Source organism: Salvia splendens, chromosome 9, assembly GCF_004379255.2.
Source record: "Salvia splendens isolate huo1 chromosome 9, SspV2, whole genome shotgun sequence".
In the NCBI taxonomy this organism is placed as follows: Eukaryota; Viridiplantae; Streptophyta; class Magnoliopsida; order Lamiales; family Lamiaceae; genus Salvia; species Salvia splendens.
Genome location: NC_056040.1, coordinates 11,878,392 through 11,946,800, shown reverse-complemented (window position 1 = coordinate 11,946,800; position 68,409 = coordinate 11,878,392). Strand labels below are relative to the sequence as shown.

At 39.3% G+C, this 68,409-nt stretch overlaps 10 protein-coding genes and 1 long non-coding RNA gene across 15 annotated transcripts; 6 read left to right on the top strand and 5 right to left on the bottom strand.

Annotated features, from left to right (window-relative positions):
* Positions 1-343: 343 nt before the first annotated feature.
* Positions 344-7,629, bottom strand: LOC121748003 (regulation of nuclear pre-mRNA domain-containing protein 1A-like). The gene is made up of 10 exons (XM_042142204.1): positions 7,521-7,629; positions 7,387-7,435; positions 6,131-6,195; positions 5,836-5,945; positions 4,442-4,689; positions 3,211-3,366; positions 2,956-3,112; positions 2,529-2,668; positions 2,052-2,087; positions 344-1,403 (listed from the first exon to the last, which is right to left on the bottom strand). Exons 4-10 carry the CDS (start codon positions 5,912-5,914, stop codon positions 681-683), a joined length of 1,539 nt encoding a protein of 512 aa, XP_041998138.1. The 5' UTR covers positions 5,915-5,945; positions 6,131-6,195; positions 7,387-7,435; positions 7,521-7,629; the 3' UTR covers positions 344-680.
* A 4,800-nt stretch (positions 7,630-12,429) lies between these two features.
* On the top strand, positions 12,430-17,566 carry LOC121747356 (protein ZINC INDUCED FACILITATOR-LIKE 1-like). 2 transcript variants are annotated; one of them, XM_042141393.1, is made up of 18 exons: positions 12,430-12,578; positions 12,642-12,791; positions 13,803-13,843; positions 13,956-14,016; positions 14,101-14,203; positions 14,323-14,425; positions 14,572-14,625; positions 14,739-14,801; positions 15,132-15,181; positions 15,270-15,345; positions 15,437-15,646; positions 15,999-16,086; positions 16,289-16,374; positions 16,457-16,564; positions 16,647-16,691; positions 16,784-16,872; positions 17,038-17,081; positions 17,254-17,566. In XM_042141393.1, the coding sequence occupies exons 2-18, from the start codon at positions 12,644-12,646 to the stop codon at positions 17,385-17,387; spliced, it is 1,503 nt and encodes a 500-aa protein (XP_041997327.1). In that variant the 5' UTR covers positions 12,430-12,578; positions 12,642-12,643; the 3' UTR covers positions 17,388-17,566. The 2 variants fall into 2 exon arrangements, with proteins under 2 accessions (XP_041997327.1, XP_041997326.1); XM_042141392.1 differs by having other exon boundaries at positions 17,038-17,127; positions 17,254-17,393.
* Positions 17,567-19,958: 2,392 nt separating this feature from the next.
* LOC121746647 lies at positions 19,959-21,787 on the top strand. The gene is made up of 3 exons (XM_042140556.1): positions 19,959-20,437; positions 20,906-21,030; positions 21,457-21,787. Exons 1-3 carry the CDS (start codon positions 20,041-20,043, stop codon positions 21,661-21,663), a joined length of 729 nt encoding a protein of 242 aa, XP_041996490.1. The 5' UTR covers positions 19,959-20,040; the 3' UTR covers positions 21,664-21,787.
* An 854-nt stretch (positions 21,788-22,641) lies between these two features.
* On the bottom strand, positions 22,642-26,157 carry LOC121749687 (ABSCISIC ACID-INSENSITIVE 5-like protein 2). 2 transcript variants are annotated; one of them, XM_042144276.1, is made up of 4 exons: positions 25,898-26,157; positions 24,818-25,762; positions 24,654-24,725; positions 22,642-22,940 (listed from the first exon to the last, which is right to left on the bottom strand). In XM_042144276.1, exons 2-4 carry the CDS (start codon positions 25,598-25,600, stop codon positions 22,860-22,862), a joined length of 936 nt encoding a protein of 311 aa, XP_042000210.1. In that variant the 5' UTR covers positions 25,601-25,762; positions 25,898-26,157; the 3' UTR covers positions 22,642-22,859. The 2 variants fall into 2 exon arrangements, with proteins under 2 accessions (XP_042000210.1, XP_042000209.1); XM_042144275.1 differs by having other exon boundaries at positions 24,818-26,157.
* A 2,714-nt stretch (positions 26,158-28,871) lies between these two features.
* LOC121747173 (putative nuclease HARBI1) lies at positions 28,872-31,431 on the top strand. 3 transcript variants are annotated; one of them, XM_042141169.1, is made up of 6 exons: positions 28,872-29,085; positions 29,709-30,019; positions 30,115-30,239; positions 30,358-30,583; positions 30,673-31,118; positions 31,222-31,431. In XM_042141169.1, the coding sequence occupies exons 3-6, from the start codon at positions 30,165-30,167 to the stop codon at positions 31,240-31,242; spliced, it is 768 nt and encodes a 255-aa protein (XP_041997103.1). In that variant the 5' UTR covers positions 28,872-29,085; positions 29,709-30,019; positions 30,115-30,164; the 3' UTR covers positions 31,243-31,431. The 3 variants fall into 3 exon arrangements, with proteins under 3 accessions (XP_041997103.1, XP_041997105.1, XP_041997102.1); XM_042141171.1 differs by lacking the exon at positions 29,709-30,019; XM_042141168.1 differs by having other exon boundaries at positions 29,709-30,239.
* Positions 31,432-31,571: 140 nt separating this feature from the next.
* Positions 31,572-33,375, bottom strand: LOC121747170. The gene is made up of 4 exons (XM_042141166.1): positions 33,217-33,375; positions 33,070-33,130; positions 32,499-32,866; positions 31,572-32,388 (listed from the first exon to the last, which is right to left on the bottom strand). Exons 1-4 carry the CDS (start codon positions 33,235-33,237, stop codon positions 31,756-31,758), a joined length of 1,083 nt encoding a protein of 360 aa, XP_041997100.1. The 5' UTR covers positions 33,238-33,375; the 3' UTR covers positions 31,572-31,755.
* Positions 33,376-34,274: 899 nt separating this feature from the next.
* Positions 34,275-36,488, bottom strand: LOC121747172 (40S ribosomal protein S2-4-like). Its single transcript, XM_042141167.1, has 2 exons — positions 35,754-36,488; positions 34,275-34,662 (listed from the first exon to the last, which is right to left on the bottom strand). The coding sequence occupies exons 1-2, from the start codon at positions 36,414-36,416 to the stop codon at positions 34,507-34,509; spliced, it is 819 nt and encodes a 272-aa protein (XP_041997101.1). The 5' UTR covers positions 36,417-36,488; the 3' UTR covers positions 34,275-34,506.
* Positions 36,489-37,940: 1,452 nt separating this feature from the next.
* On the top strand, positions 37,941-42,005 carry LOC121747122. Its single transcript, XR_006039136.1, has 2 exons — positions 37,941-39,273; positions 41,646-42,005. It is a non-coding gene; the product is annotated as an uncharacterized LOC121747122 (long non-coding RNA).
* Positions 42,006-47,085: 5,080 nt separating this feature from the next.
* Positions 47,086-48,378, top strand: LOC121746683 (protein PHYTOCHROME KINASE SUBSTRATE 4-like). Its single transcript, XM_042140598.1, has one exon. The coding sequence runs from the start codon at positions 47,216-47,218 to the stop codon at positions 48,260-48,262; it is 1,047 nt and encodes a 348-aa protein (XP_041996532.1). The 5' UTR covers positions 47,086-47,215; the 3' UTR covers positions 48,263-48,378.
* A 3,936-nt stretch (positions 48,379-52,314) lies between these two features.
* Positions 52,315-53,879, bottom strand: LOC121747506 (WUSCHEL-related homeobox 11-like). Its single transcript, XM_042141559.1, has 3 exons — positions 53,253-53,879; positions 52,958-53,133; positions 52,315-52,518 (listed from the first exon to the last, which is right to left on the bottom strand). The coding sequence occupies exons 1-3, from the start codon at positions 53,797-53,799 to the stop codon at positions 52,501-52,503; spliced, it is 741 nt and encodes a 246-aa protein (XP_041997493.1). The 5' UTR covers positions 53,800-53,879; the 3' UTR covers positions 52,315-52,500.
* A 7,475-nt stretch (positions 53,880-61,354) lies between these two features.
* Positions 61,355-62,046, top strand: LOC121749153. The gene is made up of 2 exons (XM_042143749.1): positions 61,355-61,474; positions 61,519-62,046. Exons 1-2 carry the CDS (start codon positions 61,355-61,357, stop codon positions 62,044-62,046), a joined length of 648 nt encoding a protein of 215 aa, XP_041999683.1.
* Positions 62,047-68,409: the final 6,363 nt, after the last annotated feature.

The window sequence follows — 68,409 nt, the reverse complement described above, 5'->3', positions numbered from 1 at the left end:
ACGCAAAGATAATTTCTTATTTTAAAATACACATTTATTTTCAGATTTTATTACAGCTGTGAAGTGAAATGGTACTTATATGGAGTAGTAATATATAACCAAAACAAAGGCCAAAATAACTAAGTCTCACCCTAAATTAATTTGCATGACGTTCAAGTTTTAGTTTATTGACTAGCAAGATGCAAAACATTACTACTCCTATGTTTATAAGATAAATCGGCAGTAAAGTATTCACTTTTAACACAATTATGCCCACAATCTAGTGGCAAAAAGTTAGAATTCAGACCACATAGAGAAGCAGCAATTTTTTCTCTAATTTAAAATTAAAAATATAAAGCTAGACTAGATCATAGATCCACCATCGCTGCACATACATAAAAAGATAAAATACATAGTAATATGAGCAAGGGAGTAGAAACAAAAGAGGGTGAAGATTCTTGGGACTTTTAGTCCATCTGTGACTAAATTACTCAGCAATTCTACATTAGCTTATATGAGCTACAAGTACCACAACCCATGCCGCGTAAAAAATCCGATGCAACCTGATAGCAACAACATGGTAGGGCACGGACCGAAGGATAGTACACTATGATATAGCTGTCGAGAAGGTCCTTAGTCATGGTTTACTGCCCTATTAATATACAAAAATAACACAAGGTCCGCCTTTTACCAGTAGAAGCTCATTGTCGATGTATGGGAGGAGTCGGCGGCTGGTGGCTTTGCCCATAGAATCCGATACCAGGGGGCCTGTAGTATCCACCACTTGCTGGCTGCTGTGATTGTGGCTGCTGCTGTGTTTGCTGAGGAGGGTTCGGCCTAGCAAACCCTGTTGGTGCATTTGAGAGCGGTGGAGGGAGTAGGTTGTTTGCACCGTAACCGTAGGGCAGCGGAGGCGGAGGCGGAGGCGGAGGCGGTGGAAGAAACGGAACCTGCAGTTGGTTCACCTGAGAACCACTCTGTGCAGTGCTGGACTGAACGGGTGGCATACTGGTCATTGCCTGCTGTGAAGAGGGAAAATAGGTTGAATTCGCTCCTTCGGGATTCTTCCCATCAGAAAATGACATCGGCGGCTCCAGCTTCTGCCGTTTCAAGCCACTGCTCATCGATGCAGCCTCTTCTGCTACGAGCGATGAAAGAATAGATGTGAGCATCTGGGCAGAAGATGTTGAGGCAGCTAGTTTCGCAGCAACTGCTGCAGCTGCAGCCTTCTTGCTCTCCTCCACGGTGGGGTTCACAAATGAAGTCAATGGATTGGTAGGAGGAGGCACCGTAACGTTGGTTGCTGAAATGGCAGTAGAAAAAGAGGGTTCGATCACCACTTGGTTTCCCGGATTTGGCATGGAGGAGTTTGATGCTAGCTGGAGTCTGATATTAGCTGTTTGCTCAATTTGGCTGCGAGCAACCTGCAGGTAAAGTAGACATGTGATGAGGAGTAGCGAAGATAACACTGGAGAGATTCTGCATTTCAAATTGAGAATAGCATTGAAATGGAAAACAAAGAGTACACGGATGAGACCAAGGGGAACTTTTTAAGGCCATAGAGATTGGAAAGTTTTAGCAAAGAGTTAAACTTCATGTCAAAGTTTTGTTTTGGTTAAGTGATTGAAATGAATCAATTCAACTGGCCCAAATTATTCCGTGACTAGTCCAAAATAACTGAAGGTTTTCAAATCCATAGTAATCAAGCATTGCAGACACAGGTTTCAAATCAAACCCTCAAACATAGAGTATTAAATCTTACTAGTATTTACTTATTTGGAACTATTTTCCCCAAATTTTACGTGGAAGTTCAAGATTATCCTTTACAAACAACTAAATAACCACCAACAAAACAAAGGTGACACCCTGGGCACCATCTCGAACCAAATGTTCTAGTGTAAGTGTCCAATAAGCGAAAGCTTGGATATAACCAAATATGGTGTCACATATTTTATTTTTCCAATTTTTAGAGGCATGTGAGAGACGATAAGCATATAAAACACATACACACATGCACGCACGCACGCACACACACACAAATGTATGTGGAGAAAGAGAGAGGGAGAGCCTACAGATATCTCACTTCGAACCCGCTCCAGCTTTGTTTCCTGGAAAACTTTGAAATGTCAGAATTTGTAAGCATTCAATCATAAATGCAGGCTGCCACTTAATGATTTTCCTAGTATTTTCAATAACAACAAACTTAGTATATCTAATACTCCCTCCGTTCTATAGATATTGGCTGAATTTCCTTTTTCGTCCGTCCAATAGAAATAGTCCATATCCATTTATGGAAACCTTTTTTCTTTCTCTTTTACTTTATCATTTATGGGTCCCACCATCCACTACATTATTTCAACTACTTATTCTCATTCTCTCTTATTTCTATGGGACGGAGGGGGTATATTATTTCATATGGCCATGAAATTATCACAAAATAAACACAGTTTTTAATTTAAACTTTTCGATTAAATTTGTCCATCAAACCATTATTAACTAGAAGTGACTTGTAAATTATAGGCAAAAAACTTGCACAAATGAAACCATACTTGATCCTGAAGTGCTTCTCTAAGCTGAGAAATAAGGTCAGCTCTAACTGCTTCAGACTTTTCAAGTTCATCAATGCATTGTTTAACAACATTCTCCTGTCTCTCTAAATTATCAACAACATCTGAACCATTGAGGTTTCCTGAAGGAAAAATGAAAAATGAAAAATGAAAATCAGAAGACATCAGATAGTGGAAGTAAAACAAAAGATGGATGAACTTTTCAATATTCAATCGATTTGTAAAAATAGAATAGGCATTATGGTCTTGCAAAGCACAAGTAAGTCCAAGAAGATGTTCTTCTGAAGCTCACAATCTTCTCATTGTGTACTTGCCTACTCATATTGGATTACTATCTATATGTAAAACTTTAACCAAGTTATAGTCACTTGAACAAGTAAAATCCCAATGAAAACAACTCATGTCAAACCTTGAGAAGAAGCATATAGAATATCTTTCTCGATTTCTTGTACAGAAGAAATCGCTTTTTGAAATTTGTCTAACGCTGCTTCTTCGTTGGCAGCTTCATCATGTACTAACTGCAACGCGGTTAAAATTTTTTCTGGCAAACCTCCCACAGCTATTTTCTGGATTTAAAAATATGAAAGTAAGTACAGTTCTACCAATAAATGAGAAACATTATTTGGAAACATCTGATACACAACAGGCATTGATTTGCGCTTACGATTCTGACAGATGTTGCATCTCTCTTCACCACCTTAATAGGATTAGGAACTACAATCTTCTCATTGTTGACAGGAGAAGGATTCTTCCCCAGCAATTCATTTTTCAAATTTTGTCCCCTAGATCCAAAAACCTTTCTTTCTTCCCAGATGTCAACCTGATATAAAGAGCCAACCCAAACCCCATCCCAAAATCCAAAAGAAAAAGAGAAGATAGGATCATAGGAGAGATTAGAGAAGTAGAAGTTAATAATCAAAAGATGAAATAAACAGAGAAAGTGACAATAGGGAAAGGAACAATATCAATAAAACTTTAGAGAAAAGTTTAGCCCCCGGGGCCAGAAGAACATCCTAGCTCACTGCTCAGTAGTCGAAACTCTGATAGGCCACCCTAATATGGAAAGCAACGAAACTATAAAGCTTTTTTAAGAATGGAGCACGGCAGTATTTAAAGTAATTTAGCTTGATGGATAACTATACTATACTGTTATCAGTGTATAATAAGAAAGGCTGCTATCATTTAGAAGAGATGAACACAAAAAAGAGTGAGACAACTTGATCAAGCTTAACTTGAAACTAAAAAAGGAGCAGATATGACAGCTTGAACTGAAAAAATGTTTCTGCAAACAGAACTATGGTTAATAAATCCTACAGATATTACCTATCATATGGGGTCAAAACTGGAGAACTAGTGCTACAATAGAAGCTGAAGCTATGTTAAGTGCTCAAGGATCAAAATCAACGCCATGCATATTTTACTCATATGTTTCCTTTATTCCTTTGCTTCATTGCCTGAAAGGTAAACCTAGACAGATTATTTTCTTTTTTTCACCTCAATATTTAGTTCTGATGAAAAAGACTTAGCAGAATTATGTTCTCAATGAGGATCTTCATCCGGTAGCACAAAGGCACTATCATAAGCATTAGACTATCAAAAAATAGTGGTAGGGATGACTAATCAAAAATATAAACCAAGAACCAATAAGAATCATGAGTCACAAGAGTTCTTGTGATTAAAAGTAACCTTACTAGACCAAGCTTGCAAATGGAGAGATATGCAAGTAAAATTTATACATTGTGATTAATGGTGGCTAGAGAAAATTGCAACTTCCATCCCAATGCAAGCCACATATACATTTACTATGAATATGTTGTAGTTGATAGAATGCAGAAAACCTACTAGCCACCCTTTCAAGCTTTAATAGGAATAATATGGCAAGATTGGAGAATTACCAGTCTGAAGGCAACTTTCCTGCAATTTTCATTGCTACTTTCATAAACAATCTTAACAGCTGTTGGAAGAACCTTCCAGAACTCATTGACAAATTCACTGCCCTTGCGCCTGCTATTTTGCAGGATGTCATTGGACAAGTATAAAAAGGAAACACGTTGTTCATTTGGCGCTGCTTTAAATAACTTCTCCCATGTTTCAACAACTTGCTTAGCCTTTTTACGATGAGAAATGCACCACCGGGACAAAGCTGATGAAATGTTAAAGCGAAACATCTTGATAATACAAATTCGAACAATCAAATGGGAATGCCAAAGTTCACCCAAAGTAAGGGATAAAAATAATTCAGTCTGATAGGTATTCTGACATGATAAAGTAAGGGAGATAAATAATAATTCAGTCTGAAAAGTTCTACGATATTAGAATTTTATGACAGTGAGAAATAAGGCTATACGAATCAAGCCCTCTGTCAGTTTCCTTCAGAACAAAACAAACATGCATCAACTAACAAAACAGAGAAAAATGGAGACCCACTCCCTTCTTCCCAAACTAAAATAAATTAAAAGATAAAGAAACAAAATGAACCACAGAGGGATTGACCTTGTCAGTGACGGGATATAAGGGTTTACTGAATCATGTTCTCATTTTTATTAGTTTAAGCTTTTGAGTTCATCAATTAAAAGCAGGTCCAAGTATCAAGTATCTGATGCTTCGTATCTTTGAGTTCCTTAGGAAAAGCAGACATTTTAATATTGTATTCAACTTCAAGTTAACAAAGTATGAATATTCATCATTTCTTACAAAATTTGATAGCTATGAGTGGATAAATTCTCAAAGTTGTTTGTGTTTGTTGAACAGGCCGGTGCCCGCTGCAAAGGAACTCATTAGGCACACTACATGTTAGTTGTCACAGTAAAAAATATATGCACATTAAAATTCAGTCAAGACAAAATAGATCAAATACAATAGTTCAATCTCTGAGTTCAAGATGTACCTGGTCAGTGAAATGCAATGAGCCTACATGAAGTTATTGCAAACAGTAACAAATATTGCATAAGGCAAAATAAGTTGAAAACACTAGTTCACATTCACTTCACAATTGCAAAAATAAACCACGCAAGTTTAAATACATGCAGGTATCGCAAACCAGTAATAATTTCAAGTAAGGCAAGAAATTGAAAACATTGATTAGCTTCCATGTTATGTTCCCGAGTAAAAGAAAAATGATACATATAACATATCATTAGAGGGTACTGCTACATGCCGTCAAAAAGATATACATATGAACGTCACGTTTTAAATCACTCAGAAAGGGAGTTTACAAACCAATATACATCCATGCAGTAAAATACCTTAACTAAAAAACCAACTACCGGATTTTGGTAAGAAAGGATACACTCAATGCTTTGCTGAGAACTGTTGAGTTTAGACAGTTTCTCAGTCAGGTTAGTCTCATTAAAATTTTCATCACCCATTATTTCCAGAACTATTTATGCTCTGAAGTGCCTGCAGGATGCAACAATATTTAAACACATTAAAACCCCAGAACTGTTAAGAAAACAAACAGCAGGTCTTAGGCAGTAATGAATTTGGGGAGGGAGGATCATTGATTTCTAATAGAATACATAGAAAGTGCAAAAGAAGGCCACTCGAGTGCATGTGATTGGAGAAAGAGTACTTTCAAAACTCACACTGGATTATTCCCATAAAACTGTAGTCCAAGTTGCCTTAATGCCTTGTATTTCCAAGAGAACCCCTGGGGGAGAAAAAGAAGATGAAGATGAATAAGAAAAGACCAATAATAAACTAGAACAGTATTTTATATACTCCAAAGTATGCACTTTTGATTAAGGGTCTACTAAGAAAAATTATGCTCATTGGAAAAGTGCACAAGTTGCAATTTTCATTTGCTTACTGCAAACCTCATAGTTAAGAATGTTAAAAGAGATACAACCATGTTAAAGCAATAATAATATGACTAATATAGACCTCAGTAATATTTCCTGTCTTTTGGTTATGGTGGCATGTGGCAAATACAAAATGCAGGTCCCTTCGCATATGTGACTAGCATTGGTACTAAAAGTACTCAAATAAAACAATGATTGGTTCTCAAACAGCAAAAACAGTATTTTATAGTGAACTGTTGTATAATTTAAATGGTTAGGACCAAGATAATGCAAAACCAATATATACTGTTTTAACGAGTAAGAAAGACATCATCCTCCTGGTGTGCCAATTTCTGCTCCTGTTTCCAGCAAGTACATAGATGCAAAAACTTAATTGAACTTAAGAAAAAGGCCAAACAGCTGACACTTTGAAAAAACGTAGTTCAACCATGTACATTGAAGCAGACACTTAGTTCAATTCAAGAAAAGGAACAGGGTTGAAACTATGAAAACGAGTGTTGGTGACTAGTTGGTATGGCTGAGGGATCCGGACAGGGGCAGCAACCAAGCTTTTTCTTTGGAATGCTGTAAGGCAAATGGGCAGGACCGAAGACCCGGATTTCTGTTTACGTATTGTAACATGATTGGGAAGGGATTATTTTCTCCATTTTACTATTTGAGGGATCACCTTTAAAATTCGGTTTTGTTTGCTACAACCTATTGCTACAATTTTTTCAATCGAAACAGCTCATTCAAACAAGCTAGAGGTAAAAAAAACTCTACAAATAGCCAGAATAAGCAGCATGATAACTGCGCAAAACAAACATCGACTAATTCCCCAAAAATCTCAATTTACATTCATAACAGACACATAAATGCATTCAGTTCCACGAATTCATTACCTAGCTGCTAAAAATCATGATTAATAGTAGCACGCAGGTACAACAATAATTTCAACACAAAACTCGCCGACCAAAAAAAATCCCCCAAAAAACTATATACATAAAGCGCGGTGAAGGGTTCTTGAATTTAGGTTTGAAATAACGAAAATTGAACCGTACGTTTGAAACTCTTCCAGCAAACAAGCTCAATCCAGAAAAAAAAAAACACCTGAAAAACAATAGAACACAAAATCAAAAATCAAAGAAGTAGCATAAATAATTATAGAAAAATCAGTAGGGAATAGGGATTGTACTTTGAGACGATGAAGAGAGAGAAAACCCTCAACAATGAGAGCCCGGGGGTCCGTTGTCTGATGAATAGGGCGACAGAGATAGAGTGTGAGAAAATAAGTGGGGCTTAACTGAAAATAACAGTCACAGAATCGGGCAATAATTTATATATTTAGGATTTCGCGGGTCGAAACTTTAATAAGTTAATAATACTATCCGATTTCAAATAGGAGAAGGATTCCCATTCAGCTCTAAAATTTATGAAACCTTCATTTAAAGCTGTTTTCTAAATTCTTTTCATTAAATTGAAGATTGTGTTGTATCTATAGTATTTCGGTAAGTGTATGGTAATTATAAATTTATTTATAAAACAAAATTAAGTACTAATACATTTTTTTTGGTTTAACTGTCTGTAAAATACATAGATTTTATAGTATTCTTTTCACAAATTTTCAATGTTTTTAATTTAGCCTAAAATCTATAAGGCAATTAGATTAAAACAACGATGTATTGAAGAGAGGATAAACCAATTTGAAAGAATTAAAATTCATTCTTCAAAACACAAACACAACGTTGTAAGTCACATGTGAAGAGCTATGTGGATAGTGAAAAAAAAAACATGTGAAGAAGAGCTATGTCAATAATTATGGCATTAATAACAATAATGCATGACCGAAACATATTGGCCAATATAAATTAAATGGGCTGGTTTATAATAGCAAGCCCATTATCTACTCGTGTATATTTACTCGGATGGGTTGTATTTAAAAATAACTCAAATTAGAATCACAACATTCTTCCAATCATTTGTTGCTATGTACACATATAAGCAACAAAACGACGTTATTAAGCAACAAATTTAGTGGATGACATAGATGAGCGAATTGCATAAAAGACTGTTTACGTTGCATTAAATGTAATTTATTTTGCATTATAGACTAAAATGCAAAATAAACTGCATTTAATGCTACATAAACTGTCTTTTATGCAATCCGAGGTAATTCTTATGTGTCATCCTCTGTTGCTTAATATAGTTATTATGTTGCTTATACCTGTCACGTGGCAGCATATGGTTGAAAGGATGTTGTGACTCTAATGGTGAAAGGACACTAGTGCTCCTCTACTTGCATGATAATAAAGAAATGTGAGTATTTATTAGCGTGATAATAAAAGGAATTAACAGGGTAGATGATTTTGATTATTTTTATGAATAATCATTATTATGAATAAGATAAGCCAATCCGTAAAATATAGACAAATAGTACAATAATTCTAACAAGTGCCACTATCCATCTAAAAGTTTATGTCAATTGATAACATATCACGATGTTCAAGTTAGAAGGGTGTTTTCTAATACGAATATTGTCACACGTCATTATGCAATATCGGCTTTTATGATGAGAGTGTAACTAATTATACATTTGTTCTAATCAATGCCAATATTGCTTCCTTTAAATAAACAAACACAAAACATTCAATAACTAGTTTCTCTATTAGTATATGTTATTTTATGCAAACATGAATAAACCGGATTTTTATCGCGACAATTATTTTAATTTTTAAATTATTATTGCAACGTGTATAAGATAATATATGGCGTTATGAGAACTTAAATTGAACATTCAATATTAACGAACTATTATTATTACTGGAAACACATATCTATTCATATGTAAGGTTGAAACCCCAACCCCAAGGGCCCTACACATCCCGATCCGATAGTATTGTGAGGAGTGTTAAATCAGGGTACATATATCTAATCATAGTGTTGTATCAACTGAAATATATCATGGACATAGTTTGTAAGTTTACCACAGAATTACCTACAAGGCTACTAGTAGTGGTTTATGTTGGGTACAGACTAGGGTTGGAACGGTACGGTATACCGCGCCGAAATGGCCATACCGCATGCCGTACCGTACCATGCGGTATGACAAAAAATCATACCTTTACCGCACCGCTTTTGTCGGTATACCAAAATTTAGATATCGTTACCGTACTGCTTTTGTCGGTATACCGTACTGTGATTTCGGTCTACCGCAATATGCGGTATACCGTGATTTCCGGTATATACCGCAATTGTGGTATATACCGTAGTTGCGGTATACCGTGTTATTTGCGGTATATACCGTAAATTTACGGTATATATCCCAAATTTGCGGTATATACCGCAATTGCGGTATGATGCGGTATACCGCGGTATATACAAAATGCATACCTTTACCGTACCTAAAACTGTCGGTACAGTATGATACCGTACCGAAAAGTACGGTATACTGAAAATTCGGTATTTTCGGTATTTTTTCGGTACGATAAGTGCGGTATTTCAGTATATTTTCCCAGCCCTAGTACAGACTCATCCCACATCGGATGAGTGGGGAAGTTGAAAGGTGTAGTACTCCATCTGTTCCACAATAATATAGACATTTCATTTTCTGCATTCATTTTTAAAAAATAATACTCCCTCTGTCCCATTAGAAATGAAACGTTTTCCTTTTTGGGGTGTCCCATTAAAAATAAAACGTTTCTAAAAATGGAAACAATATTCTCTCTACTTTTTTCTTCCCTCTTACTTTACTCTCTTCATTAACTAACAAAACAACACTACTTAAAATCCTGTGCCGAAAAGCAAATGTTGCATATTTAATGGGACGGGGGGAGTATTAAATAATTAAAGTCGAGAGAGTAAAGTTAGAGTGGAGAGAGAGTAAATTTTTTCTTTTACTTTACTTTCTCTCCACTTAAACTATTTAATATCATTTTTTCAAAATGAATGCGCAAAATGAAATGTATCTGTTACTGACAGTAATAGGAGGGAGTATATAATTTATGTCCAACCTCAGTTAGTTTAAGGCCGAACAATATCAAACTAAAGTCGGAGTTAAAGATACTACCAATTCAAAGTAGAACATTAAACGCGTGTTAGGCCATCCACAACGCTGTTCCTATACCGTTCCTTAAACCACTATTTGAGGGCCCCACTATACTTTTTTACTCCATTCCTTAACTAAGGAACGGAACCTGCAACCCTCCGTTCCTTAACCGTTCCTTAACCGTTCCTTAAATTACTATTCATTCAATTTCATTTTTTTATTTCCAACCCAATTCAATTTAAATAAACACACTTTAATAAAAAACAAACACACTTTATTAAAAAACACACAACATTAAAAAAAAAATCAACTTAAACTTAAAAAAAATAAAAAAAGCACACAATTAAAATCCTAAAAACATAAAAAACACAAAATAAAAAACACACAATTAAACGTGGGAAAATAAAAAAACTACTACTCCGCCGGCGAATCATCCTCCGGAGGCGGTCGAGGTTGAGGGGGAGTCGGAAGGCCAAGTTGTGCTGCCATATACACAATTCCGTTCCACCAGGCCGTGAATTGGGCGTACGAGAAGCGGGAAGTGTCCGCCATTGTGGCGGTCATGTACGCCACCGTAAGTGTGTCCGAGCCTCCCCGCGAGCCCGATCCTGAGGCCGACTGGCTTGATTCGCCTCGGCCCTTCCTCGCTCTAGCCGTCTTCGCCGCCTTCGTCCCTTGCGGCCGACGGCGCCCACGGCTGGATCCCCCGTATTCGTCGGGCGTTGGATCCCCCGTACCCCCAAACACCTGCGATGTACCCTCGCTGGCCTCACCGGTGTCACCAGACGAGTAGTGGCCGCTCGCCGTGTGCTTCGTGCGCTTTGAGGTTGAGCCCGAGCTCGAGCGGACACCGCCCGCCCACCTTTCCTCGTCCTTGACGAGCTGCCAAATATCAACATATTTGAACTGTAGACCGGTGTCCTGGTAGAAGACGCGCAAAGCCACCCTCAGAATGTCGGCGCCCGAAGCTCCGCTTTGGTAGTTCGCCGCTTCGGCCGAGTAGATGCCACAAAAATTTTTGACCTGTGCGTCGACTCGGCCAAAGTGAGCACGGACCATTGTATATTTGCGCTTCCGGGCCCCTTTCGGCTTAGTCTGGTGGTAGACATCACGGACCTTTTCCCAGAAGCACTTGGCGGCTTGTTGGTTCCCGACGATGGGATCGTACGAGACGGTTAGCCAGGCGGTGTACACCGCCTTAGTTTCTTCGTTGTTGTACGGATGCCGGCCCAGATCCTCCTCCTCCTCCTCCTCCTCGGGTGCCTCAGACGCAGCCCTAGAGCTTCCACCGCCTCGGCTTCCTCCCTGGGTGGGTTCTACGGGGATATCCTCCCGAATCTGGGACACACCCTGAGAAAGCCGCGAGCCGGGTGGTCGAGCGTAGGCATCCACATCGAAAGTGGGTGGTTGGTACCCACCCGGCGTCGCCGACCCCTGGGTGCCCGGCGTCGACGACCCGGAACAACCTAGTGTGTTGTACATGGTCTCCCAATCGCCGAACGCGTTGAGATCCCACCCACCGGAGCCGCCACCGCCGTAATTCCCGTCGCCGGACATTTTGTGAAGGAGATTGAAATAGAAAATTGGAAAGGAATTGATGTTGGTTTAGGAAGAGTAGATGTGTAGTTGTGTGTGAAATGTAATAAATTAGGTGTATTTATAGAATAAGAAAATAAAAATAAAAAAAATTAAAAAAAAGCTAAAAAAACGGTAATATGACCGTTTAAAAAAAATTATAAAAATATATTTTTAAAAAAAAATTAATTATTGCGTCATCGCTGACGTGTCCCACTCGCGGGCCGGCGAGTGGGAAGCACGCACGAAGCGGGGAGCGCCATGTCGCCCGAGCGCGTGGCGGCACAAGCCGTGCCGCGTTCCGTGCCGTCGGCACGCGGAACGGAATGGGAACGGAATGGGAGCGGAACGGTGCGCCGCAACGCGTTCCGCGGCGAAACCGTTCCGGCGGAATGGAACGCGGAACGCCGGCGGCACGCGTTGCGGGTGCCCTTACGTGTACCAATACAATAATGGAGTATGAGCGTATCCCAAAAAAAAAAAGGTAGAATACATGAATAACAAAATGAGGAATGTGTGTTGGTACTGTGTCTGTGTAGCACGTTCTCATTTTTAGTACAGAAAGTTGATTGGCTGCAAATCTCGCTTTCTATGGTGGAGAAACACTCTAGCTAGTACACAAACAAAAGCCAGGTAAGCTGCTTCAGCTCGATTTACTTCCCACTGAAAATGTAATCGAATTTCACTCCGTCGCAGAAATGGCGGCAAATGCAGCAGCACCGCTGATACAGAAACGAGATTACTACGAGACCTGCGCGGCCTGCCAGATTGAACACATGAAAGATTCTGATGCAGGAATTCCATTCAAGCTTTTGATTTTGGTCTGGGTCATCACTCTCGCCGCAGGTATTAATACGTGGCAATGCCGATTTTGTGTAGTTTTGATGTTATATACAATTACTGGGCTGTTTGCTTTAGGGGTTTGCTGCGATTTGGTGTTATGGGGAGTATTGAATTTTTGAACGATATTTCGCAGTTTTGCTCTTTGATTTTTCTTGAGCAGTATTGTTTTGATTTGTGGGGTTTATCTCGAATTGACTGGTTTGTTAGCAAATTTAGATGGCGAATTGACAAGTCCTCGAGTTGCCTTCGTGTTTGGGTTAGAAAGTCGTGTGTGGATGCTATATTTGGTGAACCAAATTAACTGGAGTTTGTGTTCGTTCGTCCACACCATAATTATTGGGTTTTAATATTTTATTAATTATTTCATTTTATTAATAGTAGTATGCTTGAGGCGTTGATCATAAATAACAATTTCTCTCTTTTTCGGAAGTCAAGTCAAGTGTTACTCAATTTGTGTGATGTTTTACTTCTAGTCGTGGTCAGATGGGGACATGATTCATTGTGTTAATGCCAACTCCAACCACCGCTATTATTCCTTGAATAGTTACCTCAAATCTTTTACTAACATTATTAACAGAGTTTTTTGAGTGAAGTATCAATTTCTACCTTCGTTCCAATTTGTTTGTTCCCTTTGGTATTAATTTAATAAAATTTAAATGAATACATCAAAAAAACGTTATCAATCTTTAGAAGAAATAAGACAGCAAAGGTGAAATATGAACAACATATTTATTAAGTGTAAAATGGGTTTCCATTTTGGTTGATTTTTTTTTTCACAAAAGCACCGACTTTTGCTCCAGAAAATTTGATGTGATGGGTTGGAGATGGCCTTAGCCAGCAGCATAATGTGAAGTTCATGAGTTAACTTTGGCTTGTCAGATAGTAGGAGCTTGTTTACCAATTTGTTTAGTTTGATTTTTCCTCATCTGCTGTTTTACAGTTTATGCACGTTTACGATGTTGATGTTACATTCGTTTACTGAATTTTAATGCTATCTTATGGTGTCATTTACAGCTCTGCCAATATCTTCTCTTTTCCCTTTCCTATATTTTATGGTAATTTTCACAATTTCAAGTATAACTATCAATTATCATACACTCTGTTCCCCTCATATCATTTTTGTGTGTTGTCTCGCAAATGAAACACTATCTTACCGACCTGCTGCAGGTAAGAGATCTCCATATTGCAGACAAGGAGGAAGACATAAGTTACTATGCTGGATATGTCGGTTGGTCTCTTTTCAGTGTGGTTGTTTACTGTATGAGATAATTGTCATAGTTGAAATTTAGCACGTGGCTGTTATTTCTTGAAGGATCGTCATTCATGCTTGGGAGAGCTTTGACTTCTCTTCTCTGGGGGCTTGTAGCTGATAAATATGGTCGGAAACCAGTCATAGTGTTTGGCACATTTATAGTGTGAGTGTCCGCATTATATATTTTTTCATTTGAATACAGATTCATATTTGTGTCAATTGGCCTTATTATGCCTTCTTTTCACATTTTCTCGTATATTTATCTTGGTTATATTTTTTCAGGGTTATATTCAACACACTTTTTGGTGTTAGTGTAAACTTTTGGATGGCCATTATTACAAGGTTCCTTCTTGGAAGTTTATGTGGAACGCTGGGTCCTTTAAGGGTATGTCAGTTCCAAAACCATCTTAGTGATACACTACTATATTTTCCGTCCCTTTTTTACTGGCACATCAATGCAGAAGTATGTTTCTTGGCTTTAAAATCAATAATTCTTAATTATTTTTCATTTTGATTTTCCAATTGACTCAGGCATATGCTTCTGAAATTTGTCGTAAAGAGCACCAAGCTTTGGGGATGTCAGTCGTGAGGCTTTTCATCCCTCTTCTTTTTGCTTTACCCGTTGAATGATCTTATCAATTTTATCCTGATATGTGATACGTTGCTTTGTTTCGTTGTTTTTACTGGACTCATTATAGATTAGCACATCCTGGGGCATAGGCTTGGTCATCGGCCCTGCTGTCGGAGGTTTTCTTGCACAGGTAATTTCTCGCACAACATTCCAAGAAACTTCAGATATCACAGAATTGGTGCATGAAAGAAAAACTTATAAAATGGTTATGTTTGCACTTTTTTTTTTTGAGTATTTGTAGTCCAAACTCCGAATTTGACTGACATGCTGCATATGGTAATGTAAATAATAGTAACAAACATGAGTATCTACTTAACATAAAATCTGTCTCGAGCTCACCAAACATCATCTTAGTTTTGGATTGCAAATTTCTCTTTTCTGTGTTGTCGTATCTTCAAGGTCTATAGACTAATGCAAAGGATCTCTTACAAATCAATTATTTTGACATAAATGATTTTAGCCTGCAGAAAAATATCCACAAATCTTTTCCCAAAAATCCATATTTGGAAGGTAAGTCAATTTTACCCATTCATTTACTTTTGCCTATGTTATTTCAAAGCGCAGCTTGACTCTACATTGTTATCAATATCAATGTCAGGTTTCCATACTTTTTACCTTGTCTTGTGATCTCAGCCTTTTCTTTGGTGGCGTCTATCCTCTGCCTCTGGCTTCCCGTATGTTTCTCTCATACGCCATATGTTTGAAGTACATTTGTGTTGTGCAGTCTAACAGCCCTCCATCCCCCTCAAATATGAATAATTGCAGGAAACTATTCATGCCCATAATAAAGAAAACATAGCCCAGAAAGCTGCAATGGAAGAAGACGACATTTATGAGTCCTTCGAGTCATGTAAAGTAGAAGTTTACGAGCCAAAACCCACAGTCTCTCAGAAAAGCCTCCTAAGAGATTGGCCCTTGATGTCTGCTATTATGGTGTACTGCATTTTCCAGCTTCATGATATGGCCTATAGTGAGGTATTTTCTTGGTTGTGTTCTCTTCCTTTCTACGAAATTTTATGATAATGATAATCTAATGCGCTCAGTTCTATATATCTTATTTTGTTTGTAAAAACTGCATATATGTCTTGTAGATATCACACAAATTCTTTTAGTATAGAACCATTCCACGCCGTGTAGCCTTCAATATTATTGAGTAGATCGTTAACTAGGCGACTCATGGCTTCGATAACATACAATTTCTCAAGAATAAGCAACACCAGTTTATGATAATTTTGTTAATGTTTTTTGGAACACCAATGTTTGTCAACTATAAACTGTCATCTATTGCTGCTCATATACTCAGTCATGTTTATTCTATCTTCCCTAGATATTCTCTTTGTGGGCCGTCAGCTCAACGAGGCTCGGGGGATTGCATTTTGACTCCGCAGATGTTGGTGGAGTTCTTTCCATAACAGGTACACAGTTACTCCTTAGTCTCTGTTGCCCCTCTGCCATATGTCTTTTCATTTTGATGACTGTGTCTTGAATTGAGCGATTTTTTTGCTGCTTATCATGGTGACATCCTTGTTCCACTAGTTTAAGTGGTTCCACCTGTAAATGAATCCACTACATACTGAATTCTGACGTATCTCATTTGATGTTTCTTTGATCATTTAGGGGTTGGTATGCTCATCTTTCAGCTCTCTGTATATACCTGGATCGAGAGGATACTTGGACCCGTCATGGTCTCTCGCATAGGAGCTGTACGCCTCCCTAAAACTCGTGTCTCCAATCCATCTTTTTTTGGCCTTCTAATGTCTTGCTTGCTCGTTTATCTCTTTGCAGGTCATTACTATACCATTGCTAACAACCTACCCCTTTTTAGCCAATTTATCGGGTTTCATTCTCTTATTGCTTCTTAATTGTGCTTCGATGCTGAAGAACATACTCGCAGTGAGTTCCCCTTGTCTTCAATGTAGTACACTACAACCAACTTTGCTCTGTCTTTCCACTGATTCACGATGAACACAAACAGATTTCCATCACGACGGGCATGTTAGTTCTTCAAAATAGAGCTGTGGTTGGTCCCGTTCTCCGCTTATCAAATTCCAGTTTCAGACACGACCACAAATCAAACTGATACAAATCTATCTGACATCTCCTTTTTTTCAGACGAAAGAGCGAAGAGGAGCTGCAAATGGCATATCCATGACAGCCATGTCTCTATGTAAAGCAATCGGCCCTGCAGCCGGAGGCTCCCTGTGAGTTTTATCTGAATAGTTCTCGTATCTAGCTCTAGTTTTTATCTTCTCTACAAATAATTCCTGTTCATCACCATTTCCTCAATAGAGTTGGCGTGATTCCTCGCATGCTTAGTCTTTAATTTACACGTTATAACATCACTTTCGTGTCTCCAACTTCTTCAGACTCTCCTACGCTCAAGGCCGTCTGGATGCACACTTCTTACCAGGTACTAACGAATAACGGAGGGGCTCTGGTGTAAGATAGTTTAACGGGTAAAAATTCGTCGACTGGGGTTCCAAACACTACTTGATTCGTGTGTTTGGCCCATCAAACGGTCTCTGAAATTATCCACTTTTAGCATTTGACAATTGGCATGAAATTATGTTGTTGCATTGCAGGTGTTCACCTAGTTTTCTTCATGTTAAACTTGGTCGAGTTTGTCGGTCTCGTTATGACCTTCCGTCCGTTTCTCGTCGTGCCCGACGACGGACTTTCAAGTTCGGCCAGTGACCGTGAAAGTCTCTTGAGCTGACCGGGACAGCATCGTCTTCAATGGAGTAGTTTATCTGTTCTAAAATTGTATCTGAGCTTAATGGAATAATCATAATCTTACTGTGAATAGAAAAGCTGTAACGGTATAAATAGTTTTTGGCAGGTTCGTATGTTTTTTAACATAATTTGCAACGATATAAAAGCAATAAATTTTTTAAACATAATTTGCAATGATATAAAAGCAATAAATTTTGTGGAACTAATTTTATAAATTGTTAGGAGTACTAAATTATTGAATTGATATATAATTAAAGTAACAAATATATTTTTCCAGATAAATATATTTCACGTAACAAATAAAATGTCTTTTCAATATAGGTTAATGGAAGATTTTTAAGATGGGTGTAGTATAATTTCGTGGGGTGGAAGTAGAAATTGCATTTCGGCCCCGTTAGTTTCACTGTATTTGTTTAAAAGGCCCTAAAAGAGAGGAATATCGGCAATTACGTCCCCATCCCTCAAATCATACCAAAATAAACATAAGCAAACAAAACAGATTAAGGCCATCCACAGTAGGAATAGTCCAGCTATAACCTAGCTACAATCTCTTTTTGGCACATCATCAGTAATAAAAATCCTTCTGCCATATCATCAAAACAAGCAAATAGCTCAGCCATAGCCTAGTCACATCACTAATAACAATTATATAAAAATGAAATAATTAAAAAATCACACAATATACGGAATTTAATTTACGAGACATATACAAGAAATATTAATAATACTATTAAAATTTTAAAAAGTAAAATAATTTTAAAAAAGTACAATAATTTAAAATATTACAATAATTAAAAAAAAAGTACAATAATTCACTCCTCGTCTCCGTCGTCGTCTCCTCCGTCGCTGTCGCCACCCTCGCCTCCGCCTCCGTCGCCACCATCGTCGCCGCCTCCGTCGCCACCGTGGCCGCCGCCTCTACTCCCGCCGGTCTCCCTCCGTGCAGCCTCCAACTCGTCCTGCATGCTCATGAGCAATGTTTGAAGCAAACTCTTCTCCACGGGGTCCACCGCCGCCCGCCATTCGGCCATCGTCTTGACCATCTGAGCGCGCGTTTGTTGGCGCGCGAAGAATTTGAGATCCGCTGTGGATTGGCCAAGGGGGATGCCGTCTGGACCTCCTGGGAACCCCCTGCGACCCCCCTCGCCTCCCGTTGAGCCCGTTTGTGCCCAACCGGGCGAGTTCGGCGAGCAAACGAACGAGGGGTCGGGACCTCCTAGGCCGTCTCGGGGAGGTCGTGGGAACCACGGCTGCTGCCGCTGTAATCACCGGTATAGTTCAGTCGTTGCTTCTTCGGCCAACCAGCGTCGACACATACTCGGAACTTCTCGGAGTCGTTCAGCACAAGATAGCAGTTCCAGTAGGTGAACTCCTTATACAACCCGGGATGGGGGAAGGCTTTCTCCGCTATCCTCCTGCAGTCTTCCTCCGTTTGGCCACTGCTCTGCATGCGGAGGGAGTTGGCGTACAAACCCGAAAATCGGGAGACGGCAGCCCTGATTCAGTCCCACCCCTTCCGGCAATCCTCCCCATTGCGTGGCCTCCCCTCCGGGCAAAATGTCTGATAGGCTGCTGCTATCTTGCCCCACAAGTTGACGATCCTCTAGTTGTTCGAAGCGAGAGGATCATCGCAAACACTGACCCACGCCTTGCACAGCGCGACGTTCTCAGCGTCCGTCCACCTCCTTCGGACCTGGCTATCCTCACCCGGCTGCGACTACTCGCCCTTCTTCTTCCCCTTGCCCTTCTTCTTTGGGGCGCCCAGCACTGCTCCCCCCGCGGGAACGGGAGTTTCCGGAACACCGAGCATATCAATCCCCAACTCCTCCAAGGAGAAAGTCTCAAATTGCGTGAGCTGCGTCTCCGTTGGGGTCGAAGTGTGCGAACAAGCAGTCGAAAAATCAAAACTGGGGCGATAAACGTTTTCATCCCCCGGCGTCCACTGCGTCCCCGGTACCCCCCCTGTCGGGGGTTGCACCGCCAGTATCCACCCTGTCGTCTCCTGCGTCGGGGGCTGCATCGTCGTCCCCCCAGGCATCATCTGCATCCCGGGTGTCCACCCCTGCTTCATATGCATACCGGGCTGCATCCCCGGTACCCCTGCCACGCCGGCATACTCCCCCCAGCTGCCATCCCGGGTATCATCCCCTGCCAAGGGTACATGTTGTAGTACCCTGGCATCGGACCCCATCTACCTCCCACGGGTACCGGGGGAGTTTGAGACCCGATCGTCACTGGAGTACCTTCGTTGGTGTTCTCCATTTCTCGGTGTTGATCTTGTACAAAAATTAAGATAGAGAGAGTACTCGTTAAAACAAGTGGTGCGAATGAAAATGACGTGCAAAGCGCGTATATATAGTGTTTTGAAAAAAAACGGCTAGGCGATGCGCTAGGCGATCCGGACGCTGCAATACCGCCGAGCGGATCGCCCAGCGCATCGCCTAGCGCCACGAAATCGCCGAGCGCTAGGCGGCTTTTAATTCCGAAAATGGCTGGGCGGTTGCAATGGACCGCCTAGTGTCAGCGCTCGGCTAGACGGTGCGCTAGGCGCCATTGCGGATGATCTAATAGTAAAAAATAGCAGTAGCAGAGTAAAGATGAAAGTTCAGTGAGAAATTTAGCTCCTATCGACATCAATGGCGAACCCTAGAAGACCGGCGTATTCCTCGTATCCGCTCCCAATATCCGACCCGATTCCGAACACGATTCCGCAGTTCCAGCCCCAAACCCCACAAGCAGCGTCCACGTTCTTTAATTCGCTCAAGATTTTTCTCAAGAAGCCTCACGCATTCCCGTTTCTACTCTCAATATTCTGTCTTCTCGCATGGGTTTCGCTCAGATTGCAGCACCGTCACAGTTATCAACCGTTTCACCAATCGCCTTATACTATGAAAAACGACAAGAACGGTGGTTACTTCAAGGATTTGAATGGAAAATTTGTGAAATTCTCCTCGGTTTCGTCTCCGGTGGCCAAGGATAAGCGTGGCTGGATACTCGATCCCATTTCAGCTGCTCTGGATTATGGCGTTTCAGGTCTTTTTCCGATCAATTCTTCTTGAGTTTTGTTGTGGTTATGTTGATTGTGGCAGTAGTTATGTTTAATTGTGTTTGGCATTTTGCTTGTGTAAAAAAGCAAATTGGAGCGATTTTGGGTACTTTTAGATTCTCCCTCCTTTAATCCCGTGGTACTGTTGTTGATGCCTATTGTACACCAATTTGATATCAGCTTTACCTTTTTTTTTATTTTGGAAATGGGTTCGCCTTTGATCTTCTGTTTGCTATTGAATCTAGCTCATTCTAATTCGGACAGCAGCTGATGATACTTTGAAAATTTTCTCTTTTGTTCCATTGCAAGATTTGTGAAAATTCAACTGATGGCAAATCAGTGTCATAAAGTATTGAAGTTGAGACCTGGATTCGAATACTGCTCTGTTTTGTGACTTTGTCTATCTTCTTATGCACCAGTATGTTGTTCTGAATAAGGTGGACTGTGACTTGCAGGTGGAGCAGTTTCTTGTGCTTCCGTTCATTTGGGTGAGATCAGACCTGGAACCTTGAGAGGAAACCATAGACATCACACTTGCAATGAGACGTTTGTGATATGGGGAGCTAAAACAGTGCTCAGGGTATGTATTCCCTTGTTACATTCTATCTGCATAAGATTTACCATATTGATTCTAGACGTTGAGACTGTAAAACGTGTGAACTTCAAGTGGTAGAGTAATGCCCTTTAAGCTTATTAGAAGCTCGCTTTATGTCGTAAGCAGTCTTGACTCCACCTGATGTGAGTTTAAATGTGCCCCCCAAATATTTAGGATGAATTTATAGGGAGGATTGCAAATACACTGGTTGAAAAACATGTGTGCGCTCAGCGTAAGGGAAAGAATGATACGTCCTTGATGAAACACGACTTCATTAACTATATCTTTTGAAAGGCTTTTCTTTCCAATCATGTGACACATCATTCAGAAATGTCACTTGAGGTTTATGGTGTTTATCTCTGATGTTGTCTTGACTGGCTGGTATCAATAGCTTCGATGTTTGATTTGCAGCTGGAAGACGAAAAACAGGCAAGAGGATACTCTGAGGTGATGGTTGGCATAGATGAAGTTGCGGTTGTTGCTAGTCATAGTGGCTCTGCACATGCTTTGATTAATGTAGATACGACTCGGAGCACATTTTTCATAGGGTGCCAGGACACTGTTGTAAATTATAATGGTTCAGCTACTGATTATCGTGTTTGGAAAGATCTGATTTAGTTTCTTTCTCTAGTTTTGATGGGCAGTTGCTTCCTCTTGTAGTCATTTCTTCATGGAGCAACACACCCTTGTAGAAAGATAACAATACAATTCTCTGCGTGAATACACAAGTTTTTTCTCGCTATACTTCTTGTTCATTTCACACTCTCTATGTACATCTGTGTTTCGACAATCAGTTTTCTGGTCATATCTGTGTATGATGCTAGTTCACATAAGATAGATATCAAGGTGAGCTTGTTCAAATAAGATAGTATGTTGTTGCAGCATTCTTGTGCTCTTGAAATTACTTCTTGAGCTGGGATTTTATTATCTTTCTACTTTGTAATGAAGACTTTATTTTGGATTTGGTTTCTGTTGTGAGCTCAAGAAAGCATTTTCATCAATGCAGTATAGATGTGGATGCTGTTTGTTGAAATGCTGCCGCAGCAGAATGTGTACGAGAATAACATTACTGCATTAGTGTTGCTACTTTGATCAAATTTGAATGAGAAAACTAACTGGTGATGGGATCAAGTCACACGCGACAGTGGCTCCCTCTTTCTTGAATGAATTGTGAGGTTGTTTGATCAACGTCTCGTGGCCCAAGTAGCGAAAGAACAGGACGTGACGACCAAACTTGATGTTTGGCACTGGTGGGCATGACGGGGCTGCCAGGCTTGCCTTGGGTTTACCTAGTTATGATCACCTTGTGCATGGTAAATTTACCATTCCATTTTTAAAAAGTATAGGACGACTAAAATTTGAACAAACTTTGTGGTTTATTTGGTAAATTACCCTCAAGAAAAAAATTAAAAAACAGCAAACTGAGAAGGGGGGCAATAGCCACGGCTAAAAAAAATAACATGGCTAACCATTGTTACAAATTCTGGAGACAATATTTTGGTCAACTTAAATAAGTACTAGCATTCTCAACTGGGCATATTTTTTCTAAATCATCAACAATCACACTTGAGAAGAGTGATGAAGAACAACTATGACTTACTCAAAACATGACAAGTTTTTTATATAATCGCAGGTTGGTTGGTAGTACTATAAAAATGTACATCAAAGACAGCCAGAGGATGTTCAAGCCACAGATACCGAGGTCGAGATGGAGACCGAGGCCATATCCTCAGACTGTCTGTCTGTCATCTAACACTGGCTAATCTTAACTAAATAAAAGAAGAAAAAAAGCGAGCGAGCAATCTACATTATCTTCACATGGGAGCAGAGCTTGTTCGACGCAGCTGAAACTTGGGCTGTGGTGGTGGTATGCTCGGCAGCACCTTCTCCCATTCCTGCAAGATAGATAAGTAGAGTGAGTACTCATACGGTCTAAAAACATGATATAAAGAATAAGAGTAAATTTTGATTATAAGAATTCTTTTCTCATGGAGACGAGGAAAAATTCCAATTTTAACACTAGACAATTAGCTCAGAAAGTGGGATGTGACGTTACCAAAGAAGAAAATCAGAACATTGATGCCAAGCACATACGAAGATTTAAATGCACAAACTAAGCTTTAAGGTCAGAGTGCAGAGATTTAAAAGTCTAAATAAGGCTTTTCATATGATAAGAAGTAATATAACATGACCAAAAACAGAGGCACTCTCTTCCACACCTGGATTAATATATACTGTACATTCCAATTTTTTCGGTGACAACATTTTACATTATTCATTCCTTGAAATCCTAGCAAATAGAATGGAATGTTGAAATTTCTACAGCTAGATCATTTAATGATAGCCATCAAACAGAATAAAAATGTAAAGGATATGAATTACCCATTGAAACGAGTACCAACTACCAAGAGCAAACCGGAAGATGAAAATACAAAATTAAGCAGTCACCAATTTGTATGGTAAATCTTTATGCAGGTAAAACTAGTAAAGTAAATCCAGCATGGCGAATCACAGCCAGTAGAACAATGATTACTTTTACCTAAGGTGATCATTTTCATTTATTCCTAAGCAGCTCAACTATCAATGTTGGGAGGCAATTTAACTTGTAACCTGGAAATTCTATTATATGAAGGAAACTTTAATTACAACTACCCCCTTCGTCCCTCAAAGGTGTGCACTTTCCACTTTTGGAAACCACCCCACCACTAACCTCCTTATATATTATTTTCACTGTATCAACTCATTTACTTTAAAACCAAGCATGATCCACACACTTACCTATCATTTACAATCAAATACAATACTCCTAAAACAAATGTTATCATTTACAATCAAATAAATACTCCTAAAACAAATGTTATCATATACAATCAAATACAATACTCCTAAAACAAATGTGGGGCTATTTTCCACTATCACAAACATACCATACATGTATTTAAACTCATGCCAAAAGAGTGTCAGCACGCTTATAAGGGATGGAGGGAGTATCTGATTGCATATATCTATCAGCAATTATCTACGATGCATTTCGGATTTTATATCAGTAAATATATCACTGCTCTCTTATCAGATTTATATACGTCAATTTTTCCTGTCTTTTGGCCATCAAACCAGAAAACAATAATGACACATAAACAGAATCAAAATTTATGTTTAAATGATATAGAAAAATACTATAATTAAGTAAACAAATCTACAATTATTTCAGATGACCATAGTCAACAATCCAGCACAGCAGAGGCTATTTATAAAAGTGCCAAAATTTTCAGCTACAGATGGTACACACTGAAAATGCGGGGAGACAGTCAGACAGTGGGAGCAAATCACGAATCCACTACTTCAAGTCTTCAACGTTTTCTATTTTTATTTTATTTTATGTTATTCAAAATATATAAAAAAAAACAAGTGTGTAATATATTGCAACCACTAGATCTGAAGCCAACAAAGTTAGTAGCAAACAAAGGTCAAACTATAACATCATTACCAATTACTTTGAGTTGACAGTGAGCTGAGAAACTGTGTAATTAGAAAGAAAGGAACTGTAATGAATTATACAAGTAATTACATTTTAAAAAAGGTGATGAGTGCAAAGGGGTAAAGCCAACCTGTTTTTTCTTGAGCATTTCATTCTCCTCCTCTAGGCATGAAATCTTGTTTTCGAGTTCATGGGTGTAGGCCTGCACATCAATAAATAATTAAATTATTAAAATAAGATAAAATCCAATGGATCAAAATTAACAACCAAAAAATGACTGCAACAAAAAAGCACCTGCTTCCTAGCTCGTGAGCGTGCTGCAGATTCCCTGTTCTTTATCATCCTCTTCTGCCGCCTTTCAACACCTTTCTCAGCTATATCATCTGAGAGAACCCTCTTCCGTCTTGTTGTTTGGGTGTCCGACAACGTTCCCATCAGCGGGGAAGATGACATTAACAGGGTTTCCGGATAAGCAGTGTCCAAGACAAAGTTTCCACCGAGAGGCATAGGCTGCTGGATTGCATGGCACGGCATGTAAACAGGCATCATACTTTGTTGTTGCTGCTGCTGCTGCTGCTGCTGCTGAGGAGCAACTCCAGAGATCGGGTAACTCGTCCATTGATCTTGCTGAAGCAATCCAATCAGATCAACCCCGGCCTTAACCAAGAAATCCTCCAACGTCATTTCCCCAAGATTGAAATTCCTATCAAGACTGCTCCTTTTCTGCTCCAGCTGAATATCTTTCCACACCTCATTAACAGTTTTTTTGCTCAGATCCCTAGATATCGTAACACTAGACTGCCGATTCAAACCCGACCCTGATGGAGGCTGGAAAGGCGCTGATTGCCCATACTCAGCGCCTTCCACTGTCAACACACTCTTGAGAAGCTCATCAAGATTCATGCTGCCAAGGGGCTTCCCCAAATCCCCCAAATGATTCTGCACCTCATCAAGAGTGAGGCTGTACAAAGAGCCCTGCCTAGTCAATCGGTTCGATTTTAGGTCCGGGTTTCGGAGTAAGGTCCCAATAGTGCTGTTGCCACCATCCCCTTGAGACCCCATTCTCTGAGCTACCATCAAATAGCCTCGTCTATGTCGCCCCTTCTCTCTCTCTCTCTCTCACTCACTCACACACACACAATTTAGCTACCTCTAAACACAAACCCTAAAACCCCCTTAATTAGCAGCACGAAACAAATTCCTTCCCTAAAGCCCTAGCAATAATTGAAACCACTGAATCTACGAAAAGGGAAAACAGAGATGCCCATCAAATTCGAGAAAGCATCAATCGTAGAAATGCAGTAAAGATCACATCTTTTTGGGCTCCGGAAATCAAATCGAATAAAGTGCATGAATCCTTTACAGAAATCTTACCAGAAAAAATCCCAGCATCCAAGAGAGAGAAAGTAGCTCCGACAGCAAGAATTCAACTGGCATGGTTCCAGTCTGCTTCCAACATTCTCTGCAACCTAGAAGCCATGCTACCAAATCTGAGTGTTTAAGAAATCAAGAATCCCATGCGGACAAGTCATAAATACCATGATGAGTCGGCACATTCATACAGAAAAATAAAATGGAACAAAGCATTAAATAAGTATTGCTATTTGATAATTCTGAGAAGTATGTCTGCACGTAATATAGGTTTTACTTCTGTCATAAATATAAACAAATGTTGTAATAATAAATTATTAAATCCTCGTTACTAGTAGTATTTTTTTTTCGACAATAAATAAATTAAAGATTCCATCTTTTAATTGGATGAAAACTGACAAAGATTAAAAGGTGAGCAGCCTTGAGTTTTGGGTTTTGGCTGATAACTTTAGAATAATTTTGGAATAAGTTTTTTTTGTGGGGGGAGTGATTATGATATTCTTTGAGCAATAAGAATGAATTTTTTTTTTCCGAAAAGAAAAAATCGAGGATTGGATAATTCAATCAATTTCTGTTAAAGCAGAATTATTGTCTTGATACACTATGTTTAGTCTTATGATGCTAATTTGTATTGTTTCCATAAGAAAAGATAAAAACGAGCATTTACGAATTACGATTGCTGAATAGAATTCTTTTTTTTCTATTTATTTTCTGGTTCATTAGTATATTCAAATTATACACTTATACACCATACGTCATATTGGTCGTTGATATATGTAGGCAAATGATATGTTAATCTTATACAAACAAGCTTTGATTTTTATGAAAAGTACTACTACAATATTAAAAATGTCAATAACAATTTGTAATATATTAAAATAAATATTAATGCACAAACAAAATAGTTAGCACTAATTGTTTATGAATTGAGAATGGTGCTAAAATAAGATATACAGTACATATCATATCAATTTTATGTATTCCATATTTAATAGTATCACAGTATTCGATGTAAGATGAACACGAGAAACTGAGAAAAATGTATCCAACTCCAAGAGGAGTGGAATCTATCAAGATCAGATCTTGTGCTCTTAGGGCATCCGCAGTGGGGCGGACGATGACACATCCATCATCCGCACCCTATGCTTCGTCCGCGGACGATAGGGCTTCGACCACGCATCGTCCGCGGTATCGTCCGCCCCACTGCGGGTCACGCGGATGATACCGCGGACGATGAGAACGCGTTTTCCTTTTTTTTTTTAATTCTACAAAATTTATTATATATATACACCCCAACTCCACTCTTCCATTCACCCCACTCTTCCATTCTCACTCTTCCATACACTAAAAATGAATCCCGGTGATTACCCAAGTCCGAATAGTCCGATGTTCAGTGGTGGTGCACGGTGGCCGGGTACAAACCCTGATGAATATCTGCCATTTACTCCAACACCCAGTACGATCCCGATTTCAGTACGGATTCGTGCGGGCTGTCAGACATGGAGCCGTCTCCCACCCGCACCCACGCCCCACTCAGCCACCAAGAAGAAGCGGAACAGGCAAAGGGCCTAGAAGTTGTCGCCTCCGGAGAAGAATGAAGAGTTCGCCCCAGGGAGGACGAACTACAACCCGGATGAAACCATCGTCTTGGTTAGGTGTTGGATTGATATTTCGGAGGACCCGATGTTTGCCAACAACCAAAAGCAAATCGCGTACTGGGAGCGTATCGTTGATCGCTACAACGAGGCCAAGCCGGCGGCCGCCTACAAGCTCCATAGGGAGCAGCTCCGCAAGCACTGAGATCAGGTGAAGAAGCGGGTCAATTTGTTCTCGGCGGAGTACGAGAAGTGCTTGAGGGAGCAGGGCATCGGCGAGAGTTTGACTGATGTGCGTGATATAGCGCTTGCGTCGTACATTTCATTGTACGGCAATTTCAAGTATTACAACTCCTGGCTCCTCTTGAAGGATAAGCAGAAGTTCCAAGGAGGGATTATGCCCCTATCGGCTGCGGTGAAGAGGACGAAGAACACCGCCGCAGGTGATTATACGAGCAGCGACAGCGGCGCACCTCCGATGGACCTCAACCAGCTGATGTACGAGGATGAGAGTTTCGGCACACCGATGTCCTACCGGCGTCCCATTGGCGTCAAGATTGCCAAGAACAAAGGCAAGGCGAAGGCAACATCCGCACAGGCCGCGGCCCCGGACCCGACCCCGATCGCGACCCCGACCCCGACTTCGGCTGCGGGACATGCCTACGCGGAGTAGGTGGCGGCCGCCAACCGGAGGACGTTGTTGGACACTCACCACGCTCTCATGCAGTGCGAGGACCCGGGCAAAGCCGAATACCTCAAGTGGATGATCGATGATCTGCGCCGCAAGCTGGGAATGAAGGATTAGGAATGTATGATTTAGTGAACTTGTTTTTTATTTCTAACTCTTGTAAAAAAAAATAGTAATGTAGGATTTACCTTTAATCGTAGTGTTTTTTTATTTTGCATGACATATTTGAAAATATAAAAAATTAATTAATAAAACAGTAGTGAAAACTATAGGGCGGACTTTAGGGCGTCCCACTGCAGGTGGAAGGGTAGGAGGATAGAATGCTGATGTATAGAGCGCTCAGTTGTGGATGCTCTTATACTATACTCCCATATTTGGTAAAGTGAGGTATTTGGGGTTGGAATCTATCAAGATCGATCTTGTGCTCTAAGGGTGTGTTTGGTTTGCCTTATAAGATCAGTTAGCATATGTTAAATGGAGTTATCATGTGTTTGGATTGCATTTTTTCGTTTTCGGCAGGCCCAATTTAAAAGGGGCGGCCCGCCTAATAAAGTCTGATAATGCCATTTAGCATTTCTGAGGAAAAGTGTCTGATAGCTTTTACGTTGGGCTCATTTAAACAATTCTGAAAAGAGAATTTACAAAAATATCCCTCTTGGATGCAATTTTTGATAAATTCATGTACATTCCTTCGCCCACTCAATCGAAGCTCGACGCTCAGACAAGCTGCGAGACGAGGGCTGTGGAACAAATCGATCAATCGACACTTGACAATCGAGGCGTGATAGCATTTTTTGCCCCATTCAGTCGTGATAAATCAGGCGAGGGCTGTGGAACAAATCTGATAGCATTTTTCGAGGCGTGATAAATTTCACCTCCGATTCAGTCGACACTCGACAATCGATCAGGTTAGTTTAGTTTTCGATTCGAAGTTAAATCCCTACTTTTTTTGGCCCCAATAATTCGATGGAGACAAAACCACATCTGTTGAGTATGAATAATGGCGGTGGTTCTAGGTTTTGGGGTTAATTTTTTTGATTTTCGAATCTCCCCGTGAGTTTCGGGGGCTGTGGAACAAATTCAAGATGGAATTTTTGACTATTGGAAACCATAATATTTTGGATCTGGATTTGTATTGAATCTGAGACATTTTGGGTATTTTTTGTAATATGAACGTATCTATTTGACATCTAAATTTATGTAATTGGAATATGTAGTTATTAGGAAGGTTCTATGGTGATGGTTAATTTATGTTTGCAACATTTGATAAAATTGGTTTTAGTTAACAAGTGTTTTGGGAGAATTTAGAAGAGCCAAGATCAAAATAACATATTCATTTTGGTGAAATACTATTTCATTGCTGTTTACTTCATGCTGGCTAGTTCACTGTTATTTTTAGAGACATTACCTTTTTTGTAACAGATAGGAGTATTTTGTTTTGGCCTTTGATTGTAAACAAGGTTGTGGTATATTGGTGTTCTTGAATAGACAAGAGTGGTAATATCTAATTCTTGCTTTATCTCGTTTGTAGATGGCTCCAACTGTAAAGAAGGAGTATACAGTGGTGCAAATGTTGGAGGAGATTATACGGAATTATTTAGTTGCCCGGTTTTGTATACTATATTTCCTTTTTGCTAAACTAGAGAAGGGTAAAAAGAGAAAGAGATTACAAATAGTCTTACCTTATAGCCTAACGGATAGGGTACCCTCGCAAGTTAGTTACATGAACAGGTTGGTCGGTCTTAACGACACAGATTGCTTAGTAAATCTAAGGATGGATAGAAATGCATTTGGTAGGCTTTGTTCCCTGTTCCGCCAGTTAGGCACTCTTCGTGATAGGAGGTTTGTTTACATTGAAGAACAAGTGGCTATTTTCATCAGTATACTAGCCCATCATACAAAGAACCGTACGACGTGATTCCACTTCTTGCGTTCAGGTGAAACTGTTTCAACATCAGTTCACGCTGTACTCAAAGCCATCATAAAAATGCACACATTGTTCCTGGTCAAACCTGAGCCAATAAAAGATGATTGCGCCGATTGGAGATGGAAACATTTCAAGGTATTATTCACAGCAGGAAATACTAATTCATAAATTGCTCATCTAGACACGTTATATTAATTATCTCACATAGGAATAGATTTTGTTTCACGTCCCCACTTTCTTATTTTTTCTGCAGGGTTGTCTCGGAGCGTTGGATGGTACTTTCATAAATGTGTTAGTTCCTAACTCAGATAAACCGCGCTTTCGGAACCGAAAAGGACAAATAACAATAAATACACTAGCAGCCTGCGATCGACATATGCGATTTACCTATGTCCTACCCGGGTGGGAAGGATATGCTGGCGACGCTCGTGTCTTAAGGGATGCAGTCAATCGTCCATACGGTCTGAAGGTCCCTCTAGGTATAAAACTTGTATCTTATTTGCTGTTTTCGTTTTCTGAATATTGACCTATTATATAGTTCCTTATTGAGTATCGGTTATTTTGCAAGGAAATTATTACCTTTGTGATAATGGTTATGCAAACAGCCAAGGATTTTTGACTCCTTACAGAGGTGTTAGATACCACCTCAAAGAATGGGGGCCAAATGCAGATATGCCACAAAATGCTATTGAGCTTTACAATATGCGTCATACTAAGGCAAGAAACATCATAGAACGAGCTTTTGCAGTGTTGAAGATGCGATGGGCTATACTACGCAGTGCATCATTCTACCCCATCAAGGTACAAGTACAACTAATCAGCGCTTGTTTCTTGTTGCACAACTACATTAGAAGCGAAATGAATGTGGATCCTCTCGAAGATCTCATAGACACTTGGAATGATGGACATGGTCCAGAGGATGATTCAAACGAAGGGCCGTTTGTTGATTACATTGATGCAACAACGGACTGGAACATGTTCCGAGATCAACTAGCAAACTCATTGTGGAATCAGGTTATGAGTTTACTGTGATTTTGTAACATGTTTTGAAACGAATATACTATAGTATGGTTAATTGCTGACACACAAGGCTGTTTTCTTTTGCTTTTTTATGCAGCACGTGTCGGGAGGTTCATAACTTTTTCCAGATATGCGTTATGTGGAGTCGCCCAATGACCGTCGATGATCTTCAGCCTGCTATTATAACATATCTGTACCTTTGTTTATGAGACCTTATGACTCCATTATGACTCCTTTATTCCTCCACCCCTCTAACTGTTCCATTTTGATTCGAGTAGAATTGAATTGCAGCTCACCTCTTCTTTTATTTTCTGTTCTCTATGTGTATCTCCTACCATATGCTTTTTCTACATGAAGCTTTTCTAATTGTATAAGCAGTATGGACTACATAAGCAAACATATATATTGCAATTTAAATTAGCAGATATTTCAATGCGGCACCACAGATTAAATGTTTCCACTGAAGTTAGCCTCAAAAAAACATTAAACAGTAGTCTAACATCGACACAAGTCCAGCGCCTATACGTACGGGTATTTAATCCCCACAAGCACAACAAAAAACATAAGTTTGGCAGCCATTAGGATTACAACTAGGTGTCGACACCAAAATTACTAAGTAGCTGAAACATCTCTACATAAACTTCACAAGGGCTCGAAGCACGTATGCACTGCGATCCTCATCCTGCATTCCAAGGAAAAAATCCAAACGCTCTACCTTTTCAAGTAGGATTTCTCCCACATCAAACTTCTGCTCACGAGTGAGACCAGGAAGTCTGCCTAACAGCTGGAATACGTCCTTTCGAGCTTTACTGAGATCGAATTCATACCCAATGCGAAGGGATAAAGTGTCGAGCCTCTTGTTAGTATCCTCGTGCAGCTTCTCTAGCATGTGGACAAGGCCATCAGTGCCAAGCTCAGACAACTTCTTCTTATTTCCAACGCTGCCAGAAGTGGCGTTGGCCCGACCGCCGTGGCTGGTGCTGTTAGCCGCACCCGCCGGAGTAGGCGTTCCACCCAACGGGTCCATGCTTGGCTGATCATCCATGGTTGGTTGATCATCCATGCTTGGCTGTTCATCAGGGATCACTTGCTCTCCAATGGCACCAATTGACTCTTGCACTTGTTCGAGAGAGTGAAGATCATTAACAGAGTCCATGTAATCCGCTGCAACTGTGCCACTAGCACGTTCCTTCCCGAATATTACTTGCCAGTGCTCCCAATAGGGCCAACACTTGTTCCTCATAAAACGAGCATCTTTATCAGCCTACAGTCAAGATAAAAACAAGTCTTAACACATATTTAAAGCTACTTACTCCAGCACACACAATGTTAACAGTTCAGAAGTTTCAGGCAAAGAACTAAAACAAGTCTAACCTTCACAATTTGATCCCATTGATCGTCATTACAATCGATTTTGTAGTCGCCCTTATTGTTAAACCCTACCCCACTTCTATTCAGAATAAGAGCCAACGACCCATACATCCTTTTCCAAGCTGTAAGTTTTGAGGTGATGTGCGGAGAGCCCTTAATATCAGTCTTTGGAAACCGACTTCGCATTGCATCTTCAAGCTTTGTAAGATATCCACCTCGAAACCCATTGTCGGACTTCCAACCATGGGCAACGATGTCCTTCAGTGCTATAACCAGTGTCTCCTCCTCTCGATCAGTCCAGCTTCTTCTCGTGCGGTCTCCTTTCCGGTCTCCTTTCCTCTTGCGGTTTCGTCCCAAGTGATCATTGATCACTACAAAACAATATCGTATGAATTTGGTTCATATTTTCATTCAATCAAATAAATATTTTCATTCAATCAAAAATCAATCCATTCAATTCCAGGAAATCTACATATAACAGGAGCATCTAACACTAAAAAAAGGAGCTACTAATACAAAAAAATTGGACAACTTGAATTGAAGCTAAAAGAGACTTGAAAAAATGAGTACATACTTTGTTGACTCCCAGGATCTTCCAAACTGAATTGGGTTCTCAAATTTTCCATGGACAGTGCCTTCAAACAGAAACGCAAAAGGATGAAATAAGTAAACCGCGTTTCAACGCCGAATTGTTAATAGCATTTAGCCGGAGGCTACTTACCGGCGCCGGAGAGTTTGCCATCTTGACAGAAATCGGACCACAAGCACTGAAATTGGAAGGGTTTCGAAGCAGGAGGCGCAAGCTTCACAAATTTGAGGAGGGAGCAGTATAAATTGCTAGGGCTGAGAAAGGATAAAAACGGAATTACAATAGCTTATAAGGGGTATAAATGGAAAGTTGCATTTAAACTCATGGTGTATTAAACACCAACCAAACACCAAAAATGTTAACTTATCAAATAAAAATCGAACCAAACAACAAATTTGGAAATGCAAAAGTCTGAAAAGGGAATTGCCTATATGACTTCTCCCATTTCTAAAGAAATGGTATAAGGCAATCCAAACACATCCTAATACTATAATCCCATATTTGGTAAAGTGGGAACACCTCAAAAAAAAGGAATACTATATGCGTGCATGTCACAAAGGGGGAGAAGAGAGATAATTTAGTGTGTACGTGTGTTGGCCAAGCGGTAGAGTAGTTGGTGCCGGACCAAAGGTCACGGGTTCGACTCCACTATGACGCGACCTTTAAAATTTATGAAAGAGAGATAGGAGTACTTTAGTTTGCTGTCCAACTTTGATTCCAAAACCAAAATGATAGTATTAAAAATCAAAGTGTAGATTGAAATACATCTTACGTTCAATGTGCCACTTATAAAAAATCAAACATTATTTACTTCAAGATTGAAAATACAATTCTCAGTTGTATAGATTGAAAAGCTATTTCAAGATTGAGAATTCAATAATCGATTATTATCTCCTTTACCCTGAAAAGCTCACTAGTAGTAGTATGTTTATGAGGTGGAAGATTTAGAGAGAACTATTTCCAACCTAGTTGGTAAAAAAATAGGGGCATACACTGGAAAACCTATATGGAATATTGGTTGTTGCACCTAGGAAAAATCAAACAAAAAAATGAATTATTTAGTAACAAATTTGATACATTTAGTACTCCACAATAATTTGGTAACGATTTATGCAATTATACCTACTACCCCTCAAATTACAGAAGTAAAGCATCAAATATCCGAACACCGAGAACGGCACAATCGACAATTACTTGAATAATGGAAGCCCATACTTATGATTGAAGAAGTAAAATGGGAATAAAACAGTATAGAAATCATCTAAATTGCAGACAAAACTATGGTAACACAAGTAACCCAAAGCAAATCAGGATACAAATGACCTGTTTTTAAACAAAAGCAATCTCAAACAGGCAATTCGATGACCAAAACAATAGTACAAAATTTGAGCTCTTAACCTTAACAAAAACCGTTCCTTACGCTTAGGCCTCAACTTCGTCCACAACATGTAGAATCTTCCCAGTCGGCTTTGCCAACAAATCTGTGTATTCTTGGAAAGGTGATTTTGAAAATCGGGTCTCCCTCCAGAAATCTGGAGTTAGGAAGCCATAAGTCTTCAACAAGCAGTCAAATGTTGCCTGCATAGAACAAGTACAAATCAGTAGCCATAGGGATTACTCGATCATAAAAAAAGCATAAGCAACCATATGATGACACTAGTCTATAACTTGCCACCAACATAAGCCAAACTACTGTTACAAGACCACAAAGACAAACCTTCTCCAACTTGACCACAAATAAAGAAACAACATTTATTATGTACAAAGACAACAGTAAGCAATTCAAGAAAGCACAAATGATTACTAGTACTACATATTTTATGTTCAGGATAATAATCATAGATGCAATAAATTAATAAATCGAATTCTTAAGCAAACAGAGAGACTAACAGAATCGTATTAAAAATGTAACAATGGTCTAAATAGTACTCACTCCGACCCATAGTAGATGTCACACTTGGGAGATGGCACGAGATTTTAGGAGATGTTATTTTGTGTGTTAAGTAGTGAGAGAAAATATAATTTTATAATTGATGTGAGAAGGAGCTTTTTCCAAAAAAGGAAATGTGACATTTTTTGTGGAACAAACTAAAAAGGAAAGTGTGACATCTACTATGGGACGGAGGGAGTAACAGCTATATATGGCATAGAATTGTCCTCCACAGGTTTCCAAAATGCATAACATTTGCAGATAATCTCATATCAAAGTGAGACTAAATTTTCACTACACCGATCACCCATAAAGCTTCACTACAATGCTGCAGTAGTTAATACTCAACAACATAATATCTGCCGATAATCCCATATCCAAGTGTAATCATGCATCATATTAACATTAACCATATAACTATACACTAACGAACAAGTTAAAAAAACAATTTGAGGCACGAAAACAACACACTAACTAATAAAATGACAAATAAACTATTCACTATCTAATAAGAGATGCATATTCAAGCACACTGAGTCTGCCTCGATGAAATTCTAATTGGGATTGATAGAGCCTAATTAAATGCAGTGCATATTCAGATAAACATAAGTTTTTGACATAGCATAAGCATAATCAGTATCGAGCTAAACAAAATAAGCATAAACCACAATTATATGCAAGGCTCAAAACATAAAAACCAATTCGAATCTAATTGAAAAAGAGCATTGAAGAATTAGACCTTGACGAAGTTGCCTAGGGTTTTAGTCGATCCACGGGAGCAAGTGAAGACATCATCAATACCAGCCATCTGCAGCACCTTCTTAGGCACACGAGCCGCCACAATTCCCGAACCACGCGGCGCCGGCACCATCCTCACCAAGACGGACCCGCACTTCCCGGTGACCTTGCACGGCACGGTGTGCGGCTTACCGATCATATTCCCCCAGTATCCCCTCCTCACGGGGATCACCGACAATTTCGCCAAAATAATTGCGCCTCGAATCGCCGTCGCCACCTCCTTCGAGCACTTGACGCCGAGGCCGACGTGGCCGTTGCTATCTCCGACGACGACGAACGCCTTGAATCGCGTCCTCTGCCCGGCGCGGGTCTGCTTCTGGACCGGCATGATCTTCATGACCTCGTCCTTCAGCGACGGGCAAACCAGAAGATCGATAATTTGGAACTCCTTGATTGGGAGGGAGTGGAGGTAAATTTGCTCCAGTGATTTGATCTTGCCGTCCCTCACCAAACGACCGAGCTTGGTGACAGGGACCCATTTTTCTTCTTCCGCCTCACGTCGGGGGCGACGGCCACGCCCTCGGCCGCCTCTGTCTCCGCCGCGTCCTCGGCCTCCGAATCCACGGCCGAAGCCGCCCCGGTCCCCTGCGCCTCTATCCGCCATGATTGTAGTTGGGAGAAGGAGAGGAAGGGATGATGAGAGAGGAAGTTGAAGGCCTGTGCGTGTAAGTTGGTTGCAGACGATGAAACCCTAGATTTTGTAAGGGATTTTATACATATATTGGGCTGATAAACGGGCTTAGCGGTTAGAAGTTTGAGTCCGATGAAAAATTGCAGTAAATGGGCTTAGGCTGTTTCCAGCCCAACTATTTTTTGGTTAGAGGAGTACATGGTACATTTATGAAAACATATATTAGCTCCAAAAAAATGGCTTCGTTATTGAGTTTAATCAAAATCCGATTAACATATTATTCAGGATTATAAATACTTAAGTGACAATTTTAGTTTGTTAGTAATTTTCAGCTTCAAAATATTCAGTCGGGATTTGCATTCATGTAAAAAAAGATAATCATGTTAATACGGTATTTCTTTTAATTGTCTTTGTTAATGTGTCTCGTTTGTCTCTTATCGGTACAATTTTTTTTTTTGAATTTGGAGCCATCCAAGATGGAGATCATATATGCTATGATTTATCATATCATGTAATGAAAATACTGAAGTTACTATTGACTAAGGGTATTGTTGGGTCGTGATACCGCCGATCTCACACGCGCACGAACGAAAGAATAAAGCACACAACGATGTAACGTGGTTCGGTGATAAACCACCTACGTCCACGGAGAAGATGACCGGAATCTTATTGATGAACAACTCTCAAATACAATGAACTCACACTCACAATTCAATCACTCCAAACTAATCGCAAGCTAGAGCAATAATCTCCTAATTGTGTATGTGTATTGTGTATTCTTTTTCTTCTATTTTTTCAACTGGAAACTATCGAGCTATATATGCGAAGAACAAGAAATAACCCATCAACTGATTTCACACAAAACAGTTATAACCGCTGATTCCCAACGGCTAGTTTCAGCTCACCAAACCGAGCTCCTTTCTTGATCTCTTCCTCGAGCTCCAACGGCTCTATCACTTAATCAAATCAGCAGCTTGACGTGAATGAGTTGCTCAAGAATGATAGTTTCCTTGCGCAAGAATGATAGTTTCCTTGCGCAAGAATGATAGTCCGCCAGTGTAAGAATGATAACTTGCGGCAGCAAGAATGATACTTTGCATGATTTGCATGGACACACATCCACAGGTATCCACTATGGGAAGCCCGCAGCTATAGCCGCGGGTTGGGGCGGAGGGCAGGCGGGCTCTAGTGGAGAAGTTGTCCGCCTGCGGGGCGGACACCGAAATGGGGGCGGACGCGGCTATAGGCGTGGCGCCTATAGTGGCGGCACCGACCGCTGCGGCTATAGCCGATTTTAATTTTTTTTATTTTTTTTACATTTCAATTTTAATTTTAATTTTACTTTGTATAGTCGTGTTCTTCTAATTACGTATAGCCCGATAAATTTGTTCATAATTAATTGAAACATTATAAAATGAAAGTTGATTATAAAATTTGGGGACTAAATTAAATACGTGAGTGATTGATTAAGTGAGTACCAATCAATCAAATATTTGATCAAACCCTAGGGTCTCTCAGAATGCGCGAATCCCGCACTATCAATACACCCACCACCATGGCGAAGAAGCGGAAGCTCGAAGCGGAACCCTCACAAATCAATGAGGATGTGAAAAGCGTTGCTGGAGACAAAGTAGAAGAAATTGGGCACGACGAAGTTGAAGTGGTAGAGGAAGAAGAAGCGCATGCTGAAGAAGACGATCCACACAGCATCTGCTGCGTCGGAGAGGAGCCAATCTCGATCAACAATGTTGGTGGCAACGCGTTAACAATTCCAAGCAATAACGACGGAGGCGGCGAAGAGCCAATTGAGAGCAACAACAACGGCGACTAGGCAGAGGAGGAAGAGGAGCCTATTCAGAGCGTCCTAGCTGCTTTTTAGTAAGGAATCACTGGTCCAATTGCTCACGGAAGCCGCCGATCGCCACGCCGACGTGGCGGCTAGGGTTCGGGCCTCGGCGGATCTGGAACCCTCCAACCGGAAGATATTCGTGCACGGCCTCAAGTGGGACACCACCACGGAGACGCTGTTCGAGGAGTTCGCGAAATTCGGTGAAATTGAGGATTGCCGCGTCATCACCGACAAGGCCACTGGCCGATCCAAGGGCTACGGGTTCGTTCTCTTCAAGACCCGCCTCGAAGCTCGCCAGGCTCTGAAGGAGCCTCAGAAGTTGATCGACGAACGAATGACGTCGTCCCAGCTGGCATCCGTGGGGTCTATTGCTACGGCATTTCCACAGAAACCGGTGACAGAGTATACACAGAGGAAGATTTTTGTGGGTAATGTGGGGGAGGATTTGGATCCGGAGAAAGTGAAGAATTTCTTCTCTATGTGTGGGGAGATCGAGGAAGGCCCTTTGGGGCTAGATAGAGAGACTGGCAAGCCAAAGGGCTTCTGCTTGTTTACATATAAGACTGTGGAAAGTGCAAAATTGGCGTTGAGCTAGCCTCATAAGCAGTTTGAAGGGGTTACATTGCATAGCCAACAGGCAATTGATGGACCAAAGCCTCGGGCTAAGAATCTGCAATATGTCGACAATGTGTATCCTAGTATGGTTGGTTCAACTATGGCGCCGCCTCCCTATATGCAGTTGGACCCTTCTGCTGCAGTAGGACAGGCACTGAGCCTTCTCGGGGCGTTTGGAGTGGCCACGGGGATGTATAACAACTCTATAGTGGTGCCGGGTGGCTATGGGATGGGTGGTGTAGTGAACATGGGATCAGCTGGGTTGGAAGGAAGTTGGAATCAAAGGGGATACCCGACCAACCAGATGAGACGGCGAGGTCGTGGCAGAGGACGCCATGGTCGCAAAGGTCAGTAGATTTTGAACAGGTATACTTTAAACGCACTTAAGCTTATTTGTATGTTCTGTTTTTCTATGATGTCTTTATGCCTTGTGATCTGAATTGGAAATGAAACTTATGTTGGATTTCCTAGAAAAGTCTTAAGAGAACTGTTAGTGATGTATGTCAAGTCAGTTTGAGAGCTTGATTTATAACTTATCATTCAGGGTTTCTAGTCTCATCATGAGAAGCCCTGAATTTAGTTGATTAAATTTGGCAATTTTATTTTGCCTATCAATAATTTAGATGTCATTGTTAAGTTGTCAAACAGATACTATTAAGGTTAACATAGGTCTGGTATTTAAATACTGATTGATGCTAATTTTCCGAAAATTGATTACAAATAACAATCCAAAGATGTGAGTGCTGTGGTTCAGGGGTTGTCTGTAAGTGTAACACCTCGTGTTCAAAAGACTGCATCTTTGTCAGAAAATTGTTACTGCTACTGACCAATCTTACTTTTGTTATACTACTTGCTACTGATATATGTGTATGTGAATGGATTACCCAAAGAATCTGGTATGCATATTGTTAAAAGAGCCACACAATTCCATCTCAAAATGTGATTGTCACTATTTAGAGTTGTAGAACAGTAAAATATAGATATAAGCGGAAAAGTAAATAGGGATAGTAGAGAAAGTAGTAGTGAATTTGGTGTATTTTATTACTCAACACAAGCCACATATATATAGTACAAGAGACTAAGCTAGGCTATGTCACATCACCGATGTGGGACAAAATACTAATATTCTTAACACTCCCCCTCAAGCAGGAACATCTATATTGTCCAGCTTGGTACAAAGTTCTCAAAAATGTTTTTCCTCAAACATCGGCATCAATAGTAGTAGCCAAAACTATAAGGCAGTAGTAGTTGCAGCTGTTGCATAAGTTGTAGTAGCAGATGCAGAGCAGTAGTAGCAACTGTAGCAGAGTAGCAGATGCATGGTAGTTAGTGTCAGCTGTAGCAGAGTAGCAGCTGGACAGTAGTTGCAACTGTAGCAGAAGTTGTAGGGTAGTTGTTGCAACTGTAGCAGAAGTTGTAGGGTGGTTGTTGCAACTGTAGCAGAAGTAGCAGATGCAAGGCAGAGACAGTTGTAGCATAGTAGCAACTGTAGAGCAGAAGTAGTAGATGCAGCGTAGTAGTGACAGTTGTAGCAGAGTAGCAACTGTAGCAGGAGGACAACTGTAGGAGGAGGAGTAGAATAATAACTGCTGACAAGAGCGCATGTAGATAAAAAGCAAGCAAGAGCGCATGCAAATAATAGCGCAGAATGCAACAACGTAAAACCCTAGTTTGGGCAGAGTAGCGGAGTAGAGCATAGCAGAACTGTAATTTCAGAAAGAGTGGTATAGCAGAACCATAATAGCGCAGAATGCAGCAATGTTAGAAACCTTAGTTTGGGTAGAGAAGAGCAGATGTGCAATATAGTAGTGGTAGAAACCCAAATTGTCCAGAGCCTTTGTCCTAGCGACAAGGAGCTTAGACATTATTGCATGAGTATAGGAGTTTATTGACGTAATTTCCGCCTATCTATAATATAGGAGTTTATTTGTAATTTCCTCCCTTATATAGGAGTTAAGTTAAAAAAAAACTCAAATTTGGGCAGAGTAGAGCAGCAACACCGTAAACCCTAGTTTGGGCATAATAGCACAATAGAGCAGAACAAAACATAATTAGTTTGGGCAGAGAAGAGCAGTTGTGCAATATAGTAGTGGTAGAAACCCAAATTTAGGCAGAGTAGAGCAGCAACACCGTAAACCCTAGTTTGAGCATAATAGCGCAGTAGAGCAGAACAAAACATAATTTCGGGTAGAGTAGAGACGGAAGAGCAGAATGGGGATAGTAGAGCAGTGGCAGAAACCCTAATTTAGTTCTTTTTTTTTTGTTTTGGAAACCCTAATTTTCTAGAGACGGATTCGAATCCGCTTTGATACCATGTAGAACAGTAAAATATAGATATAAGCGGAAAAGTAAATAGACATAGTAGGGAAAGTAGTAGTGAATTTGGTGTATTTTATTACTCAACACAGGCCACATATATATAGTACAAGAGACTAAGCTAGGCTATGTCATATCACCGATGTGGGACAAAATACTAATATTCTTAACAAGAGCAATCATAAACTAACACTGCATTTAAGAAGTTTAGAACAACAAAATGGCTATGATATACGAAAAATCTGGTAACGACTAATAAACATTTAAACTGAAGGATGTTATATACTTCCGGTACAATTTTTTATACCTCCCTCCCCTTTTATTTCATATTTTAAACATTAATTGGTGTGTTCCTAGCCTCTTCACCCAATTCTTGCTTCATCACCATTCTTCCTTGACAATTGCTTTTCTTCTTCTCGCAGTGAAAACCTGAATGGGGATTTTGCTTCAATCGGTCTTCACAAACCAGGCATTTGCGTATTCATATATATTTTGGCAGTGCCTACTACAATTTTCCAATCTATCATCTATAAACTTATCTTCTCATAGACAGGAGAGCTTTATATTTTCATATTTAAATATTGGGAAGTGGTTTGTAACATATTTTGGTCATTGTTGTGGTTTATTTTGTGAAAATTTTCTTCTCCTAACAGTGATTGTTAATATTTCCCTCACTTGTGTTTCATGAGTAGCGACCTTTTTTTTTTTATTATCTTTTCATCCATTTCTGATCGTGTTTGTATATGAAATATGGTCTGCTTGACTGCTTCTCCTGTGGATTTTATATTTGTGCCCATACTTTTTCCTCCTATTTTGTTTGAAATGCTTTAAAATTTGGTTTTTGGAGATGCTCCACTATAATTTATAACTACACAGAGCCTATTGATCAATATAATCCTCTCAGTGAATCAATGGCACTTTATCTTGTGATGAAGTTCATAAGATCCCCAAATTTTCATTTTCAAACTGGTGTGATATATGGATATTTGAGTCCATAAGTGTTTATTCGCACATGGTGCCATTGGGCATATTTTAGATTTGTGTCAAGGTCTTGCACCATATACATCCAATACGATCGACTCATGGTCTTAAACCTGCCTTGCCGGTTCGTCATGCACAAGCTGATATGGAGTGAAAGGCGGAAGTAAAACAAGAACTGAGATTCAATAAATATAAAAGAAGAACAATTCTCCAAAGAGGCCAAGATAATCCTCCAAAGAGGCCAAGATAATCCTCCGAAGAGGCCTACGGTTGATACCGTCCTAATACACTTTATTTTCCGAGATATCTAGCTCTTCTAAAGGGGAGCTATTTATAAGGATCAACCTATAGATAAACAAAGAAACAAATCCTCAACATTTAAAGTAACCTTTCAACAATCTCCAAAATAATGAAAATAATCTCAAGAGATAATGGAGATCATTAGCTTGATCTCTATCAATTGTAATCTTCAACAATCTCCATAATAATGAAAATAATCTCAAGAGATAATGGAGATCATTAGCTTGATCTCTATCAATTGCCTCGTTGTCAAAACAGCCTTGCCCACAAGGCTGGAGTTGAAACATAAACATATTGCTTTGATCGGTGGAGGCTCGTACTCGTGCTTTCGAAGAGAATCCAGATTGCCAAACAATAGAGAACGACCAACAACATTAATGCATTGCTTGGATATCCTTGTTGTTGGGCTTGCAAGTAGCCATTCATACTCAAGATGTTTGGTTGTCATACGCCTACAACTAGCTTCACTGAATGCACATGTGGAATTGGGAGAGGAAAACATGAGTGAAGAGAGATGGCCTGCCCCAACTGGACGTACAGTGAGGGGTGGAGAGAGTGCAAGCAATTTTGATTGTGAAATGGATGGTGAAAGTGCAAAATTAGGTTGGGTGATGGGCAACTTATGGAGATGCTGATTTGCAGGGATGGATGGTGCATCCAAACATGGGAGAGTCACGGGTTGCTGAACTGGTTTTATCTCCTGCACAAAGGGGCTGGTTGGGGGCGGATTAGGTGCAAGAGGAAGTAGGGGCGGCGGTGGCTCAGTGTTGAAGTTGTGGGACTTGGTATTGTTGGTGTGAGATAAAGGTTGATCATCTAAAGTGAATGCGATCTGTTGCCTGCGCTCCCGAATGAAGCCACGAGACTGCAGATCCTGCAAGAATGGTGCCAAGGCATCATTGATACAGTTAGAGATCTGGGCTTCGAATGTGCTCATTTGCACTTTGATGTTTGCGACCGCCTTCTCCAATCTGTCAAGACGTTCTTCACTGCTCTGAGTGTTCACCATGATGCGTTCCACGTTCACCGCACCAAATTGATATGGAGTGAAAGGCGGAAGTAAAACAAGAACTGAGATTCAATAAATATAAAAGAAGAACAATCCTCCAAAGAGGCCAAGATAATCCTCCAAAGAGGCCAAGATAATCCTCCGAAGAGGCCTACGGTTGATACCGTCCTAATACACTTTATTTTCCGAGATATCTAGCTCTTCTAAAGAGGAGCTATTTATAAGGATCAACCTATAGATAAACAAAGAAACAAATCCTCAACATTTAAAGTAACCTTTCAACAATCTCCACAATAATGAAAATAATCTTAAGAGATAATGGAGATCATTAGCTTGATCTCTATCAATGGTAATCTTCAACAATCTCCATAATAAGGAAAATAATCTCAAGAGATAATGGAGATCATTAGCTTGATCTCTATCACAAGCGTTGGTAGGGTAGACGACTGGAAATTTCATCTTAGCAGAGTTTACAAGAAGAAGGTATGCGTTGTTTCCTCTTAAAAACAGTATACTTCCCTCCAGTTTTAGATTATTGAAGCTGGCATTTCTTGAGTGCAGTTGTTAGATAGCCATTATCAAATCCTTCTTGTAATTGCAGTCACTCTCATATCTGAACTCTGATCATATTTGTTAAACTCCACATGAAAATACATCACATCTTTTTTTTTTTTGGTAATCAGATAAAGGCTGTAACTGCAATTTCATCTCTAGGGCTGTTAAAGTGGATTACTGAAACACTCTCATAATCCATAACCCAGAAAAAAACTTGAACTTTTGGCAGGGAACGATATTTAGCCGATGAAGCCTTGGACGATGGCTTGGTTTCCTGACCTCACTCAAAGAGTCGTTTGATTCAATTTCTAGTTGCATTTGAAATGAGATATTTTTGTCCTAGAATACAGTCACATAGAGATAAATACATTCATTAACATGTGTGAAAATGACAATATACCATATTCTTTACATAGGTACTGATATATTTCATAAAGTAGTAGTAAAATAAAATGAAATAGGTGCTTCCATTAATATATTTATAAATACAACAAAAAAAGAAAATTGATTTGAACACATTATCTCCAGCTTTAAAGGTTGGATTGGATTGAACATGCATGGTGGTGGAAAACAGCATCGTCAGCACATGAATTAGAGACAAAAACCTAAAGTACGGAATGGTGATTATTTTTTTTTTTGCTTTTAGAAATTTCCAGAGAAAGATGATAAAGATAAGAAATCGCAATCTGATCATCTTCAATAGCCTATAATGTCCCATAAACAGACGATAAACATTTCCAATTCACATCCACACTTACTATTAAATGGGGCCTATCTTTGAAAATAAAATTAAAATTAGCTAGATTCTCGTTGTTCTTAAAGATTAGTGTCTCCTACCTTTTCACTCTTCCCCACCTGATAATGGTATCAGACTGATAGACAGAGGATTGCACATGCTTAGAGCATCAGCAGTGGCGTCGAATTCTCCGCGGAATTCCCAAAAACACCTCCTGCCACGTCATACGAACTTCCCACTACACTGCCACGTCATAAGGACTTCCTACTGCACAGTGACGGACATCCCCAAGGACTTCCGATGGACTTCCCACAATTAAAAAAACCACAAATTCACAAATTAAACAATTTCCGGAATTAAAATTTCGACATAAATAGGGGAAAAAATCCATTAAATAAAAAAAAGAAAAGTGCATTTCACCAAATTAATGCCCACCACTACCACTACCACTACCCGTAATTCCGGATATATAAAAGAAATGTAGAGAGAGAAACTTGTTAAAACAGGTGGTGCGAATGAAATGCAGTTCAACGAGTCGTATATATATATAATTTTTTTAAAAAAATTAATGCAATAAACGGGAATTCCGCGCGGACGTCCGTGGGAGTCAACGCAATGGCGGACGTCCGCACGCCCGTCGCGACGGAATTCCGCGTAACGCCGCGGAACTGCGGTGTCCTCGGCGGAATTCCGTACCCTTGCATACCATGCACAATGACGGACGTCTGCCGGCGGAATTCCGCCAGAATTCCACGGCGGACGTCATTGCTGATGCTCTTAATCTGTATGTATGATGAAATGAAGTGCAAAGTTGAAACACAACCGAAAAGAGATGGTGAGAAAGTTGATTGAGAGAGATGCTAGATTAACATCAAATCAAACTTCTTATAACTTTAGTGATACATAATTGTCATTTTAATAATCATAAATTATACGTACACAAAAAATAGTCTAATTTTAGAATGGTCACGAAAAATAATCTTATTTTAAAAATATAATTTTTTTTCATATTTTACCCACTATTTTTTCTTACTTTTTCTCCACTAGATCTCTCATACTTTACCTGTTTTTTTTCTTCATTTCTCTATTACTTTACCAATTTATCATTAAAACACGTGTCGTTAACAAATGAGACTATTTTTCACAGGCGGGAGAGAGTAGTAGAAAGATAGTTTGATTTCGCAACATGAGTATTTTATTTCAATTTTAACTCTTCCAAATTTTCCAACGACCCAAATTTGAAATTTTCCATTGTTTTTTTTTTACTGTGAGAAATTAAAGCACTGCCATTATGAGGAAATGGACATTTAGGCATCTGAGTGGTTCCAACAACACTTGTTGAGAATTGCTCCAGCAAAGATTTTGATCAAATTTTAATTGCAAATAACTCGTTAAACAGACAACTACTTTCGCACATGTTGCAGCTTTTCAATTCAACAAGATGCCTTTTGCCAAAATTTATTGTGCTCCATCATGTAGGGATATGAACTCTAGCTAGTAGCCTTTTGGTAATGAAACGTAATTAATCGCTAGTTTATACACATACAAACACTGCAACAAAAATACTTATTAAGAACGTTTTTTTAATGTATTTAAAGATGCTAATTTGCATTTCTAAATATATGACCAACACTTTAAAAAATGTCTTTATTGTTGATGTCCCAACTAAAATTAGAGGTCACAAATAAAAGCATCCTAAAACAACAAAAAATTAAGTTAATTTATCTTTAATTTAGAATCATTTTCTTTTGCGTCCTAAATTATTATTTTTTTAAAAAAATTCAACGCAAATAATTGCATCTCAATTTGTGTCCTTAAAAATTAGTAGTAGTAAGTTTTTGGCAGTGAAATAGTTTTCATTTTAAAACATTAAAATATAAAAATTTAGTAAAATAATTTTGAAATTGTAAAACATAGTTGGTGGAAGAAATCTAAAATGAGACCACGAAATATAAGAAGCGTTTACATTTGAGGATTATAGCTTAGATAAGATTTTTGTTCACTTTGTAGGATTAAAGTTGAGATATATCAAGGCCTTCAATTATCATTTAAGCTAACTTCATTTGATTTATACTATCTCATTAAAAAGTAGGATGTGAGAAATCCTTATCAGTATAACAAAAACAAAGCTTTCAATCATCTATTAAAAAGTAAACACATATTTTGTAGTTTGTACACAACAAAGATTCATGCACCAAACTTGGACATGTTGTAAGATAGGGAGGCCCCCCATTCACAATTCAACATGACTTTCGAAATAGGTCATACCATTATTGATGTTTGGAAATGTTCTTTTTTAGTCCATGGTAACTTTTTTCTGCACATAAATATATTTCTCTTTTCAGCTTAATTAAACATCTCATCTCCCTCTTCATCACATAATCCATTGAGAAAGAGTGAGATTTTTATACATGGATTCACTCTCTACAATCAAAATAAATGACAAATCATTTCCCAGTACTGCTGCAGAATCCGCCGTTGAAGATGTTGAAATCAGCATTTTTGATGCTGAGAAGTATTTCAACGAAGAATTGAACGACCTCAAAAGAGCAGTAGAGAAGAAGAAGAAGCCTGAATCTCATGATCCACTTTCTTCTCCGGCGGAATTCGGGGCAGAGAAATCCGTACGCGCCGCCACGTCATCGGAAGCCAGCTGGAACAGCCAGACCGCGCTCCTCACTACGACCTCCGCGGCGCGTCACCGCGCGAGCAAAGCGTGGTTCGCCGCTAAGAAGTGGTTTCTGAGGAGAAGAAGATGCTGCTGCTGCTGCGATGGCGAATCGATTCGAGTGAAGGAGGTGATCGGCTCCGATTCCGATCACATTAGGCCGATTGTGGTGATGGATTCAGTCAAAACCAGCTGCAACAGAAACTCCAAAACCGTGCATGCAGATCACAGCTACGAGCGCGACGACGTCGTTGAGATCCATCGAATTAGGGCTGCGGAGGCGGCGCCAGGTCAGCAGCGGATACTGGCGATGGGGAGGCCATTCATCAACGCCACCGTCGGTTTCACTTTCCCCATCCTCAGTTCCGTCGCAGCCGCTAAAGACGACGACGTCGGAAGCGATGCGAGCTCGGATTTATTCGAGATTGAAGCTTTTTCTACTCAAACGGCGTCGTCTTGTCCGATCCAATCCTTGAATGATTCGGTTGATGGAAATTCAAACGGCGATAGGAAATCAGCGCCGGTGAACGGACTCCACCGCAGCCGGCTGAGCGTTTCGGCTAGCGAGTGTCGTCCCTCCGGTGGGGAATCGGAGGAGAGTGTGGTCGCGTTAAGGCCGTTGCCGGAGGAGGCGGAGGGCGGTGAAGGAAGGAGGAAGAGTGACGGTGGGGTGACGTCGATCAGCTGCCGGCCTGAGGCGGAGGGACCACCGTTGATTCCGTTGGGTGCGTGTCCGAGGCCGGGGCCGGGGAGCTCTCGATCGCCGCCGTTGGTGGCGGCGGGTGGATGATGATGCGGTGGCATGAGTGGAAGAGGAGTATTTGAATGATTTGTAATTTAATTGGGAATTTAGTGTGGTTAAATATAATCAATGAAATTACAATAATTTAAAGGTGTTTTGAACAACGTATCTATTGCTGAAAACTAAAGATCAAATCGAAAATTTTGTTTTGGTTTGATTGATTTATTTAATTTTGTTAATACGATGCTTTTAACTTTTCTATTACACTTATATGATTATTCAAATATTCTAAATCTAAATTTCTAAATCAGGTTTATACAATTTGATTTGATGGTTTAAGATAAACGCTATTTTTAAGTAATGCTGAAATCAATCGAATAATTGAATTCTCACCCTATTATAGAAATGGCCTTCCAAATTTTATTCATTACTCTCTAACGTCTAACGCTTATGAAGACAGAAAGCGATGTAGCCAAACTAACGATTTGAAGGACAATAACTTATAACATAATTATCGATATTCATCGGGTTTTCCTTTTGGGTATGTGGTCAACTTTATTCGTATTGGAATTTTATGAGGTTAATATTTTTCAACACTAATCTTATCAAACACCTGAACCTATAATATTGCTATGAAAGAACAACGAATTTATATGTGTAAGTTGACCAAGCGGTACAGAGATTAATGTCTAAAAGGTTTGAGTCCTCTTTTGCATGGCCTTTAAATTTAAATTCATCTACCCATTAAAACAAAAGGACTCATTGAAATAAAATTAAAAGTTAAAAACCAAACAATGTTGGAGACATTTTTTTTATGGGTTCGCTACATTAAAATTGGGCCACCGGCCTGGAAGCGCAAATATGGTGCACTGTGCCCAAAGCAATTGGTTTTACTAATAATTTTGGAAAGATATCTGGTTTCGAATGCTGGCCTCCACGGCCCACGGCCCACGGCCCAACATGTACAGTAGCTTTCAATTTAGAGTCGATTCACAGATACACATGCTAAATTTATCGAGGCCACTAAAATATCTATGTTAGTAAGATTTGGACGATTTTATACTATCACTCAAAGATGTAATGATAATAATGACAATCATATATCGAAAACATACACGCAGATACACACATAGTTTTCTAGATATTTTGAAGCTACTCAGATATTCTAATTACGACTGATCCATTAAACTATTTTAAAGGTCTTGATCGAAATAATAGTTCACATCTTTAGCCTTGATCGACAATTGTAAATATGTCACGACATGAACCTAAATTATATATTCCAATATAATTTAGCAATAAAACATCTTTGAGATCTGCAACTTCCTAGACCTTTCAAAAATATGAATTACACTTACATAGACAGTGCTATATTTTAATTTACAGAACACATAATAATAATGATAATAACAAACATACACCAAAAATATAAAATCAAACGGAATAGTAGTATAGTACAAAATAAAAGGATCCAAACTTATGATTAGGCGGCAGCACGTAGCAACAAATTATACGAATTTTACATAGTCACATAAAATTTAAATATAACAATAAAATAACACAATTTCATTTACGTTAAAGCCAGTGAAACCTATGAAATGACATCTCAACAACAAACACACTCCCTTGATTCTTTGAACAAATCTAAAACGCACATAAATATTCCCAAAAATATGGATAGCACAAAACCAAAAGGTCGAACAAAACTCAAATTTTATGCATAGAAAAAGATAGATTATGAGTGCATGTGCTAATAGCTTACCTTTCCGCTCCTCTCATTATAGAGATTCCTATCACTCAATCAATAATTAATTTTATTTGAAATTAATTATGTGCTTCTATACTAAAGCCGAAAACATAGGGTAACATATTAATTACACATGTAATTAACACTATCTTATCTTAATTAACACATGCCCAAATAGTGGAACTTGCATCATTGTAGTAGCCCTAGCCTTTTGATTAGGTGTATTTAATTTGCATTCGATCATTGTAGATAGATTTTGGTATAAAATGATCCACTTATCTCGAACCAAATATTCGACAGTAAAGACACATGTAATTTGTATACTCCCTTCTTTCCAACTAAATTGAGTCGTATTCTTTTATGGGACGTTCCAATAAAGTTGAGTCATTTTCATTTTTGACAAAAAACAAAACATCCAATTACTCTAACTACTTTATTTCATCATTTACTTTATTTTCTTTATCTCTCCTACTTGTTTCTCTTTCCTATTTTATTTTACTTTCACTTAATCCATTCAACACAATTTATTAATCTTGATGCTCAAAAGTTTTGTACCAACTCAGTTAGGACGGATGCAGTATTTAGATTATGCTGACAAAACTTATGTTTCCTTAATCAAAGTCGAAAAAATTTAAATATTTTGCCAGCTTTATAGATTGGTTACAGTAATCGGTGCTGAGAACCATGTTGGGAATCTTTCCATTGAATTCCGGACTTCATATAAAATCATTTTAAGTATTATAAATATTTCATTTATTTATTATTTCTGACTTTGCAGAGACAGAGACAAAATTATATTGCACGTACGCAACCATATTGATCGTACAGCTTTTAATTGCACTCGACCACACTTCATCGAATGAATTATGGAAATTGGTGTAAAATAAACCAAATGAAAAGTTAAAAAAAATTAGTCGATAAATTGATTACTAAAAATGTAATCAATTTTTGGACCACAGAGAGGTTTTCCGACCCTCAAATCTACAAATTTATAGTCGGACATGCCCACAAATTACATCGCCCATACTTCCTCTCGCTTGATGTCATCAACAATCCCCGATCTTGAGCAACTTGTCGAAAATGATGGACACAAAGAAGGGAGGCAAAGGCTTTAGCTCTCCTCAACCTTATATTTTTTCCTTTCATAGTAAGTATAGTACTCCCTCCGTCCCACAATAATTGTCACTCTTATTGTGGGCACGAGTTTTAAGAAGTGTAAAGAAAATGGAGTATATTTTTTTAATTTATTCAAATTTTAAGAAAATTATCATGTAAAAGTCCCTGTCAATATTACTAATATTATTTATGTGTCCGGTCCTGCTTTTCTATCGTCGCCTTGATGACAACATTCTGACCCTATCATCATTGATCTCCTCAAAATCAGTGGCTTCGGTCTCTTCGCACTCTCCAAGCACAAAGTCGATGGCCTTGTCTGAGCCGATGGTCGTTTCCTGTAAACTCCATGACGACTAGAAGTTCAATGCCATGTTGTCCGATGTTTGGTTCTTAGTTGGCAGCGTCACATTCGAAAAAATAGTTTAGTGTTCATGGCAGATTTGATAATTTTAAAGTTTAGTGATGGTTTTGGTCTTTTGGATGACCTAACTAGGATGGAATATAAAGCATATAATAAGTCAGACGAAATTAGAGAAATTCACATTTTTAGAAAATGAAGTACTACATAAATGGCAATACAGTATAATACTAGTACTAATAAGTTTTGTGCAATATTCTTTAAATTGTGAGCAGTAAATTAGTAGTAATAGACAAATAGAGAAATATAATGCAAGCTATCTGCATGTTGATTAAATATTTAGCTAATCATTATTGATCTAGAAAGTAGTATTCCGGCGAGTAATTTAATACATGTAGCTACTGCATAGATTTGCTTAAACTTCAATTTTCAAGATTATATAATAAACTTCAAAATACCAGAGTTATATTGTCTTATTCTTTTAATTTGATGATACACTGTAGCATCCCAAGTAGGTAGATACCAATTAGAAGAAGCCTCTGAGGCATAGTACACAACAGAATGCATATCTTTAAGATTATAACTTTCCCATATTTAAAAACATTAATGAGATTGTGATGCGATCATAAATGAAAATAGACAATTAATTAGTATCCAGTTTGGATTAATTGTCAATTTAATACCGGATCTTTTATTGTATACTCATAAACCTTGTGCACTAAACTTTCGCTGGCTCTAGGCTTTAGCTATGGAATTAAACACCTAATTTACTAACACAAGGAATAGAAAATTTTGTACATATAGATCAAAAAGGGGGTTTGCCTCCTACTTTTTTCAAGCACTAGAAATAGACACACATCCGAATCATTCAACTCGATCATAATTAGTATATATAGAGAAATTAATACACACACATTTGGAGAGAGAGAGAGAGGCTTACAAATATTTATTTTTTAATTAAAGGAAGAAGAACAATATAGCAATGAAAAATAGGAAATTACAATATGAAGGTATAGTTCTAATGTTCGCTTTATATAATATGACATGGAATCTCCCAATTCAAACTCAAGGAATCCTTGGAACCTGAAAATAATTCCAAAATAGCAAATACATTTAAACAAGAAACTGAAGTGACACTAAATTGAATAAACAACAAAAAGTATAGGATGTGTGAGTTAAATCACATACAGTATATATCAATGATAGTACTATACATGCACACACTGTAAACTTGTTGTATATGATCCGTTGAAGTAGAAAATGTGCATCCAGAAAACTGGAATGGGATAAGGCATCAGGTGTTGAGTCAAATCAAATTGGGATGAATCTAAAATAGTTGTAACTGTAAAAAGAAAAGCATTTTTTTGAGGCTTAAAAAGCTGTAACCGATGGAAATCAGAATAGAAATGAGTGCACATGTATAGAAAATGAGGGCTGACGTTTTGAGGTTTCCATAAATTAGGGGCGACATCATTTGCAATAGAAGAAGAATCCGATTGAAAACGATGGTCTGTAAAATTACCAGAAAGTAGCTTTGACCGTGCTCCAAACCCTGCACCACGTATCCATACTCGTTCATCTCCACTGCCAATCCCGACGAATCAAACATCACCAAATCCGCCCCAAACATCGATTTTATATCCACAGGCCCTCTCCGCACCTCCGTCGCCACTCCATTGATGAACACCGTCATCATTTCTGCACAATTATGCATTCCTCTAATTTTAGGGTTTCGAAATTCACAAATTGATTTTTGAAAACAAGCAGAAAGATAGTACTTCATTAAATCATCTATACAAAATGAAATTATGATTTACGAGATTGGATTTGGGGGTTGGGAGCTTCCGCTGGGCAGAAAATGGGGTTTTGCTCAAACTCCTCCGGGAGGCCCGGATAGCCCGACAACCCGAAACCGCAGCCTGAATTATCAGCGCAGTTTCCGTCGATCGTGAAGGACGATGGCGACGAAGACGAAGACGAGGCGGAATTGAACATACTGTAGGAGATGGAATTCGGAGCTAAACCAGCGGCCGCGAAGCTGTGATCGTAGTGAATTTGGGGCGGAGGCGGGGGTTGTTCGGCGGCGATGAGGTTGGCCTGGACCTGGCGCTGGCGGCGGCGGGAGCGGGAGCGGCGGTTCTGGAACCAGTAGAAGACGTTGGCGTCGGCGACGGATCCGAACTTCTCTAGAAGCTTCCGGATTCGGATGGTCTCGTCTTTGGGGGGATTGACCATGCCGCTGTTGAAGATGGTTTCGAGGATTAGGATTTGCTCCGGCTTCGGCGCCCACCGCGACCGCACCGGCTGCTCACCCTCGCCGTTGTGCTGCTGCCGGGAGCCGGTGGCGCGGTCTGGATCTTCCATCTTTAATTTTTTTTTCCTGATTTAATTGAGGTTTTTGGAGAAAATGGAGAGGGGATTGAACTTCACTAGTGTCCACATCAATGGTGTGTAGTGAATTTAAAGGGGAGGAGGAAGAGGTGTTTGTAGCGGAAATGTCTCTTTTGCCATTGCCTTCGTCTTGAAGTTGCTTACTATAATTCCCTTCTCATTTTTCTTCTTAGTAAAAATTTGCACCGGACACAACTCACGTGGTGTGTCCAGCCAGTTATAACTGAAGAAAGAGAGAAAAAATAGATAGAAAATAATTATATAATTATAATTGGTTCGAGACACCATTTGACATTATGTCCTAAATATGACTAAACTTTTATTCGACAAAAGTCTAGATATTAAACCAATTTACAATCTTACAACTCAGGTGTATTTAGGTTATTTATTATCAATGAGATCTTCGTACTTCAAAAAACAATACTCATTCAGTCTTCATTAAATGTCTAATTTCACTTTTATTATGTTTAGTAAGAGGACTTTTCATTATACTAACTTATTATACTCACATATCACAATTATTGTGAAACTAATTATGAAAGTAAGACTCACAAATTTCACTTATGAGACATCTATTGGTCGGTGGGAGTATATCTTCGTGCCCTAAAATAATTTAATTCGCCTTTTTGTTCGCACCTTATAGATTATGAGATTCTAATATAGAAATAGTTCAAATCAACACATTTTTAAACTCAGAGTTGGGGAATTATTTTTAGTCTTTTGAGATATACGCTTAATGCATCTCCTTCGCTGTATATGCAGTTGCATTATACATTCGCTGATAGCAAGATTTTTTAAACAATCCCAATGAAATATAATCTTTAAACTTTATAATTATTTAGTTAAATCTGCTTTATCCCGATAACTCACTATTTTAGACTATTTAATTAGGCAAATAAAAATTTGGAATTTCCTGCAATACGTGGCCACGTTTAAAATTTGAAATCATAGTTTCGTGTGATTTTCACCTGAAAGAGTTGAGATTGGTACATATAAATTCTTTTGTGATTTCCTATTTTCACCATGAAATTAATGTGGCCGAAAATTGCAAGTTCGCCCGCACAAATAAAATTTGACATTTCATGTAAACGTAAAATTAAAAAAGGTTTCAACAATAACTCTAAAAACTAAAATCGTCTGCCCGATTAAAATAAAATAAAATAACGTCTTCAATTCTAATCTCAAGAACTCAAATACTATATTAATGTCCACACGAATCAATCAAGTGAACTACTAATGTCTTAATTGAGTTGAATGTATATAAATTGATAATAAATTTTAATAATTAACCTAATGTGTATCAGACTATCAGCTCGTGTGCGATTTGTGTGAACGGGCCGGATTTCAATATTTACCTTATATTTATAATGTTGTCGGAAAAACACACCTCAATTTTGAAGCCTTCTTTTGAAACATTTGCAGGTTAATAATAGCCGCAAACATTGAAGTTTCATCAATCTAGTAAAACGATGCATTTTTTTATAATAATCATCGTAACATCCATGAGATCTCTATAGACTTTATTTTAATTATCAGGCATTAATTCCTTGCTTCCCAATGTCTAGGGAGATAAATTCCTTGAATAACGAAGCAATGTTAGGAATTGTGCTTAATTGATTTACTATAGTAGTAGGATTAATACATATACATGTGAAATTGATCGAATAAAACTGAATTTTAGTGTGTTAACAAGAAACTGATCCCATAATTAATAATTATAAATAGTTGATGGATGGCAATGGACATTATACTATGTATTGCAGTATTAATTTAACATTTGCTAAAGAAACTGTTCATTTTTTTTACTTTTTATCGTCTTATACTTTCTTTGGAAATTTAAAACTAATTAAGTACTGTCCTCTAAATTATCTATACCTGTATAGTAATATTTTGTTAATAAATATGTTTTTTATTCTCTACTTATGTATAAATTGCTACTATTAATTTTCTACCCAACCGTGTACTGAATATATTAATTAAAGCGATATCCAATCTAATGCAAGACAAACACGCACATACAAAATAATTTAATAAGGAAATCCTATACGAGATCTATGCTAAATTGTCACATCTATTTCTGCATGACAATAAAAATGCAATACCATCAATAATTTACATACTACCGAATTTAAGATTAAAGCCAAACATAAAGTAGTTTTTTTTCCTTTTTGAGGTGCATGCACGTTGATATTGCCATTAATCATTAAAGAATCCCTCCACTTCTTCATAAGTTTTTCTTTGTCTCCTTAATGCGTTGATTGAAAGTGCTACAAATTCAAAAAAGAGTAAAACACACACACACACATCTAATTTAAACCTGATCCCTCCTATCCTATCATTTAGGTGCATATATATATATATATATATATATATATATATATATATATATATATATATATATATATATATATATATATATATATATATATTAGAATATACAATAATTTAATTTCTGCTAGGAAGTATGATGATGGCTGCCGGTGCTTTTAGTACATACTTGTGGGCAGTTGCATACTTATATTTTCAGACAAAACTTCTTATCTTTCTTTGACTTGTATTTACTATCCGTTATATTTATATAATAGTACTTAGTAGTAATATATTAATTTACGCACGAATATGATTTTGCATTCAATCGTCTCAACATATGAAGCAATGCTAGCTAATAGTATAGAGTAATTTATATATTATACTAAAAAATTTAAAACTTGATTGATTTATATCTCGATCGGCTTTGATTTGTATATAAAATTGTAAATTCGGTGATCTCAATAACAACTTAGGACGTGTAGATTTCAGCTAAAGCACTCAAAAAAGGATATAAGCGATATAGTAGTACTTTACAGAAATTTATTACTCCAAGTTACAACTCACACGCATTATCCAAACATATGGAAGTTGCGTTCCACCTCTGGTTCGCGTATATGGAAGGGTGTGAGTTGTAACTATAACTCTAACTCGAGATGGTTGAAAATTGAAATTCAAAGAACGGAGGTTATGTACATATGTGAAAGAATTGAGGTGATGTCAAATAAAAAAAAAAGGACATAAAAGTTCTAGGGTTTGGGGCATGTGAAGAAGGAATCATGAATGCATGATAAATAAATAAAAAGAAAGAAAAATCTAGAATATCTGCCCAAATATAATTCTTCTGGTGTTAAGCAGAGACATGAGTCCTAGTTTCTCACATATTCGTAAATATTTAAAGAGAAAGATTAGACCAGAAAGCAAAGGACAAATTAAATATACAAATGTGAAACCGACTATGGCTTGTACGCAGATTTTTCTGTCCTAGTTAGCTGTTTGTTTTCAAGCTTGAAGAATATATAATAAAATACATAGTCAGATAAAATTAATTATTGGGATTAAAATAAGATCTTTTCGTGTATGTTTGGTTTGAGCTAGCTTATCAATATACTTTTGCAGCTAGCACTAATTAAAGAATTTGGTAATTTATTATTGATAATTTGGTTCGGAATCAACCAAGATCTGATGCTATATATAACATGGATTACTTTTCCCAGAAAAATACCACTTTTTCCAAATATAGTATATGCATCTACGTAATTATAGGGTGTGTGTTGAGGGAATACTAGGTCGATGTAGGAACCTCCGCCATATCTAACTTGGGATTTTCAGACATTTCCCATAATTGTACACCAAAAGTTTAATTTGGGAGTAATTAAAAGCTGGAAATACAATTTGGAAAAAATAATTAATTATTTGGTAATTTCTAGATACACTATCTACGTCTCAAATAGAATCTTCATTGATTTCTCAACTTAAATTAAGGAATGAAAATAGTAGCACATAAAACAACATACTCCTTTTGTTTCACAGTAAAAGTCTTATTTTGTCATTTCTGTATGTCCCACTAATAGTCCTATTTTATTTTATAATAAATGGTAAGTAGGTCCCACGTTACACTAACTTAATCCACTAACATTTTATTATAAAACTAATACTCTCTTCGTCCGCCATTAGGAGTCTTATTTGAGTTTGGCATGGGTTTTAAGAAATATAAAGGAAAGTGGGTTTGAAAAGATAGTGGAGCGTGAGACCCATTTTTATATATTAGTTTTATAATAGAATGTGAGTGAAATGAGTAAGTGGAAAGTGATGTGTACCTACCATTTGTAGTAAAAGTGAACCGGGACTCTAAATGGCGGACGGACTAAAATGGTAAACCGGGACTCCTAATGGCTGACGGAGGGAGTATATATAAACGAGACTCATATTCGATTAACTTATTAACCCACTTTTCTTTTCTTTATATTTCTTAAAATTCATGTTCAAACCAAATATGATTCATATTGTGAGAAAGAGAGAGTAATATTAAGATGTACTACTATATGACAAACTTTTTTTCAATTTAATGGCGATTTTTGCGCCTTAATTTTGACTATTTATTAAAAAATTTCAACACATGTAAATTAAGTGACCTGTGTCTCGAATTTTATTTAGTTTTGTTCATATATAAACAATACTGTCCCAATTAATGAACTATAACGAACACATGCTTATTTTGTGTGTGCATGTCCAATCCTATAGTATATGTATATATAGAATATTCTTATGATGATGCAATTGACTAAAAAAACATAGAGAAATTAATTAATTAAAAGCCATATTACATGCTGGTGCCTGGTTTCCCTTGTCTTAGTGACTTTTGTAAAGAAAAAGTTAAAATTTATTGCACATGTAGCTTAACTTTGCACATTGCCTCATCCCATATTGATTTTTATTATATTAGTTTTTGCCTAGTTAGACTTACTAAAATCCTAGTTAATTAAGTTAAGTGCTTGCACTTATCGATTTGGGCCCACTCTTCGGCGGCTTGCACAACCCTGTCTTGTTGTATAACATCTTATTACGATAATAAGGAAATCTCACTCACAAAACACTTATGATATTTCTTTTTTATACGATCGGAAAATTTTGCAATGGCATAGCATAATTAGTGATAATAATGTACTGAAATACTGACATGTAAACATTATAAACCCATAATTAAGGTTTTGTTAATTTAAGGTCATCCACAATGGGACGCCCTAAGGCGCGCCACGTCATCAATTTTATCCTCCTACCCCCACCTCCAATGGGGCGCCCTAAGGTGCGCCATATATCTTTTATTATTGTTTTGTTAATTAATTTAAATATTTTCAAATATATAATGCAAACTAATTAAAAAACAGAACGAGTAACTAAAAACCGACGAAGATTGCATTAATTACACAAAAGTTACACGATTCAAGTTGGCTTGGAGACGGCTCCATCTCATCCAAACCGTACGATTCCGTACTGAATTCGGGATCGTACTACGTGTTGGCGTCGAACGGCCGATATTCGTCGGGTTCTGTACCCGGCCAACGCGCCTCACCAAACATCGGACTATTGAGACTTGAATCCATTTCTTAGTAAATGTGAGTTTCGAGAGTGGAATAGTGAAATGAAATGTTACAAATGAAGGTGGGGTAGGGGTATTTATACAGAAAATCAAAAACGCGTGCCATCATCCGCGCCCATCGTCCGCCGAGCCCAAAATGGGGCGTCCGATGGCGCGGACTATAGGCCATCGTCCGCACCCATCGTCCGCCGAGCTCACAATGGGGCTCCCGATGGCGCGGACTATAGGCCATCGTCCGCGCCCATCATCCGTCGAGCCCACAATGGGGCGTCCGATGGCCCGGACGATAGGCCATCGTCCGCGCTTCTTCCGCGGACGATGCATCGGGTGTGGGGCGCGGACGATGGCAGGCACCCACAATAGAGGCATCGTCCGCGCCCGAGGACGATGGCCGCCATCAGGCGTGCCATCGGGCGCCCCATTGTGGGGGCCCTAATTATTACTATGATATACGCTAATGAAACAAAATTATATACTGGCAGTGGCAGCAAGCCTGTGAATTGTTTTTTTTTTCTGGTGCTTTGAGCTTACTTTTGATTTAAAATATTATAATTATAAGGAAAAAATATGAAATGAAGAATACTTCAATTATAGCGTCTCATTTTGTTGACAAACGGTTATTCCAAATTAAGCCGGTCAAATTGGATCCAACACAATGCTCTCAATCCACGTGACCCTTCACGCAATTCTATTTAGTTACTCAATATTATATACTTCATGTTTCATCTATATATTATCCATTATATAGGACTTTGAACACATATAGACTATTTTGATTTATTTGCATAAAAATATAGAAAACAATGTGGCTGGGAATGTCATTTTTGGAGCTGGTTGAAAAACATCAACTGTCGTGAATAAAATAATATAGGAAATAATTGTATTCCAATAATTTGCATTAACGTTTATGTTAATGCCTAATTAATTATGTTTTTTTCAAGTAATAAACGATTATGAGATTAGAACAAGGCACACGTTGTGCGGGGACATGAGGGGTATCTAATGTGTCCTAAAAGCTCAACCCCAAATGTTCGGTTATTGTCCATTCCTTAATTTATTATTATAATGACTTAATTAATATTCAAATTTAGGGTTTGTAGATTTAACTCTTGTTAACTTCACTTCGACACGTGTACTTTAACAAGATATGGAAAGAGCAAGAGTGCCCTAATTATAAAATACGTATAACATTTCCAATTTTAAAATGTACTGTATACAATAGATTGTCTCGGTCACTTTGTGCCTCCATATTTGATAACAAGATTAATTACTAAAATGTGCATGCCAACTAATAATATGAAAGTCATGTAAATTACTTAATTTACTTTTTCGGTTGCTATTTATGGGGGCTCCTTGTTGGCAACAATTATAAAATAATTATATAAAAACAAAATTGCTTATGCATATCAAAAAAGTAGACGGGCCCAATGTCTGAAGCCCATAACTCGGATAAACTCAGCAGGTTAACAATCTAGACCAGTAATGGGCTGAAACAAGGCCCAAGTTAATTGATAAAATTTGTTAATTTTCAATCACGGTTTTGTTAATTTGGAATAGTTCACTAGGTAGTGCGACATCTTAACTCATAAACTTTTAATTTTTCTAATTTTTTAGAATCAAAACTTTAACTACTCTTCTGCAGTTAAATTTAGCTTATAGTAATTTGATATCAACAGGTAAGATTATCATTTATATTTATATAATAATATCGAATTCGTAATCCGCTAAATCCAGTATCATATATTCCCTCCGTTCTACGGTAGTTGAGTCATTTCATTTTCTGCACTCGTTTTGAAAAAATGATAATAAATAGTTAGAGTGAAGAAAAAATAAAGTAAGTGAGAGAATAATGTAGATAAGACTCTTATCTACCTTACGATGTCACTTACTTGACTCTCTCTCCATTTTAACTAAAATTTGGCAAAAAGATTATCAAAAGTTCTTCCAGACTTGATAGGAGAAACACAAGCTGCCCTTGTCAAAGATAGGCAGATTCTGGAGCTAATGAAGTTGAATGGTGGGCCAAGAAATCAAAACAAAAATGGCTATTCTGAAATTGGACTTCCAAAAGGCTTATGACACACAGTCAGGTGGGACTTCCTTGAAGAGACTTTGTTTGGCATGGGATTTGGAGATAAATGGACCAACTGGATTATGGAGTGCGTGAGAACTGCATCGATGTCCATTCTTGTTAATGGATCGATCACCTACTTCGCCGTTCAATTTACAGAGAGGTCTACGGCATGGAGATCCTCTGTTTCCTTTTCTTTTTCTCTTGATTGCAGAAACTTTCAACAGGGTTGGTTATTCTTAGAGGCAGAGAACTTGGGATTCTAAAGGGGATCACTGTTGGAGCAAACCATGTCCCAATAACCCACCTACAGTTTGCCGATGATACAATTATCTTTGCTCCTGCGAATACAGAGATCATTGGCAACTACAAGAAGTCTTTGCAATGTTTTGGCTTGATGTCAGGTCTCAAGATCAATTATGGAAAGTCCACGCTTATCCCGTTGAACTGCGAGGAAAGTTGGATTGAAGAAGAGTGTGGCGTCTCCAAGCTGCCACTTATTTACCTTGGCATTCCCCTTGGAGCAAGCCCTCATAAGGCCCAAACATGGAAACCAATCATCGAGAAAGTAGAAAGAAGATTAGCACTTTGGAAGGCAAGAACTCTCTCGAAAGCGGGTCGGTTGGTCCTCGTCAAAGCAGTTTTGTCTAACCTCCCGTTGTATTACCTTAGTCTCTTCCGAATGCCCAAAAAAAGTAGCAGCACGCATCATCCTTCTACAGAGGCGCTTTTTTTGGGGTAAGCAAGAAGGTGATAAAGGTGGTTGATGATTTAGCGAATTTTTGATGGGAATAAATGCAAGTAATAAATGAAGATCACAACACTGAAAATTACGTGGTTCGATTTACTGAGGTAAATCTACGTCCACGGGAAGAATAGAGGGCAAATTTGTATTGCTTGATCTAGCTTACAGATTACAATACTGATTTGCTATATGAGATTCAGGATCTAGAGAACTTAACCCTGGTCTATCTGATCTAAGTTCTATTTATACATTCGAACTAAGATCGTGGTTTGCAGCCCTGGTAGGGGGGTTGATAACTGCTTAATACCACTAAATAGATCGTGGGTGTAATGGAGGTCGTGGAGATCCTGCATGGGTCCACTATCTCCTTGTTCGGTCGAATACTGAGACCGAACTGCTGAACTTTGCCGATCAGCTTTTGCCGATCTGAGAGTTGAGCTCGATTGGTCGGCTTTTACCGAGCTATAGGCTGTGACCGAACTCTTTGGTTGTGCCGAACTGATACTCTTTCTTGGGTTTTGGGCTGATGGGCCGTCACTGCTATTGGGCTCGCAATTATTGTTTAGTTGTTTAGTTCGTATCCCATCACCACCCCCCCCCCGAAAAGCGAAGTGAATCACTTCGGCATTTTGGATAAGTGTAAGGGGGAGGCTGACGTCAGGGGACGTGCTCTGCACGTATCTGCATTAAATGTGACAGCAAATCCGGCCAGAGAATCCAGAAAAAGTGGGATTTGAAACGGTGCGACGAATTTGAAACGCCTCTGCGAATCTGATAAATATTTCCTTTCTTCATCATTGGAACACTTTTGCGATTATTTCTTCTGCATTCTCTCTCTTTTTCGTAAAATTTTCTTCCGCTTCTTCAAGAATTTCTTCAGAGACTTTCGACCATCAAAGAGTAAGAATCATGTCTTCTTCTTCTGAAACTGTTTCTGAATCAGGTAGTGGTAGGAAGGGGGGTAAGGGATCTTCTGGCCGGAAAAAGTCCGGGGAGAAGACGGTAGAATATTTTCACAGCATTTTGAGTAAGGATACTGTGATATCCTTACACAGAAAATATTTTCTTCCTGGGGGGTTAGTGGTGATTCCCGACGACACTCATAGGGCTAACTCGCCGCCGGAGGGTTATGCCACCGTTTACGAAGCCTGCTTAGAATGCGGGCTTCGTTTCCCTCTTCCCCCCGCCTTTGTAGAGCTTCTTGATTTTTTCCAACTTCCTTTAGGTCAGGTGACTCCAAATTCTTGGAGGCACTTATCGGCCTTTGCTGCCGAGCTGCGTAGACTAGAAAAGGATCTGTCTTTGAAGGCGATCCTTAAATTCTTTCAATTTAAGAGGAAGGGGTCTTGGTTTTACTTGATCCCTTTTCAGCCCTTTAGGGCCTTTTGTAAAACGAAGTGGCCGAAGTGGCAAAATCGCTTCTTTTTTTACAATAGGACAGCGGCTCCGGACTTTTCCTGGAGAGGGCCGAAGTCCGTAATTCCTCATCCTCGGGTAGAACCGTTGGACGAGCTCGAGGGCGGGCTCAATAAGATTCCCATGATTAGGAAACAGTATTTGGAATCTGAGCTCGTCAAGGGTGACTTCGTGTTCGACTCCTCGTCTTCGGACGAAGAGACTGAGGGTGAGGATTTCTTTTTTATGCTTTACTGCTTTAGCGGCGAAAACTAACTTTGTTTTCTTGCTTTTTGGCAGTGAACATGCTAAGCAAGCTTGGTCGCAAATCCTCCGAATCAAAGGAGCCGGAGAAACAGAAAACCACCAGCTCGGCGTCTGATGCCGAGAAGAATCCGAAGAGGCAGAAGACCTCTTCGAGTTAGTCTTCGGATCCAAAAAAGCCGGGATCGACCCCCATCCAGGGGGGTTATGGATCAGGAGTGGTTACGGCCACTTCGGAACATATCTCTGAGCCCTTTTTATGGCCAAAGGACTTTGTAGAGGTGAATTTTCTTCTTGATTTTCTGGCTTTGCTTCTTTCCTATATTTTTTTTTGTGGCCCCTCTGTTGACTTTTTCCTTTTTCCATTTTCAGAGGAACAATATGCTCTGCAAACTCGTCACAGTTGAACTCTCTAAAGCGTCCAGCGATTATGATGAGATGCAGAGGAATTTGAATGCTGCTCGTCACCAGGCCGAACAGGCTCGGGCAGACTTTGAGAGGGCAAGGGCCGCTATGATCTCGGCTCAGGATGAAGCCCAGCGTGCCAAAGACCAGCTCATCATCCAGAGAGAGCGGTCGAAACAGAGGGAGGCGGCTGCCGTGGTTGCTCAGGGGGAGGCTCTCCGTGTTTACACGGAGAAACTCTTTTTGAGCAATCAATTTTCGGCCCTTATCGGTGATCTGCTGAAATTGATGACCGATAATGTTGAGCAGGAACCCGAAGTCGTCTTGCCGCTGTATGGCCGAGAGATTGCAGCGCGTCTCCAGAGTCTGCCGCTCCTTGAGGAGCTTGCGTCTTCATCGGTCCTGCTTTCTGCTGAACGAGTCCGTAATTGCCGTGCTGACCGTGACGAGAACATGGAGGCCATCTTTGCCTCCTTGGGGCCTGTTTCACCCGCTTCAATTTTCAAAGAAGAGGGTGAGCAGGAAAATGAGGCCGGCAAGGAGACCGAGCAGAAGGATCAGCAGACCGGCGACGGGCACGCCGAGCAAGAGGTGCAGCAGATCGGCGATGGGGGCGCCGAGCAGGAGGGAGGGAGGAGGGAGGCCGAGGCTGAGACCGAGGTCGACAAGGAGAAAGAAGCTGAAACCCACAGGGAAGCCGGAGACGAAACTGGCGGAGTATGATTTCGCCTCCCTTCTCTTAGTTTAGTTTCTTTCTTTCTATTTGTAAAATGGCCTTGAAGCCCTCCTTGTGTAAATTTTTTCTTGTGAATGAAAAAAATTCTTCTTTCTACACTCGTGTCTTCCTTATAGCTTTTCTTAATCTCTTTTACTCCTATTGTGGTTTACTGCCTGCTCGGTAAACTGAAATGCCGAACTGACATAGCTGCTTCGTATTCTTAACTCTAAGGAGCTGGAGGTACTTCACTGGAAGCGGCTATACTCTTTGGCTTTAAATGAAGCTGAGAAAAAAGCTATAGATGACCAGATGAAGTATGATGAACTCTTGGCTCGTTTAGTGGAGCTGGAGTCCAACAATAAGGACTTAGAGTGCATAAAGAAAGATCTGGAGGCCGAGCTGAATACTGTCATCGCTGAGAGGACTGCATATGAAGATTTCATCTGCGGGCGCGGGGGAATGACTATATCTGAAGTTCAGAATCAAGTTGATGAACTGTGGGAGAAGCTTCATGTACTCCGGAAGAACAATGTGCTGGAGAGCTCGGCTTGCCAACAAGTTGTGAAATCATTGCGGCGCTTGGCTTCTCTGTACGACATCATTCTTTCCCGGCGTCCCTCAATCGAGAGATTCCTTAGCCGTTTCCCGCTAACAGATGCTCACACTCCAACTCAAACCTCTAATCCACTTACTCAAAATTCTACTCCAAATCAGCAACGGACTCAGGAGCAACCGGAAACGTCAAGACAAGAACGCCCTGAAGTTCGTAGAGGAGTTGTGAATATGAGTGAGCAAGATCAGCGAATGCTTCGTGAAGAGACTCTTCGCCGCCGAGGTGCTAGAACTTCCCGGACTCAGGGAAGAGGCGGTAGGTCGATCAGAGCATCTCGTCCACCTACTTATTCTTCAACTGCTCGGAACGCCCGAACTCAGCATCATGAGGATTTTTCGGATAGGTGGCTCAACTTTAGCAATCGTAGACAGTAGAATAGTCCTTTGTAATGGTGTAACGCATTCTCGTAGGGCAGCGGAATTGTATGCCCAACAAGACTTAGTAAATGAAATTTTTTCATTTCGCTTCTATCACTGCGTATTTACAGTTCAGCGATTTTTTATTTCATTTATTGTACTCGTCCTCGGTCTTATGAAGTAAACTCTTCTTTGACCGGACTTAGTTAGTGTCCTTATTTGGCGAGTTTTATCGCTTGGATTGGACTTTCCCTAGTTAACCGGAGTGGTTTTCGGCTTATTGCAGTTCGTTTCAGACGAATTGCTTGTTTCTTAAGCTGAATTGTGGAATCTTGTATCTTCCTTAGAAGCTTGGACTCACAATTGTCTTTAATACATGATCTAAAAAAAGGGGATCAGCCTTTAAGGAACCATATACCTCAGTAACATTTATAAGAGACAAAACGCACATAGAGAGACAAATAAAAAGGACGAAAAAGATTTTAATCTTTTAAAAAACGACAAGTATAAAGAACAATAAAAATATGAAAGCACATAACCCTAGGACCGAACTAGACACAAGACTGACCGGACCTTGTCTCTTACAAATAGAACTTCTTGAGGTTGGAAATATGCCATGTTCGGGGTACTTGTTCTCCTGACATGTGAGTTAATTTATAAGACCCTTTTCCCAGGACTTCTGACACCCGATACGGACCTTCCCATGTGGGTTCAAGTTTGCCCAGCTTTTCTGCTCGGCTTACTTCATTGTTTCTCAATACGAGATCTCCCACTTGAAACTGCAGCTTTTTCACCCTTTGGTTATAATACCGGGTTACTTGCTCCTTGTACTTGGCTTCTTTTATGAAGGCCAATTCTCTTCTTTCTCCGGCAAGATCTAGTTCGGCTCTCAGTCCGTCGTCATTCAGTTCTGTTGAGAAATTAAGGGTTCGGGGGCTGGGTATGCCGATCTCAACCGGAATTACGGCTTCAGTGCCGTACACTAGACTGTACGGAGTTTCACCGTTGGAGGTTTTTGGTGTAGTTCGGTAAGACCATAGGACTTGAGGAAGATTTTCTACCCATTGTCCTTTGGCTTGTTCTAACCGAGTTTTTAATCCTTTCACCAAAGTACGGTTTGTTACTTCCGTTTGTCCGTTTGCTTGTGGGTGAGAGACTGAAGTGAACCGCTGTTGAATATTCAACTCTTGGCACCAATTCTTGAATGTTTTGTCAGTAAACTGAGTCCCATTATCTGAAATGAGGATATGGGGTATGCCAAATCGGCAAACTATGTTCTTCCAGACAAAATCTAATGCCTTTGAGCTTGTTATCGTAGCTAATGGTTCAGCCTCCACCCACTTTGTGAAGTAATCCACGGCAACGATCAAGAATTTCATTTGCCGGGGAGCTTGTGGTAGTGGTCCTACTATGTCTATGCCCCATTGCATAAAAGGCCAAGGGCTTTGCATAGCACATAGATCAGTCTGCGGCGTCCTTGGGATATTTGCATGGATTTGGCATTTCGTACATTTCTTAACTAGCTGTACTGCTTCTTGTACCAAAGTTGGCCAATAATATCCCCATCTCAGAACTTTTTTAGCTAATGCTCTAGCTCCGATGTGGCTACCGCAAGATCCTTCATGAACTTCTCTAAGGATGTAATCCGTCTCTTCTGGTCCTACACATCGCAATAACGGTTGAAGGTAGGACTTTCTATATAGGACTCCTTCATGAAGTTCATACCGACGTGCTCGGCATGTGATTTTCCTTGCTTCTCTCTTATCCTCGGGCAGTTGTCCTTGATCTAGATACTTTAATATTGGCGTCATCCAGTTTGGTGAACTGGTTACTGAGTGTACTTCAGCTTCATCAATGCTTCTGTGCGGTAATTCCTCCACCTTTGAGCTCGGATATGAGGCCAACTTACTTAAAGTATCTGCTCGGCTATTTCCCGCTCTGGGAATGCGGATTATCCGAAAATAAGAGAAATTTCGGCTAATACTTTGCGCTTTGTCCAAGTATTTTTTCATCCTTTCACCACGGGCTTCACTTGTACCTAGCATGTGATTCACTATGACTTGTGAATCACAATGAATTTTGAGAGATTTGACAAGTAGACGTTGCGCTAACTGAAGTCCGGCAAGAAGGGCTTCGTATTCGGCTTCGTTATTAGTGGTTGGGAATAAGAACCGAAGTGAATAAGTTACTTCGTGTCCGTCGGGAGCGATAAGTAGAATACCAGCTCCACTTCCTGTCTTATTCGAAGCTCCATCTACGAATCCAATCCAACAGTCCGGCGGCTCTACTTCGGGTTTCTGGGGCTGTGTTAGTTCATCATTGGTAGGATTTTTCTGTTCGGCAATAATAGGGATTGCCTGATCGAACTTTGCCTCTACAAGAAAATCTGCCAAGGCTTGTCCCTTGATGGCTTTCCGAGGTAGATATTCTATTGAATGTTCTCCCAACTCTATGGCCCACTTGGCAATTCTGCCTGATGCTTCTGGCTTAGTCAAAACTTGCCGAAGTGGAAGATCGGTTAAGGCGCATACTTTGTGAGCATAGAAATATGGCCGCAGTCTCCTTGCTGCATTTACTAATGCCAGAGCAATTTTTTCCAGAGGTTGATA

Coding starts and splice junctions, on each gene's coding strand:
- LOC121748003 (XM_042142204.1), bottom strand. CDS start 5,914: ATGGGTGATGAAAATTTTAATGAGACTAACCTGACTGAGAAACTGTCT. Junction 3,367..4,441: donor GGAAAGTTGCCTTCAGACTG/GTAATTCTCCAA, acceptor TCTTTATATCAG/GTTGACATCTGGGAAGAAAG. Junction 3,113..3,210: donor ATGCAACATCTGTCAGAATC/GTAAGCGCAAAT, acceptor TTTTAAATCCAG/AAAATAGCTGTGGGAGGTTT.
- LOC121747356 (XM_042141393.1), top strand. CDS start 12,644: ATGGCGGCAAATGCAGCAGCACCGCTGATACAGAAACGAGATTACTAC. Junction 13,844..13,955: donor TCCCTTTCCTATATTTTATG/GTAATTTTCACA, acceptor GACCTGCTGCAG/GTAAGAGATCTCCATATTGC. Junction 16,375..16,456: donor TGGTCTCTCGCATAGGAGCT/GTACGCCTCCCT, acceptor ATCTCTTTGCAG/GTCATTACTATACCATTGCT.
- LOC121746647 (XM_042140556.1), top strand. CDS start 20,041: ATGGCGAACCCTAGAAGACCGGCGTATTCCTCGTATCCGCTCCCAATA. Junction 20,438..20,905: donor TCTGGATTATGGCGTTTCAG/GTCTTTTTCCGA, acceptor TGTGACTTGCAG/GTGGAGCAGTTTCTTGTGCT. Junction 21,031..21,456: donor GAGCTAAAACAGTGCTCAGG/GTATGTATTCCC, acceptor TTTGATTTGCAG/CTGGAAGACGAAAAACAGGC.
- LOC121749687 (XM_042144275.1), bottom strand. CDS start 25,600: ATGGTAGCTCAGAGAATGGGGTCTCAAGGGGATGGTGGCAACAGCACT. Junction 24,726..24,817: donor GCTCACGAGCTAGGAAGCAG/GTGCTTTTTTGT, acceptor ATTGATGTGCAG/GCCTACACCCATGAACTCGA. Junction 22,941..24,653: donor AAATGCTCAAGAAAAAACAG/GTTGGCTTTACC, acceptor TCTATCTTGCAG/GAATGGGAGAAGGTGCTGCC.
- LOC121747173 (XM_042141171.1), top strand. CDS start 30,165: ATGCACACATTGTTCCTGGTCAAACCTGAGCCAATAAAAGATGATTGC. Junction 30,584..30,672: donor CGGTCTGAAGGTCCCTCTAG/GTATAAAACTTG, acceptor TTATTTTGCAAG/GAAATTATTACCTTTGTGAT. Junction 31,119..31,221: donor CAAACTCATTGTGGAATCAG/GTTATGAGTTTA, acceptor TTTTTTATGCAG/CACGTGTCGGGAGGTTCATA.
- LOC121747170 (XM_042141166.1), bottom strand. CDS start 33,237: ATGGCAAACTCTCCGGCGCCG. Junction 32,867..33,069: donor AGATCCTGGGAGTCAACAAA/GTATGTACTCAT, acceptor ATTGTTTTGTAG/TGATCAATGATCACTTGGGA. Junction 32,389..32,498: donor AATGGGATCAAATTGTGAAG/GTTAGACTTGTT, acceptor TCTTGACTGTAG/GCTGATAAAGATGCTCGTTT.
- LOC121747172 (XM_042141167.1), bottom strand. CDS start 36,416: ATGGCGGATAGAGGCGCAGGGGACCGGGGCGGCTTCGGCCGTGGATTC. Junction 34,663..35,753: donor CCCTAGGCAACTTCGTCAAG/GTCTAATTCTTC, acceptor TGTTCTATGCAG/GCAACATTTGACTGCTTGTT.
- LOC121746683 (XM_042140598.1), top strand. CDS start 47,216: ATGGATTCACTCTCTACAATCAAAATAAATGACAAATCATTTCCCAGT.
- LOC121747506 (XM_042141559.1), bottom strand. CDS start 53,799: ATGGAAGATCCAGACCGCGCCACCGGCTCCCGGCAGCAGCACAACGGC. Junction 53,134..53,252: donor CAACCCCCAAATCCAATCTC/GTAAATCATAAT, acceptor ATAATTGTGCAG/AAATGATGACGGTGTTCATC.
- LOC121749153 (XM_042143749.1), top strand. CDS start 61,355: ATGGGATTTGGAGATAAATGGACCAACTGGATTATGGAGTGCGTGAGA. Junction 61,475..61,518: donor AATTTACAGAGAGGTCTACG/GCATGGAGATCC, acceptor TCTTGATTGCAG/AAACTTTCAACAGGGTTGGT.